General features: G+C 47.9%; 1 protein-coding gene and 3 long non-coding RNA genes across 6 annotated transcripts; 3 read left to right on the plus strand and 1 right to left on the minus strand.

The window, feature by feature from the left end:
* Nucleotides 1–4987: 4987 nt before the first annotated feature.
* Nucleotides 4988–6529, minus strand: LOC120976779 (uncharacterized). Its single transcript, XR_006672273.2, has 2 exons — nt 6160–6529; nt 4988–5543 (listed from the first exon to the last, which is right to left on the minus strand). It is a non-coding gene; the product is annotated as an uncharacterized lncRNA (long non-coding RNA).
* A 7128-nt stretch (nt 6530–13657) lies between these two features.
* LOC109785229 (uncharacterized) lies at nt 13658–16760 on the plus strand. Of its 3 annotated transcripts, XR_006672275.2 has the most exons (7): nt 13658–13848; nt 13925–14527; nt 14627–14973; nt 15053–15096; nt 15175–15275; nt 15777–15850; nt 16427–16760. It is a non-coding gene; the product is annotated as an uncharacterized lncRNA (long non-coding RNA). The 3 variants fall into 3 exon arrangements; XR_002238072.4 differs by having other exon boundaries at nt 13667–14527; XR_002238074.4 differs by having other exon boundaries at nt 13700–14527; nt 16220–16760.
* A 4542-nt stretch (nt 16761–21302) lies between these two features.
* Nucleotides 21303–26863, plus strand: LOC120976780 (uncharacterized). The gene is made up of 2 exons (XM_040404171.3): nt 21303–22816; nt 22936–26863. The coding sequence occupies exons 1-2, from the start codon at nt 21396–21398 to the stop codon at nt 22976–22978; spliced, it is 1464 nt and encodes a 487-aa protein (XP_040260105.1). The 5' UTR covers nt 21303–21395; the 3' UTR covers nt 22979–26863.
* Nucleotides 26864–32668: 5805 nt separating this feature from the next.
* Nucleotides 32669–47681, plus strand: LOC141042424 (uncharacterized). The gene is made up of 3 exons (XR_012205145.1): nt 32669–32780; nt 32849–33261; nt 47376–47681. It is a non-coding gene; the product is annotated as an uncharacterized lncRNA (long non-coding RNA).
* Nucleotides 47682–72089: the final 24408 nt, after the last annotated feature.

A 72089-nucleotide genomic window follows, 5' to 3' on the forward strand; every position in this document is an offset into this window, starting at 1 on the left:
GACACACCATTACGCTGAGGTGTTCCAGGCGGCGTGAGTTGTGAAACGATTCCACATTTCCTTAAGTGTGTGCCAAATTCGTGACTCAAATATTCCCCTCCACGATCTGATCATAAGAACTTTATTTTCCTGTCACGTTGATTCTCAACCTCACTCTGAAATTCCTTGAACTTTTCAAATGTCTCAGACTTGTGTTTCATTAAGTAGATATACCCATATCTACTCAAGTCATCAGTGAGGGTGAGAACATAATGATAGCCACTGCGAGCCTCAACGGACCGCACACATCAGTATGTATGATTTCCAATAAATTGGTTGCTCGCTCCATTGTTCCGGAGAACGGAGTCTTGGTCATTTTGCCCATGAGGCATGGTTCACACGTGTCAAATGATTCATAATCAAGAGACTCCAAAAGTCCATCTGCATGGAGTTTCTTCATGCGTTTGACACCAATGTGACCAAGGCGGCAGTGCCACAAGTATGTGGGACTATCATTATCAACCTTACATTTCTTGGCATTCACACTATGAATATGTGTGACATTACGTTCGAGATTCATTAAGAATAAACCATTGACCAGCGGGGCATGACCATAAAACATATCTCTTATATAAATAGAACAACCATTATTCTCGGATTTAAATGAGTAGCCATCTCGCATCAAACGAGATCCAGATACAATGTTCATGCTCAAAGCTGGCACTAAATAACAATTATTGAGGTTTAAAACTAATCCCGTAGGTAAATGTAGAGGTAGCGTGCCGACGGCGATCACATCGACCTTGGAACCATTCCCGACGCGCATCGTCACCTCGTCCTTCGCCAGTCTCCGCTTATTCCGCAGCTCCTGCTTTGAGTTACAAATATGAGCAACTGCACCGGTATCAAATACCCAGGAGCTACTACGAGCGCTGGTTAGGTACACATCAATAACATGTATATCACATATACCTTTGGTATTGCCGGCCTTCTTATCTGCTAAGTACTTGGGGCAGTTCCGCTTCCAGTGACCGTTTCCCTTGCAATAAAAGCACTCAGTCTCAGGCTTGGGTCCATTCTTTGTCTTCTTCCCGGCAACTTGTTTACCGGGTGCGGCAACTCCCTTGCCGTCTTTCTTGAAGTTCTTCTTACCCTTGCCTTTCTTGAACTTAGTGGTTTTATTCACCATCAACACTTGATGTTCCTTTTTGATCTCCACCTCCGCTGATTTCAGCATTGAATATACCTCAGGAATGGTCTTTTCCATTCCCTGCATATTGAAGTTCATCACAAAGCTCTTGTAGCTAGGTGGGAGCGACTGAAGGATTTTGTCAACGACCGCATCATCCGGGAGATTAACTCCCAGCTGAGACAAGCGGTTGTGCAAACCAGACATTTTGAGTATGTGTTCGCTGACGGAACTATTCTCCTCCATCTTACAACTGTAGAACTTGTCGGAGACTTCATATCTCTCGACCCGGGCATGAGCTTGGAAAACCATTTTCAGCTCTTGGAACATCTCATATGCTCCGTGCTGCTCGAAACGCTTTTGGAGCCCTGGTTCTAAGCTGTAAAGCATGCCGCACTGAACCAGGGAGTAATCATCAACACGTGTTTGCCAAGCGTTCATAACGTCTAGGTTTGCTGGGACGGGTGCTTCACCTAGCGGTGCTTCAAGGACATATACTTTCTTGGCAGCTATGAGGATGATCCTCAAGTTCCGGACCCAATCCGTATAGTTGCTACCATCGTCTTTCAGCTTGGTTTTCTCTAGGAACGCGTTGAAGTTGAGGTTGACATTAGCGTGGGCCATTTGATCTACAAGACATATTGTAAAGATTTTTAGACTAAGTTCATGATAATTAAGCTCATCTAATCAAATTATTAATGAACTCCCACTCAGACAGACATCCCTCTAGTCATCTAAGTGATACATGATCCGAGTCAACTAGGCCGTGTCCGATCATCACGTGAGACGGACTAGTCATCATCGGTGAACATCTTCATGTTGATCGTATCTTCTATACGACTCATGTTCGACCTTTCGGTCTCTTGTGTTCCGAGGCCATGTCTGTACATGCTAGGCTCGTCAAGTCAACCTAAGTGTATTGCGTGTGTAAATCTGGCTTACAGCCGTTATATGCGAACGTTAGAACCTATCACACCCGATCATCATGTGGTGCTTCGGAACAACGAACCTTCGCAACGGTGCACAGTTAGGGGGAACACTTTCTTGAAATTTTAGTGAGGGATCATCTTATTTATGCTACCGTTGCTCTAAGCAAATAAGATGTAAAACATGATAAACATCACATGCAATCAATTAGTGACATGATATGGCCAATATCATTTGCTCCTTTTGATCTCCATCTTCGGGGCGTCATGTTCATCATTGTCACCGGCATGACACCATGATCTCCATCATCATGATCTCCATCATCGTGTCTTCATGAAGTTGTCTCGCCAACTATTACTTCTACCACTATGGCTAATAGTTAGCAACAAAGTAAAGTAATTACATGACGTTTCAGTTGACACGCATGTCATAAATTAAATTAAGACAAATCCTATGGCTCCTGCCGGTTGTCATACTCATCGACATGCAAGTCGTGATTCCTATTACAAGAACATGATCAATCTCATACATCACATATATCATTCATCACAATCTTCTGGCCATATCACATCACATGACACATGCTGCAAAAACAAGTTAGACGTCCTCTAATTGTTGTTGCAAACTTTTACATGGCTGCTATAGGTTTCTAACAAGAACGTTTCTTACCTACACCAAAACCACAACGTGATATGCCAATTTCTATCTACCCTTCATAATGACCCTTTTCATCGAATCCGATCCGACTAAAGTGAGAGAGACAGACACCCGCTAGCCACCTTATGCATCTAGTGCATGTCAGTCGGTGGAACCTGTCTCACGCAAGCGTACGTGTAAGGTCGGTCCGGGCCGCTTCATCACACAATGCCGCCGAATCAAGATAAGACTAGTAGCGGCAAGTAAATTGACAAAATCGACGCCCACAACATCTTGTGTTCTACTCGTGCATAGAAACTACGCATAAACCTGGCTCTGATACCACTGTTGGGGAACGTAGCTATAATTCAAAATTTTCTACGCATCACCAAGATCAATCTATGGAGTTTACTAGCAACGAGAGGGGAGGAGTGCATCTACATACCCTTGTAGATCGCGAGCGGAAGCGTTCAAGAGAACGGGGTTGATGCAGTCGTACTCGTCGTGATCCAAATCACCGATGATCCTAGCGCCGAACGGACGACACCTCCGTGTTCAACACACGTACGGAACGGTGACGTCTCCCACGCCTTGATCCAGCAAGGAGGAGGGAGAGGTTGAGGAAGAAGGCTCCAACAACAGCACGACGGCGTGGTGGTGGTGGAGTGACAGTTCTCCGGCAGGGCTTCGCCAAGCACACGCGGAGGAGGAGAGGTGTTGGGGAGGGGAGGGGCTGCGCCTTGGATGTGGTGCTGCAGCCCTCCCCTCGCCCCTCTATTTATAGGGAGAAGGGGGAGGGGGGCCGGCCCCTCTATATGGGATCTAGAGGGGGGCGGCGGCCAAGGGGGAGGTGGCTTGCCCCCCAAGCAAGGGGGGCGCCCCCCTTTAGGGTTCCCCCAAACCCTAGGCGCATGGGCCCTAGGGGGGTTGGCGCCCCAGCCCACTTAGGGGCTGGTTCCCTTCCACCTATAGTCTATAAGGCCCTCCGGGGCAGGTGGACCCTCCCGGTGGACCCCCGGAACCCCTTCGGTGGCCCCGGTACAATACCGGTATACCCCCGAACACTTCCGGTGACCGTATGGTGACTTCCCATATATAAATCTTTACCTCCGGACCATTCCGGAACTCCTCGTGATGTCCGGGATCTCATCCGGGACTCCGAACAACATTCGGTAATCACATACATACCTTCCTTATTACCCTAACGTCATCGAACCTTAAGTGTGTAGACCCTACGGGTTCGGGAATCATGCAGACATGACCGAGACACCTCTCTAGCCAATAACCAACAGCGGAATCTGGATACCCATGTTGGCTCCCACATGTTCCACGATGATCTCATCGGATGAACCACGATGTCGAGGATTCAAGCAATCCCGTATACAATTCCCTTTGCCAATCGGTAAGTTACTTGCCCGAGATTCGATCGTCGGTATCCCAATACCTCGTTCAATCTCGTTACCGGCAAGTCACTTTACTCATTCCGTAATGCATGATCCCGTGACTAACTACTTAGTCACATTGAGCTCATTATGATGATGCAATACCGAGTGGGCCCAGAGATACCTCTCCGTCATACGGAGTGACAAATCCCAGTCTCGATCCGTACCAACCCAACAGATACTTTCGGAGATACCTGTAGTGCACCTTTATAGTCACCCAGTTGCGTTGTGACGTTTGGTACACCCAAAGCATTCCTACGGTGTCTGGGAGTTGCACAATCTCATGGTCTAAGGAAATGATACTTGACATTAGAAAAGCTTCAGCAAACGAACTACACGATCTAGTGCTATGCTTAGGATTGGGTCTTGTCCATCACATCATTCTCCTAATGATGTGATCCCGTTATCAATGACATCCAATGTCCATGGTCAGGAAACTGTAACCATCTATTGATCAACGAGCTAGTCAACTAGAGGCTCACTAGGGACATGTTATGGTCTATGGGTTCACACATGTATTACGATTTCCGGATAACACAATTATAGCATGAACAATAAACGGTTATCATGAACAAGGAAATATAATAATAACCATTTTATTATTGCCTCTAGGGCATATTTCCAACACAATGCCCTCTCCTCCAGCTCATAAATCATGAAGCCGTGTCGGGCCATTAATCTTCTCCTCTAGCAAGCACCTGGGTGAAGATACTAAATCAAACACACACAAAAGTGCCAATGAAACACAGATTCTGCGGCACAAACTGAAGGTACGACAAACATTTGCTGCAGTAGTAGTTTAAACACATGCTGATTGCAACGGAGAATAGGATGGTTCTCATTATTCTCATTTAAGCCCAGTCATCTCATTCATGTCAAGGGTACTGTAAAACATGATTGTTAAAATTCAGAAACATCAACTATATAACCTCCTGACTATCACCAAAAAAAGAAGTGAATCCCTGCCACCGGAGATCTTGGCACAACAAAATCGAAGCCGCTCACATGGGCACGTTCCTTAATCTCCACATACATGTTGCACGCCTCAGGGTCTAGCTTACCAGAACTGAGCTCTTCGCATCCACTAAACACAATCTGATACAAATAGACCATTCTACCACGGAGCTCGGGGAGAAACATGGCGGCGGCTCCTCGCCCTTTCACAATGAGCATGTTTGAGCCAATCAAGAAGGCAAAAAGGAAATGAACAAAACAATTGCAACTGTAGAAATCAGGATGCTCCCTGCAAATAACATATCTCAAGAACCCATAAAAAATGAAACTGCAGTCCATAGGGCAGGCTGCGAAGTATGTGTGGCAGCAAACAAGAACTGCATGATCAGATCATCCTCGTTGGCCGGCATGATGTCCTAGTCACATAGCAGTGGTGCTACTAATTAAATTGATAACTGTGATGCTTTTATCTAAATCTGAAGACAACAAATGGTGTCATGAGACCGAGTTTAACTATGTGTGGAGGCAAACAAATATGGTTTTAGAATGGCTACAGCCAAAACTACTTTTGTATTGACTAACAATAAAAAATAATTAGAATAATAACGTGAGAATGAGGTTAGTAGAATCATGTCTTGGAAATTATGCATTTTTTGTATTTTCTGCCTTTCGTGTCAATGTCAAACAGCATACACTTCGTACAATACACTAACTGGTAATTGTCAGACAAACAGGAAAATGACACCACTGAATATGACCTAAACATGAAAAGGTTAACTCATGGAAATTTAACAGACTATCTACAAGAAGCAATGTTCTCTTTCCATCTTTTGTATCTCCGTCAAGCAAGCCATGAGTAACAAAGATGACAAGTTGGAACAGTACATGAGCATCTGAATATTTCAGAACTAAGTCTTAGGGGTTCAGGGATGTGAAACTGCGCACACGCGCACGCACAAACAGAGTGAGCGAGTGAGTGCCTGGTTGACTCTCGGAGAGAGAGAGAGAGAGAGAGAGAGATGGGGATCGTACCGAATCCAAAGCAACAGGAGCCAAGCTGCGAGAAATCCATCGACGGTGGCTCAGATCCCGCGCCAACCCGACCAGCCCCTCGAACGGAATGCATCACGGGCCCTGCCTCTCGGTCCACAGCCCGCGCCGCCGCGGATGTCCCGAGCCCCGTGGAGTGCGCCGCCGGCCACGAGCGCCGCGACGGCGGTGGTCCTGCTCATGGAGTCGTCCATGGCCGCCCGGAACGCGAAGAGGAGGGAGGGGCTCGCGGCGCGTGGGGTGGGCGCGGGGGGGGGGGGAACGGGGGAAGGAAGGGGCGGCGTCACCAGGAGGCTAGGGTTCGTGGGAGGGGATCGGGGAAGAGAGCAGCGTGGGTGGGTGGGGGCGCGAGTGCGGGCGGAGGCAGCGGCTAGGGTTTCTCCACGGACGGGCTGCGTTTTATATGCCTGCGCATGAAATGACTAAAATGCCCTTGGCGGGGCACGGAATTTACAGGCGGTGGCATAGCGATTTAAAGGCGACGTGGAGGCAACGGTCATGATTACGAGTCTAGAAGGGTTTATATGTTCAATTAGATGGGATGTGTGCTATAAAAAAAAGGACACGAAAGAGATTCGACACAGAGGGGATATTCGGATGGATTTCTTAGAAAGAAAGACCCCATAATGAGAAGGTACGGCAAGACTAATTAACTGAAGTCAAAGATTTCTTCATAAAAAATTACATGCAAAGACCACGTAATGGGAAGGCCCGCATGGATAGGCTACAACACACATGCAGTGTGCATATGCCCTACCCATAGCGGTATGTTTTTTTTATCATATGTATGTTTTTTTACTAATTCTAAAACATATTAAGTGATACTAATTATTCGATTGATTATTTTGAAACAACACCCAAACTTTTTACTAATTCTAAAATAATTAGAGATTAAGTGATACTAATTATTCGAGTGATTATTTTGAAACAACACCCAAATGAATTCTACAAAAAAATAAAAATTCGACCGGCGGAGATTTACTAATCATTTAAACGATGATAGGGAAGGGAGGTATTAATTGTTAGTTATTTTGTACCACAGGCACTTTTGTTATCTATATCTATATCTATACCACCTACTAATAAAAGGGCTATTGCTTCCTACCACCATAATTTCGTCCGCTTTTCGTCCGTCCACCTCGTTCATGTAGTTTCATATGGCTTGCCCGAGGTGGTACTATTTTTCTGCGCAGGTTCACGATGGTTCACTTTTTATTTATGGGCCACCAGCCGGCGTGTACGTCCGCCTAGGATAGGCTGCAACGAACACACGAACCAGCCCATCTAGAAAGGGTTCTCGTAAAAACGGAAGAAAGTAAAATAGTCCAAACAAGAGGACACAGGTTTCTTCACGATAAAATAGTCCCACCTCGGCTTTTTTCATTGAATTCCACCAGTTCTTATAGTTCGCGTAAAATAGTCCCAACAAGTAGCTTGGGAATCAACAAAGATTGTGGGGGCATACCATGCATGTTAAGGAGGGAACGAAGGAATCACATCAAAATGGCAAGCTCCTTGCTTAATTAAGTAAGAGGTGGGATTAGAAACCAAGGAATAACATGCATGGCATGACCCGGTACTCTGAATGAGAGAATAAGGAATTGTGGGCAAGAATCACGAAGGAGAAAAATCTATGTGCGATGGCCAACTAGGCCATGCATGACCCGGTACTCTGAATAAGAGAATTAAGGAATGGTCGCCGGCAACACAGTGGGCGGTGGCATCATGAAGCCCTTCTGAGAGCATTTCCAGCCGTTCGGCCCCCGAGGGCGCCGTCCAGAAACGGCCCGATAACTGCGGTGTGTTTCATTCATCACATAAATCAAATAATTCACTACAAATTATATCGTTTAACAAATAAAAACTCAAGTTTCATCTCCATTCCCGGCCTCGCCCTTAAGTCTCCATAGGTGCTTCACCAGATCGTGTTGCAGTTCTTCATGCACCTGTGGGTCTCGGATCTCCTGACGCATATTGAGGTAGTCAGTCCAGTTTGCCGGTAGTTGGTGATCAACTTGGGCAAGAGGACCCTGCAAGTAATATGGTTCAGTGTCAAACACTGGCTCTTCCTGCTCGCTCTCAATGATCATGTTGTGCAAGATGACACAGCAAGTCATGATCTCCCACATTTGATCTTTCGACGAGGTCTGAGCAGGGTACCGGACAACAGCAAATCGAGATTGGAGCACACCAAATGCCCGCTCGACATCCTTCCTGCAAGCCTCCTCAATCTTCGCAAACCAGGCGTTCTTGCCTCCTGGCACAGGGTTTGAGATGGTCTTCACAAATGTCGACCATCTCGGATAGATGCCATCAGCTAGATAGTACCCCTTGTTGTACTGCCGCCCATTGACCTCGAAGTTCACCGAAGGAGAACGACCTTCGACAAGCTTGGCAAAGATTGGGGAGCACTGCAGGACGTTGATGTCATTGTGAGTTCCTGGCATCCCAAAGAAAGAGTGCCAAATCCAGAGGTCCTGTGTGGCCACTGCCTCAAGCACCACACTGCAACCGCCTTTGGCGCCTTTGTACAACCCCTGCCAAGCAAATGGACAGTTCTTCCATTTTCAATGCATGTAGTCGATGCTTCCAAGCATCCCAGGAAATCCTCTTGCTTCATTCTGTGCTAGGATCCGAGCAGTGTCTTCCGCATTGGGTGTTCGCAAGTACTGCGGTCCAAACACTGCCACCACTGCCCTGCAGAACTTGTAGAAACACTCAATGGTGGTGGACTCGGCCATGCGCCCATAGTCGTCTAGTGAATCACCGGGAGCTCCGTATGCAAGCATCCTCATCGTTGTCGTGCACTTCTGGATCGAGGTGAATCCAAGTGTGCCGGTGCAATCCTTCTTGCACTTGAAGTAGCTGTCGAACTCCCGGATGGAATTCATAATCCGGAGGAAAAGCTTTCGGCTCATCCTATAACGGCGCCGAAATGTTTTCTCACCGTGCAATGGAGCGTCGGCGAAGTAGTCCGAGTAGAGCATGCAGTAGCCTTCCAGACGATGCCGGTTCTTTGCTTTCACCCGCCCAAGCGCCGAGCCACCTCGCCGCGGCTTCTCACTGCTCGCGAGCAGGTCGGCGAGGGCGGCGAGCACCATGAGATGCTCCTGCTCCTGGACGTCGACTTCGGCTTCCTCATCCAGCAACGCCGCGAGCGCCTCCTCATCTTCGGAGTCCATCGCCGGGCCGGGCAATTCACCGAACACCTTGTGGGCGAGGTGGGCACAAGCCTGCCGGCGTACAGGCCCTACGCGGCCGGAGCGCCGGAAAAGGTGCAGGGGCAGCGGCGAAGAGGCTGCCTCGGCAACACTCCTTCTTTTTCTAGGCTGGAGATGGTCTACCTAGCCGCGGCGGGCGGTGTGAAGGAAATATGCCATAGAGGCAATAATAAAGTTATTATTTATTTCCTTATATCATGATAAATGTTTATTATTCATGCTAGAATTGTATTAACCGGAAACATAATACATGTGTGAATACATAGACAAACAGAGTGTCACTAGTATGCCTCTACTTGACTAGCTCGTTGATCAAAGATGGTTATGTTTCCTAGCCATAGACATGAGTTGTCATTTGATTAACGGGGTCACATCATTAGGAGATGTGATTGACTTGACCCATTCCGTTAGCTTAGCACTCGATCGTTTAGTATGTTGCTATTGCTTTCTTCATGACTTATACATGTTCCTATGACTATGAGATTATGCAACTCCCGTTTACCGGAGGAACACTTTGTGTGCTACCAAACGTCACAACGTAACTGGGTGATTATAAAGGTGCTCTACAAGTGTCTCCGAAGGTACTTGTTGGGTTGGCGTATTTCGAGATTAGGATTTGTCACTCCGATTGTCGGAGAGGTATCTCTGGGCCCTCTCGGTAATGCACATCACTTAAGCCTTGCAAGCATTGCAACTAATGAGTTTGTTGCGAGATGATGTATTACGGAACGAGTAAAGAGACTTGCCGGTAACGAGATTGAACTAGGTATTAAGATACCGACGATCGAATCTCGGGCAAGTAACATACCGATGACAAAGGGAACAACGTATGTTGTTATGCGGTCTGACCGATAAAGATCTTCGTAGAATATGTGGGAGCCAATATGAGCATCCAGGTTCCGCTATTGGTTATTGACCGGAGACGTGTCTCGGTCATGTCTACATAGTTCTCGAACCCGTAGGGTCCGCACGTTTAAAGTTAGATGACGGTTATATTATGAGTTTATGTGTTTTGATGTACCGAAGGAGTTCGGAGTCCCGGATGAGATCAGGGACATGACGAGGAGTCTCGAAATGGTCGAGACGTAAAGATCGATATATTGGACGACTATATTTGGACATCGGAAAGGTTCCGAGTGATTCGGGTATTTTTCGGAGTACTGGAGAGTTACGGAAATTCGTATTGGGCCTTAATGGGCCATACGGGAAAGGAGAGAAAGGCCCCAAAGGGCGGCCGCACCCCTCCCCATGGACTAGTCCGAATTGGACTAGGGAGGGGGGGCGCCCCCTTCCTTCCTTCTCCTTCTCCCTTCCCTTCTCCTACTCCAACAAGGAAAGGAGGAGTCCTACTCCCGGTGGGAGTAGGACTCCCCCCTTGGCGCGCCCTCCTCCTAGGCCGGCCGCCTTCCCCCTTGCTCCTTTATATACGGGGGCAGGGGGCACCCCATAGACACAACAATTGATCTATTGATCTCTTGGTCGTGTGCGGTGCCCCCTCCACCATATTACACCTCGATAATATCGTAGCGGTGCTTAGGCGAAGCCCTGCGTCGGTAGAACATCATCATCGTCATCACGTCGTCGTGCTGACGAAACTCTCCCTCAACACTCGGCTGGATCGGAGTTCGAGGGACGTCATCGAGCTGAACGTGTGCTGAACTCGGAGGTGCCTTGCGTTCGGTACTTGATCGGTCGGATCGTGAAGACGTACGACTACATCAACCACGTTGTGTTAACGCTTCCGCTTTCGGTCTACGAGGGTACGTGGACAACACTCTCCCCTCTCGTTGCTATGCATCACCATGATCTTGCGTGTGCATAATTTTTTTTGAAATTACTACGTTCCTCAACACGGTGGTCGGCGCCGGGATCGGCAGGGTGGCGCAGGGTGGCGGCCGAGCGCGGGGGGCAGGAGGGCGTATCTGGGCGGGTGGATTGACTTTTCGCCTGTCAATGTGGCCCCAGGAACACTTTTCGCTTGCGCCGGAGCCCCCGAGCGCCCCCCCAGTGCGCCGGATTCGACCTGTGAGCGCCGGGCGCAAAAACGGCCCGAGCCGGCGGAATTCGGCGTCCTGGGGGTGCGACTGGGCCGTTTTTTCGGCGCCGGCGCAAATAAATTGTCTGAGGAGACCTTCCTGGGGGCGCGGCTGGAGATGCTCTAAGCACATTTGTATGTGCATATAACACACGTACCTATTTTTATTTTCTTCAAAAGATTAATTTTCGAGTTTGATCGTACACACGGCCATTAGTATGACATCTGATAATAATGCAAGTCTCATTACGTGTTGTATATTTTTTCTTTGATAAATTACATAGCTTTCGAAGTGCGCATATGACAACAAAGCTAGCTTAGATTGGATTTAATTATTATTGTATTCAAGCTTCAGTGTGGAGCTTTAGCACTTAACTTCCTGCCATGCTTGTAGAGGTAGAAAGCCCATTTTGCTTCATATGCCTAAGAGTTACTTAAGAATTTGGTGCAACTTAAGCATATAATATTTTTTTTTCTACCGCTTCTTGTCATGGGACAAATTGAGTCGGAGGCGACGGCGAAGGAGGCGAGGCGATGTATGATCCACGCCGCCAAGGTTCGGCAGTCATGACCGAAGTGACGGAACCATCTTTTGAGGAAATTCGGAAGTATTCATGGGAGGAGAAAAAAGGAGGGGTGTTCCCAATCCCGGCCCAAGCGGCAAGTTGATGATTTACTTTGTGCAACAATGAAGGGAGGTACTAAATGTTTATAATTCAAATTTTATTTATTTGATACCCGTTGCAACGCACGAGCCCTTTTGCTAGTAATGATAATAATAATAATAATTAATAATTATTAATAATAATTAATAACTATAATTAATTTAATTTATAATTTATAATATATATAATAATAAAGCACGGGTTAAGTTTGCTGGGTTCACCGTCGCGTCGCTTTTGCAAAAGAGTCCCTGCGGTTTTCAAAATTCAACCCGCGGTCCTTTTAAAGTGAGAAAACCTTTCGAGGGGGGCAACTTGTATACGATCGGGCCTTCGGAAGCGATCATACGATCCATACATCTGAGCCACCCAATGGCCATCCTGGGGTACTGGTCGAGCAAGGAGCAGAGGCGTTACACAGTTTGCACAAAACACCTCGACGTACCAAAATATAGCAGCCCGAGGTCCTATTCACCCCACGATTCAATAGTCAATCACCAAAAGTAATCCATTCTCCGCACGAGCAGCCGGAGTGCTTCGCCGTGAGTCGTCCCGACACAAGCCGCCGACCTCGCTGGATCAACCATCCCTAGCCGCACAGCCTCCTAGATCCGACCATCCCAATCCTTCATGACACTAGATCTGGTGGTTCCGAAGCACGTCGCCTCCGTCTCCGCCCACCACGAGAGCCACCGTCGCCCTCCCGTGCAACCCAGCAGATGGCTCATCAAGGTCCGGCCACCCGCCTCCGTTGGCTACGGCGACCCGGTACCCTTGGCCGCGGATCTGGCCACATCTCAGTTGTTCCCCTTTTGCCAGATCGATTTCTCTAGCGGATGGCGTGGTTCTTGTACTAATTCCTGGCTCGATGTGTGGTGCAGATGGTCCTCTCGTCCCATCCTATGTTTCTGTCGTCCACTAATCTTATGCAAGCAACCTTCTTTGCTTGCACATCTAATCAACTCCTATGATGTACATGTATTCATCAATTCGTAAGCCAATCTTTTTTCTGGTGCATTTGATCTTCCGAAAGTTTTTTTAGGGGCTGTATTTCTTCTTCCAAACCTGTCCAAGATGTTGTTATTGAGGCAGAGAACACACTGATGATGTTATTTATTGTACGCAAAGAAGATGTTTTTTGTGCTAGATGTTGCTGCTGTGTAATTCATTTTTCAGACTTTGAAAACAAGCATGTTTAAAAAGAGTTTTGAGATAAATATTTTTCAAGTTTGTGTTCTTGATAATCAGTATATTGGAATATATGGCACAACCGGAGATATTCCAATATCAGTAATGTCTACAGCCAGGGGATCAGTTTTTGATTTCCTTTTTTATATATTTTCTACATCACCAAAACTATTCGTTTCATGCATATACAATACTTCACACAATCCATTATGTGCAATAGTACCAGGTACAAAATCAAAGCAGAGAGCTGCTAAGTGCAATATTACTGGAGCTCAGGGGGCTGAATGTATAATTTGGCATCCAAACCCACCTCACCCATCTGTACCATACGATCACCATCTGATGGCCCAAGTGTCTGATCGCATGATCGCATCTGAAGCCCCAATCTCATTCTAGTCTCCCCCTCTTTCGAGGCCAGATCCGGCCCGCCCAGGCCCGAGTGCTGTAGCCGCCCGTAAGCCGCCACCACCAGCGCCCGACCCCGAGCTCCTCCTCCCGTGCGCCTCCTCCCCTGCCTCCCTAGCGCGTCGTCCGGCGACCGGCGCCGTCGTCGGCGACCACCCAGGTCACGCCGCCGCTCCCCTGCCTTCTCTCTTTCCCCTCTCTCTCTCTCTAATCTCCTTTTATCTCCTTCTCTCCAGGAGCTCAGCGCCAGGGCCATGGATGCCCAGTCCTCGAGCTCGAGGTTCGAACGCCGCCACGTGACCTCCACCGGCCAGATCCGGCGCCTCCCTCCGGGATCTGCGCGCCCTCCACCTCCTCTACCCGATCCGGGGCCGCCCAACCCGCCATGACCTCCACCATGGAGCTCCTGTAGCTCGTCCCCTGCCTCCTGTTCCTGTGCTCGAGGGAGACGCGCCTCCAGCGCAGTGAGCACAAGGCCCAGCCGTGCCAAGGCCTACCCCGACCACCTCTGCGTCCAGCCGGCATACCCTACGTGATGCTCGACCCGGTGCGCCAGCCGCCAACCGACGCCAGATCGCAGCACCCTTCACCACCGTTCCACCTCAGCTCCTCCTCTCATCCGTGCCCCCGAGCTCCTCGCTATGCGCCGCCCTGGAGGGCACGCGCTCGCCAGCCGGTCGTCGTTGCACTCGCAGGCGACCTCGCCGTCCCCTCTGCACTGCCCTCCACCTCAACTGATGATTTAGCTGGTTATAGCTTGTGGATGTTCTCTGTTGTTTTTTGCACACAAGGTGTTTGTGTGTTTGTCCGAGCCAATGTTCATGAGCTTTATCTTTGCTGTGAGTACTGCATCTTTCTGTCCATCTGATTGTTCCATGTTATACTATCTGTTGAAGAAAATAGATCTGTATTGTTTATCTTGATTTTTCTGATTGTAGATAAATGACATGGCTGAGAAAGTCCCTTCAATGAAAGGAGGAGTATAGTCTTGGCCATGGCTGGGAAGGAAGGAGAACATGTAAATTGAGGATTTTTCAGAGAGATCGGGACTGCTTGATTTATCAGTGGACTGGTGTGCTGGTTGATTAGGATCTTTCAGAGAGATCATGGTTGCTTGATTAATCAGAGAGAAACTGGATCAGTACTTGGGAGTTGGGACTGGTGTGCTACGGTTGCTTGATTAATCAGAGAGAAACTTATCATAATTTATGATTTCCTTTTCTTGATTTGGAGCAAGTGTCTTTGCTGGAGTCAGCGTCCTTGTGGTTGATCTCATATACATGAGGTATGGTATTTCTATCCTTAAAAGTATGTAACAAATCCACAATTCATTTTGAGTTATTCCTGTGTTTTTTTGGGATCAGGATTACCCGAGTCAGCTCCTTGTGGTTGATCTCATATACATGAGGTATGGTATTTCTATCTTTAAAAGTATGTAATAAATCCACAATTCATTTTGAGTTATTCATGTGTTTCTTCGGATCAGGATTATCCAATTATTAAAGCACATACATTGGAGTTGAAATATAGGCGGGTTGTGTACACGGGGTACATGTACGTGATGTAAACAAAACCTATATAACTCAGGTACGCCATACATCTAGCTTAATTTTTGCATGGGCGACAATTTGAAAAGCTTACTGCAGATCCGCCAAAGATAGATTATACACAATATTAAAAATCATCTTGAGAAATCTTGTAAGTTTGTAAAACTTAAAATACACACCTCTCTTTACAGGTTCACAATTTCGAATTCTATCTGTCATATTGTTTTTTCTAATACAGCGGCATCTCTACTACCCTCCTGTAAAGCGATTGGCCATTGTTAGGATAAAAATAGCAACTACACACGTATTTAATCAATCTTTTGGCCTATATCCTTCGGTATTATTATTGCCAATTTGAGGGGGAAAAGGCAAAACATGTAAAGCTTTATAAGTTTTATATCCTACCCTAATCCCAAATCTTTATGTTGTTCTTTATGCAAGACTCCATAGCACCCCGGCCTTGATCACAAATGAGTCGCTGGCTGCCATAGCACTATCAGTTCCCTGTGGTGATCGTCGTTTATATTGGTTTGTGGCGCAGGGAATCGGTACTACAAGAGAGCTTCAAGCTGACGGCCAATAGATATGGAAGACATGACTTGATGGAGAAATCAGGTGCATATGAACAACATATTGTCTTCCAATTTTTTTCATCATTCAGTAGGACAATTTCCTAATTCTGTATGAAAAGGTTATTAGTATGGATATATATTTATCGAATTTAATTAGCATATATGAGGTTCTTTGTTCAGCCCCCCTTTTGCTCATGACTACATAATTATTCGGACTTGTATTCTAGATAGATGCTTTTCTATGAACCTCATAAAAAATGTAATATGCCTTAGATCCTAATTGACTATTTATACATCGGATAATTTCAGCTTGCTGTGTCCCAAGATACCTATTTTTTTTAACCAAAAACAGGTGAAGTCCTAACAATCTATACTCCTGCATTGTATCTTCAAATGTATATTGCTTCTGTAGGATTCGAACAGATGGTAGTTTGCAGACTGATGAGTTGGTTCCAGTAACATCACATGTCAAGGATACCTCTCTCCACTTAACAATCAATTTTTTTTAATGATGATGTTCAGAGAAGTGCGTTTAATTTCTGTCGCAGTGGGATGTTGTGATTAGTTCAGTTTTGCTTGATCTATTTCGAGTTAATTCCTTTTTGTGATGTGGTGTTAGGGAACATACATTCTGCTCTCTTGTTCTTCAGCTTGGGGTGTCGGCAGCTACCTATTACTACTAGGGAGTCTTATTTCGGACGGAAAGAAAATCCAATATTGGTTTTTATCCATTTGTATGCCTGCGTTAGCCTTATGAAGCACAAAGGATGTCCCAGTGATCAGTCACGGATGATACTTGGTGTATTCTTACTAGGCTAATGGGCAAATACTCGAATAACTGAATCACCTGCAATCTTTCTTTTATTGTAACGGCGGTGTTATATCTGCAACAACAGTTTGTAATTTTTTATCTATAATTGTGAATATACATCTTGGTAGCTATAATTGATCAATCACGGATGATACTTGGTGTTTCCTTATACTAGGCTAATGGGAAAAATACTCGAATAACTGAATCACCTGTCAACAACAGTTTTTAAAATTTTCTGTATAATTGTGAATATACATCTTGGTAGCTATAAATTATACCCTCTGTTTGGTGTTGGTAAGAACATATGCTGAGCTTGTTTTATGCTCTTGTTCAAGACATCTCGGATCTGTTAAACCATGAAGTCTCTTCTTTCACTGTGGAAATATGGGCGGCTGAGCGCCTGTGCTTCTTTGCCAATCGGTTGGATGCCTTGAGAAGGGTCAAATAGGGTGGACGATTGATTTGGAATTTGGTTTTGTTAACGTCAACAGGAGGAGGAATGGAGGAGAAGCCAAGCCAAGGAGAGGACGAAGATTTGAGCCTAGGACACTGGGTGTCGATAACGGTAAGGTGTGTCATCTCGCGACCAAGCACATTGTGTTGGGATTGATCACGTTATTAGGTTGGGCATATGATATATATTTTCTACAATACGCTTCTTCGCGTAATTCTATGCTTTCAATTTGAATTCAATAAGAAGATATATATATATACGGGGATCGAACCCAGTACATTCCTTTTCATCGCAAAGGCTGCATCCAGCTGCTCTACTCCACAATTGCGTGCAGATTGAGGATTTGGTACATAAGGAAATAGTCGGACATCGTCTGCCCCGGCTGGGCCTATCTGGAGCCCCTGGTGGGCCTATGCGCGCACACAAAATCAGCCCACCAATCCGTTAATTTGCCTATTTATAAATAGTCCCACCTTGCTATCTTAAATTAAATTCTTATAATTTATATATGTCTTTTAGGTTTCAGGGTCTCAAGGAGCGACTCGGGAATCAAAACTATTTCAAACCATTTATTAATACAAAGTTGGGTCATCTATTTTGAAACGAAGGAAGTAACAGATTAGATCTCAAAGAGAGATGTCGAGGGACAACGATTAAGCCAAGGAACGGAGACCTAATATAGTGGCTAATTAATTAGGAAAAAGGAAGGTGGGAAGAGGGAGGGATCACGTTGCCTGCTTGACATGTTTGGGAGTATGGAGACATGGTACAAGGATAGCTACAAGATCAATCGTTCTTGACTCACAGCTCAAACCTGTACTGCCACATGACAGCTATTATTATTTTTACTTCTCCATATATTTCTGCATATTAAGTCATAAAATCCCTCGATAATTGGTAAACAGTAGAAGATATGTGCCAGAATCAACAATTCAACACATATAGTTACAAATAAAATAAAATTATACTGATAAAAACAAATCATAATCGACCAAACTTGCATGCAAAAGCGTTTTCAGAATAAAAGAAAATTAATACAAAATAATATACCCTACTTAAATTAAATAGTATTTTAAGTAAAAACTGATTTGTATCCTTAGCGATGGATTCCACTAAAATGCATAATCAATCACTATATAATCAGATTGACATAATATGACATTTTTATTTCGTCGGAGTTGTACAGTTGCAATTTAAATTTAAATCAAAAAAATTGAAAGCTGTAAGAAAAGAAAATACATCAAAATCGCAACTGGAATAGTGCATTAAAGAGAATGGACCACAACCGGTCATAAAAGAAAATTACATGACTCGGTCACATAATCTAGGATGTATTATACATTGTGTAATAGTGTAAGCTACAAAATACATCCATATGAGAATGTTCTGCTAATATTTAGGATGTTAGAGATTCGCACCAAGTTTATGAGCCATGATGAGCCGTTTCTACTCGATATCTTGATGTTGAAAGAGAGATGGACCCGTTGCAACGCACGGGCCCTTTTGCTATAGGAACCTAAAAAACAAATCTTTCCCTTTCACTAATCTTTCCCTAATAATAAAGCACGGATTGACTTTGTCGGGTTCACCGTCACAATACACTTCTTCTCGTGAATTTACGCTTTCAATTCGAATTTAAAACATATACATGAGGTGATACTAAATTTCGTCCGTCTGGACCTAGGCGCCGCACGCACAGGGTTGGCCATCGCCCGTGGCATCACCCAGCCTCTTTGGTATGTGATCGATACCGTAAAAGTTTATAATCGTCCAAAAATCAATAAATAGTCCTGATTAGATGCACTTTCGTCAGAAATTATCCGTGTAGAACATGAGTTGGAGTCAAACTTCACCTTCCTCGCCGCCTTTGCTACCCTCCAATAAATATCGGTTCCCAGAAAGAGGAGACGGGCTCGGGACGGGGAGAGAGATGAGAGAGATACAGATTTTTGTGACAACTAGCTGTTCGTGCAGCTCCGATGTAGTCAGATGGAGACACAGAGAGAGATGAGATGATATTCTTTTGTACTATGCTATTGTTCGATGAGATGAGATGGAGCAGGTTGTTTGATGCTGCTTATAAGATGGATCAATGGGGTTGAGAGAGATCAGAGTGAGAAGAGAGAGTTGTGGTGATTTTTTTAATTTTATGATGATCTTCGGTGTTAGTGCTACTACTATTGGAGCTGAACCAGAGGCACACTATATTGAGTACTTTGCAGATGAAAAAGAGAGAGGAAGATCGTGTTGCATAGTACTTTGACGAAGACCCTCAATTCAAGTAATTCAAACCTTCTTAGTTCGTAACATTTGATGCATGAATTCTTGTTCGTACTTTAATTTTGTTTTACTACTTTTAGGGTAATCGCTACTTTATTTTTTCTTTAGTTCACGACCATTTCGTCCAATATACGTCATGGATAGAAAATGGGGATACATTAAACCAAGTTTTTCACTACTTATTAACACAACCTTCGCTCACAAGATACCAGTCGCTTTGTTTGCCGGTCGCCTCGACCAGATCACCCGGTGCTCATTCACACCAGCAAGCAACTCCTTGATCTCTTCTATAAGAGGGCTAAACCTCGAACGGTCTTGATCTCTTGATTGGAAAGCAGGTGCCACACCTTGATTGTTTGTCTTGAGACAAACTTTTTCAACACCCAATTCCATCGCCAAGTGAACACCTGTTGTAACATTTGAGTGGTAATAAATTACTTTTTTGTTTTCTAAACATTATGTTGCACCCGTTGCAACGCACGGGCATATGTGCTAATTAATAATAAAGCACGGATTGACTCCGTGGGTTCACCGTCACAATACGCTTCTTCCCGTGAATTTACGCTTTCAGTTTTTTCACCTATTTCTACATCCGAGATGGTACTATTCATATGCCATAATAGGCCTCCTAAATATCGTACGTTATTAATTTCCTTCGTCCACCGTCGTTTCGTCCGTGCCAAGCCATACCAGCTTGCCCATGCGCTACGGCCCAATCAATCCGACCCACCTATCCTTTTTTTTTGAAGCAAAAATACACATGTTGGTGAGAGGATTCAAACCCAAAACCAAACGCACGACACACAATGGCTGAGCCAACCGAGCTAGCTTTTGTTATTTGTTACAACAAATGTTGATTCTGTTCTTAAATAGTCCCACCTCGTTTTCTACCCAATTTATATAGGTATTTAAATTTCTCGAGTATCAGGAAGTCGTCTCAAAGATCATGACAGAAGATTAAGGAAGGAAAGTGAGGCTAATGAATCTTCTATATAAATGTTGTGGGCTGCCAAACAAACTTGAGGTGACAAGAGAAAAGAAATATGAAAGGCAATCGAGCTATAAAATCGGACCTAGCAAACTCGGAAGGCATGCATGCCGCCCCTGGTAACAGATGGCGCTATGCGGCGGTTGGAGGGCGACTGGCCACCTGTGGTGGTCACCTTGGGCGCGACAAGGAAGGAGGCAGAGTCAAAGTGGGCTTCCAAGAGATGGATCCAGACTGAAGACAGATGACCTTAACGTCTCAGGCTTCAGCTACTGCTTGATCTGTCGCTATCTATCATGTTGGCTGGTACCGCGCTGGGCCACTACAACGAGTACGCAGAAGTGCACTACCTTATCACAGGGAGCCTCATAATTGGAGGCCTCCGATGTCAATCAATTATGACAATAAAATATGTGAGCAAAATTAATACTCCGTATATCATAATATTGTTATGTTGTTTGGGTGACAAGAGAGTTCAGGGTGGTCAAAGGTGCCTAGGTTTAATTGAGAAATGAAAAAGTTGCAATCAGTTGATTTTTTTTCACCATAGCGATGTATGGTCATTCAACTACCCATCTCTTTATATAGGCAAATGCATGTATTGTGCATTTATGATACTTTAACAAATGGATAATTTAGTTTTTGGTTAGGACGAATCTTGATGGCATCACATATGAGAGTGTGCTTCCATGACAACGCACGGAAACACCAGATAACATGGAACAATATATTTTTCTGCCGTTGCAATGCACGGGCATTTTTACTAGTAGATATAGATAATTATATATAGATTGCAGCGAGACTTTTTTTTTCAGGCAAGACTAAGAAAAAAAATTACATGAACGTGGACAGGCTGGCTGCCACGGCCCAGGCCTAGGCCCAGGAAGGAAGACAAATCTAACCCAGACTGCCCGCACGCCGCTGTCCCTACAAAGGGAAATCGCTTGCCGTCCCCCCCAAATCGAGAGGTAACCCTAGTTCCCAAATCTTCGCTGCCGCCGCCACCCCCACCCCAGGCAACCCTAGTTCCCAGATCCTTCTTGGACCCAGCAGCCATGGAGCGATCTTTCACGGCCGCCTCCTTCCAGCCCCCCGTCGTCGATCCAGCCGGCGCCAACCCCTCCCGCTACCCCTCCTGGGTCCTCCTCGACAGCATAGCCTACCTCGCCGACCGCGACAACGCCACCACCGTGAAGGGCAGGGCCAGCACGGGGCACGAATTCAAGGTCAGCTTCTGCCTCGCCGACCCGCCTGCCGTCTCCTACTTCTGCGTCCACTTTCCCGGGATCAGCATACAAGAGGTTTGCACCACGGAGCCCCGCGTCGTCTCCTCCGCCGATGATCTCGTCCTCCTCTGCTTCGCCTTCAAAACCAACCCACCTAGCACAGACGAAGACTCCCAGCACCTCGAGTACTTCGTCTACAAGGCTGCCCCCGGTGGCAAGCACACCATCAGACCCGTCCCTTGTTCTCCAGCCTACAAACACTCATGGCACGCTGCCATCGTGCCCCGCGAGGGCGACAATTTCCTGGTCGCTGATCTTTCCCCGAATGGAGAAGACCTTGGGCACTACAACCTGCACATCTTCTCGTCGGAGACGAACGAGTGGAGCACCAAACACCTGCAGCTGCAGGCGCCCATCTCGGATGTCCTGCCACGGGACTTGCCAAGCCAAATCGACAAGGTGATCACTCTCGGAGAAAGCATGGTAGGATGGGTCGACCTCTGGCGCGGCATCGTCGTGTGCGATGTGCTTGAGAAGGATCCTATTCTCTGCTTCCTCCCGCTGCCCAAGGCCGATTTTGACCTGCACCGGGAAAGTCGAGCACGGCAAGTGCGGGACGTCATAGGCTTCCCAAATGGTTTCATCAACTTCGTCGAGATTGAACACTGTGTCAGATGGTTGACTGTTGTCAGAAAGAGCACTTCGACAGATATCATCTATGATGCGGAGCTCCTCAACCATGATGATATGGACGTTACAGATGACCAACCTTATTATGAACCTGCTGGCTGGAAGATTCGGACAATGCTTAGGAGCATTTTTTGGAACTATTGGCACAAGAGTCACATTGTCCATGTTGATGAAGTATCAGCCTTTCCACCTGCACCCTCTAAGCTGCATCATCATCTATGGAATGGTAAAGACAATAAATGGACATTGGGAAACCTCAAGACTACGAGCTTCCCGACCTTCAGTGTTTACAGTGGTAATGTTGTCTACCTCGTGTCTAAGGTGGAGTCTCAGGAAGAAGACACATTGCTTGTTGGTGTTGATATTGGAAAGAAGAAGCTGGAAGTCATCGACCAATATTGTTGCGGGAGATCCATTTCCTTTGATCCCATTCCACTTCTTTGTGTTGCTATTGTAAAGAAGTGGGAAGTCACCGAACCATATTGCGGCGGGAGATCCACTTCTTTTGATCCCATTTCCTGTGCATTCTCCGAATATCTGAATACCACTCCAAGTCCAAGGCATGGTTTTCTTTTACTTTGCTTCTGTTCACAAAACTCAAGAAAAAGGATTTGTCAAACCAGTTCTGAACTTATTTTACCTCACGACACCTGACATTTTGTCTCTTGTTTTGCTAAAGGCCATGTGATGAGGAAGTTGCAGCAGAGTCTGCTCAGGACTGAAAGTATCATGATAATCTATACCGTACTGCTGTGTGAAGCCTCGAGCCACAAGCCTCTCCTTGTATTTATCAACAGAACCATCGGGACGGAACTTCGTTTTGAAGATCCATTTGCTGCCAACAATGTTAGTACTAGGTGGACGGGGTACCAATATCCACGTTTTGTTAGCCTGAAGTGCCTCAAACTCAGCCTCCACAGCAGCACGCCAAGCTGGCTCAGAGAGAGCAGTACGATGAGATGCAGGCTCCACCATAAAAGCCTGACGACGATAGGGATATCGAACCGTGCCATCCCGATACACCTCGGGACGAGAGATATCATTGCGCTGTCGCATGACGATGACCCGTGCCGGTTCAGCAGCGGGAGGCGCTGGAGGCAGCGACGCTGGTGGTGTAGAGGATGTCGACGAGGGCGAGGAAGTGGCCTCGTCACGGGCCGGAGACGGGCCAGGCGAAGAAGCCCCGTCAGGAGCCGGCGAGGCAGATGACCGCGCTGGCGACGGAGAGCGAGACCGCGGGTCGTGGTCGACGACCGGGACCGGCGTATCGGCCTGGGCGGGGTCGACACCAGAAACAACACGAGAGGCCGACCCGGGCGAGCGGGGTGTGCCTGCATGCGAGCCGGGCCCAGGCGTGCCAGCCGAGGCATGCAGAGGCAGTGCCGATCCGGGAGCAGCCTGCGTGCCTGCATGCAAGCGGGCCCCTGGCGTGCCGCCCGAGGCATGCAGAGGCGGTGGCGCTGATGGAGCAGGGACATCGAGCGATGAAGTTGACGTCGCGGGGACCTGCACAGGAGAACTAACAACAACACCAGGTGCATTAGCCGGTAACAAGGTAATGCCATAATTACGCATGTCGGTACTCTGAGTAACTGGCTCATCTGACGAAAACGACACGGGAAGGAGTTGGGATACATCAACAGTGGCACCGGGAGTGGCATAGGGAAACAACGTCTCGTCGAACACGACGTCACGGGAGATGTAAACACGACCAGTGGAGCGATCAAGGCACTTGTAGCCTTTATGCATGGGACTATAACCAAGAAACACACACATCCTAGAGCGAAACTCGAGTTTACGTGAATTGTACTTACGCAAACTAGGCCAACATGCACAACCAAAAGTGCGGAGAAAAGAATACTTCGGAAGCATGTTGAGGAGGCGAAATACAGGTGTGGCATTGTTGATAACAGGCGTGGCATCTTGTTGATGAGATAGCAAGCAGTAAGAAATGCCTCGTTCCAAAAACGAAGAGGCAGTGAGGAGTGTGCGAGGAGGGCTAGACCCGTCTCAACGAGATGACGATGCTTGCATTCAGCTATACCATTTTGTTGGGAGGTATGTGGACAAGACACGATGAGCAATGCCGGTGCGTTGAAAATAAGCATGGAGACGGTGATACTCACCCCCCAGTCTGACTGAACAGAACGAACCTTAGCATTCAAGAGACGCTCAACATGGTTTTGGAAAGTGTAAAAAATGCTCTCAACCTCAGATTTATGCTTGATCAAGTATATCCAGCAGTAACGACTATAGTCATCAATGAAGCTGACATAGTTTTGAAGATGGCAAAGTAGGCCCCCAAACATCGGTATGAATAAGCTCAAGTGGTGATGTAGAAACACGAGTAGAATAATTATATGGTAACTGGTGACTCTTAGCACGCTGACAAGCATCACACACAGAGGACTCGTTGTTTGAAGAACACAACAATTTATTGGAGCTAACAATGGTATGAACTATTTTATTCGAAGGATGACCAAGACGCCGATGCCACTGCTCGGTAGTCAGCCTAACGCCGGAAGATGCATGACGTCCAGAGGTGACGGCGCGACTGAACGGAAGAGGGTAGAGGCCGCCACGACTCCTACCGCGAAGAAGAATTTTCTTCGTGAACTTGTCCTTGACATAGAAAAAGAATTTATGAAATTCAACAAAGATTTTATTGTCAGAAACAAGACGATAAACGGAGAGCAAATTAGTGCTAAGGTCAAGAAGAATATTTTTGAGTTCAATTGGAGCGGATGAACCAGGTAAACGAGAGTGGCCAACATGTGTAATAGACAAACCTGCACCGTTGGCGACTTGCACTTGATCCGTGCCGTTGTAGCGCTCCTGGATGTTCATCCGGCTCATGTTGTTGGTGAGATGATCCGTGGCGCCGGTGTCGAAGAGCCAAGGTTGACTGGGTGCAGGTTGGAAAGAGGCAGAATTTCCAGCACGATTTTCGTCGTACTGAAACGCGTGGTTGTAGCGTTGTTTGCACTGGAGAGCCTCGTGCCCCCAGTACCGGCAAACTTGACAGCGGGGGCGCTCGCGCCGGTTGTTGCGCCTGCCACTGTCGTTGCCCTGTTCTCCTTCGCCGTTGCTACCACCACCACCCCCTTGGTTGGGGCGGTTGTTACCGCGGGAGGCCTGCTGGCCGCCGTTGTACTGGCCGCCTCCTTGCGAGCCAGTAGGACGACCCCCACCGCGGCCGTCGTTGGTGGTGTCGGCGAAGATGCGCCCCCCTCCACGGCCGTCGCCTTGCCGCGCCACGGCATTAGCGGAGGTGGAGAACTCGGGGGCGAAGGCGTTCTGCTCCTTGAGGGATTCGCAGGAGAGGAGCATGGAGTAGAAGTCCGACATATTGAGGTTATCAGCGCCGGCGGCTGCCAACACCGTGAGAGAGTGCTGGAGGGACTCATACTGAGGCCCGAGACCGACGACGATGTAGTCGATCACCTCAGCATCGGAGAGAGGCGACCCCACCTGGGCCATGGCGTCCGCGAAACCCTTCATCTTATGGAAGTAGGCGGCGGCGGTGAGGTCGTTCTTCTTCAGCGTTGAGAGTTGACGCCGCATCTGGCGCACCCCGGCCCTGTTTTGCACCGAGAACATGGACTCGAGGCACGCCCACACAGAGGACGCGGTGGTGCGGCTGATGACATGGCCGAGATCTCCTCCGTCATGGAGCCGACGAGGATGCTGAGAACACGCTGATCCGTGTAGAACCACAAGGCGTACTCCGGATTGGGCTTGGTCACGGCCTTGGCACCGCCTCCTTCGGTGATCGTGGCCGAAGGGGCTCCATAGGAGCCGTCCAGGAAGCCGTACCAGCCCTGGCCGGCGATGTTGGGGACGATCTGCATCTTCCAGAGAAGATAATTGGTGCGATCTAGACGCACCGTGATGGTGTTGAGGTTCTGGCCGATAGGGGCGGAGATGATGGCGCCGGCGGGGATGGATGGTGCGGAGGACTGGGACGAGGTGCTCGAAGTGGAGAGGGAAAGCTGCAACGCGGCGGCGGTGGAGCCCATCGCGTCGAAGTGCTCCTGCGGCGGCGCGTAGGCGGCGGCAGCGGGGAAAAGAGACGGCGGCGGCGGAAGCGCGTGAGCGAAACCCTAGGTCGGATCGACCTGCTCTGTATACCAAGTCAAAAGGAATTATTTGCCGTGGTTAGCCCCAACCAACCGGCATCTCTTTATATTGATTAGATCAACTTGTACAACAAGGAAATACAATGGGTATATGTGACGCCGGATAATCAAGCTACAGTAACCTCTGCTAATGACACCATGTCACCTCCGTTACTGTCGCTAATCTCGCGTTAGTTCGAAACCTATTCAAATTCAAATTTGAAATTAAGGCAAACAACGAAAGTTTTCCAAAAATAAAACTAAAATGTTCTAAATGTGTCGGATAAATCATAGGTAATTGTGGTGGTGAAACCAAACTTTTATGAAATGCTTAACTCTATAATGATTTAAATAGTAGCAAAACTAATTATTTAAATGCCTTTACTAATTAATAAAATATCAAACTAAATTATTTGGGGACTAGAGTTTTTGTGGCAGTGGACTAAATTGAAATACCAAATTAGATGCCAAGTATATATTTTACAAAAACTAAAACAATATGAAACAAAGATAGAACAAAATAAAAGAAAAGAAAATAAAACCAAAAGAGAAATAATAAGAAAAATAAAAGAAACACCCCCATGCTGGGCCAACCGGCCCAGCTAGCCAAGAGGCCGGCCCAGCCGCCCCCTCTCTGGCCTACTTAGGCCCCTGCACTCCCACCGAACCCTAACTACCACACGTACTCCCCCCACTCTCCCTCTCCCTCTGATCCAATCGGGATCGGGGCGCACCACACCGTCGCCCCTCGCAACCACCTCGACCCCGCGCCCCTTCTCCTTCCGCGCGGCGCTGCCCGACCCGAAGCCGCTCGTCGTCCCGACCCCTTCGCTCGCGCCGTCGCCGGATCGCCGGCGCCACCTCGCCCCGACGTCGCCCCGCGCCTCGCCCTGGCTCCGTGCTCGAGCCCCGCGCCGCCCGGCGACCCTACTGCGGTGGACGAGCCACCCGCCGGCGATGACCCCCTCCCTCGCGCCCGTGCCACGGCCTCCTCACCGGACCCCACCACCGCCCGTCGCCTCGTCCTCTACGTCGTCGCCTCCTCCCCTGCGTCGACCGTCCCCATCCTCCTCCCCAAAGGCTCCATCGAGCCTCGCCGCCCGTTCCCCTGCAACGTGGGGTGAGGACCTCCCCCGCCTCCCCCTCTGCCCTTTGTTACACCGACCACCGCGGTCGCGTCCGCCTCGCCGGCCACTGGCCTCGTCTGGACCACGCTCGCCGCGCCTTGTCTCCGCCCTCTCCTCCTCCCGCGGCCGCGCCACCGCGTCGCCCGCGCGCCACTGGCCGCACCGGCGCCACCCCCTCGCCTCCGCCCGCCGTGGCCCCGGCTGGCCGCGCCGGCTTGCCCCGTCGCCGGTGCCCCGGCGGCCTCGTCCCGCCCTGCGGGCGAGTGCTCGCTCGGCTGCGCCCGCAACCGCCTGCCCGTATGCCCGTTAAGGCCCTTGTGCCTATGACCAGTGGGCCCGGCCCTAGAACGTAAAAAAAGAATTAAAAATAATATTAATAAAATTAAAAATTAATTAATTAATTAATTAGTGAATTAATTAAGTTAATTAACCCTGTTTAATTAGTCTAATTAACTAGTTAGTTTAAGTGAACCATAATTAGTTTAGTTAAATCCTAATTAACCTAACCAGAGTATGACAGGTGGGTCCCACTGGACCCACACGTCAGTTTGACCAGTCAACACCTCTGTTGACTGCTGACGTCATGATGACGTCAGCATGCACTATTCTGGATAATGTTGAATTAAAATAATTAAATGAATTCTAGAAATGATTTAAAACTTTAAAAAATCATATAAAATAAACCGTAGCTCAGATGAAAATACTTTCTACATGAAAGTTGCTCAGAACGACGAGACGAATCCGGATACGCAGCCCGTTCGTCCGCCACACACCCCTAGCATATCGAACACGCAACTTTCCCTCTCCGGTTCATCTGCCCGAAAACGCGAAACACCGGGAATACTTTCCCGGATGTTTCCCCTCTTCGCCGGTATCACTTCCTGCCGCGTTAGATCACCTCTAGCACCGCGTATTTCCATGTTATGCTTTGTGATGCTTTGATTGCTCTGTTATTTATTGTGTCCCCCCTCCATTACTTCTTTCCGGTAGACCCCGAGACTGCTGCCGGTACCCCTGTGATCGACTACATCGACGACGAACCCTTCTTGCCAGAGCAACCAGGCAAGCCCCCCTTGATCACCAGATATCGCCTATTCTTCTCTATACTGCTTGCATTAGAGTAGTGTAGCATGTTACTGCTTTCCGTTAATCCTATTCTGATGCATAGCCTGTCACTGTTGCTACAGTTGTTGATACCTTACCCACAATCCTACATGCTTAGTATAGGATGCTAGTTTTCCATCAGTGGCCCTACATTCTTGTCCGTCTACTGTGCTATACTATCGGGCCGTGATCACTTGGGACGTGATCACGGGTATATACTTATATAGTTTTTACATGATACATGTGGTGACTAAAGTCGGGTCGGCTCGAGGAGTACCCGGGAGTGATTCACGGATTGGGGGTTGAAAGGACCTTTGTCCCGACGGCCCTCTGGGTGGATCTTTGTGGCGGAGCGACAGGGCAGGTTGAGACCGCCTAGGTGAGAGGTGGGCCTGGCCCTGCTCGGCGTTCGCGGTTACTTTAAAATAACACGCTTAACGAGTTCTTGGTATTTGATCTGAGTCTGGCCATTTGGTCTATACGCACTAACCAACTACGCGGGAACAGTTATGGGCACTCGACGTTGTGGTATCAGCCGAAGCCTTCGTGACGTCAGCGACTGAGCGGCGCGCGCCGGATTGGACTGGAACGCCTATTAGGCTAGGTTTGCTTTCGGCCGCGTTCGCAACGTGCAAGTGTGCAATGGGCGATGGGCCCAGACCCCTGCGCCATAGTATTTAGACTGGCGTGCCGACCTCTCTGTTGTGCCTAGGTGGGGCTGCGACGTGTTGATCTTCCGAGGCCGGGCATGACCCAGAAAAGTGTGTCCGGCCAAATGGGATCGAGCGTGTTGGGTTATGTGGTGCACCTCTGCAGGGAAGTTTATCTATTCGAATAGCCGTGTCCCTCGGTAAAAGGACGACCCGGAGTTGTACCTTGACCTTATGACAACTAGAACCGGATACTTAATAAAACACACCCTTGCAAGTGCCAGATACAACCCGGTGATCGCTCTCTAACAGGGCGACGAGGAGAGGATCGCCGGGTAGTGTCGTGGAATTGTCACGGCAGATGTCCTCATGCAAGGACTTAGTCGTGGAGCCATCGCAACTAGGAAGCTTAAAGGGGTTAAGCGGGACAAGGAACACGAGGGTTATACTGGTTCGGCCCCTTATGGTGAAGGTAAAAGCCTACGTCCAGTTGAGGTGGTATTATTTAGGGTTTCGACGACCAGGGAGCTTAATTGCTATGCCTGGCTATCAATCTGTTGTCTCTCTCCCTGAACCGCCGCCGGGTCGTCCCTTTATATAGAGAGGTTGACGCCCAGCGGCTCTCAGAGTCCCGGCCGGCTTATAACAGTATCCGGCTCGGACTCTTAACTACTCTTGCCTTACACTACAAGTCTTGCCATAACGGCGGTTTATCACTATGGGCCTTAAGCCGCCTCCGGGTCTTAAGCCCATTATTGATCCGCCATCCTCAAGCTTGGTACTGGGCTTCTCGTGATGATCTGTACGAGTAACCCGGCCCCTCCTGGGCGGGTGACTCTAATGGTTATATCCTCAACATTAGGCCCCAGATTGATTTGAACCGGTTCATGTCAATCTTCAATCCCTTTGAAAGAAAATCTTCCGGCTTCTGCTTGTGCGAAGGCTATAACCCGCCGTAACGTCATCTTCCGGATTCCGGGTAACCCGCCATGACGTCATCTTCCATTAAACTCATTTTTTATCCTGTCATATCCCAACGGATCTTACCTTTAATGATCATCCTGAAAATCGAGGCGTTTCTGTGGCGAGATAATCACGTCTTGGCCTCCTCGTTTCTCGCGCCCATTTATCAGCCGGCCCTTATAAATAGGCCCGGCCCGTGGGTCTTCGTCACTCTTCTCCTCCATCGTCTTCCTCCTCTGACGCTCCAGAGCCCGAGCTCCGCCGCCGCCGCCGTCGCGCCCCTGGTCTTCCTCAACCTCGGCCGCTGCATCACCCTGAACTGGTCCAGAGAAACGGCGGCAACCTCCGCACCTCATCAGCGCCAGTAAGTCCCTGCCACTCTTCACAGTAGATTTGCATTAGGGTTCCGCCGTTCTTCCCCTGTTCTTCGTAGTTCATCTCGAGTTCTTCACAGTTCTTCCACCGCGACCCCTTTTGATCCGGAAAACAGGGTAGAACTCCTGCGGTAGTGGTTTCGCACTCATTTTTATGCTAGTAGATCCCTTTTATCCGCAGAAAGACCTCGTTCTGAGCTCATGAACTTCTCTGTATCAGCTTTCTAGGTCTAGAATTTTTTTCTTTCTGGGCGATTGTTTGATCCAAAATAATCCCTACAACCTGTGAAACCTGTTTGTACCACACTTAGACGAAAACTGCATCTGTTAACCATGGCGGCTCATATCTCCGGCTTAAAAGAGGCCGTGCTCGGTGAAACTTCCGGCTCAATCATGATAGAGCTTTAAACAACTTGAATTACTTATGACATCCACAGCGGCTTAGATAATCCGACACAATTAGCCATATATCATTAGGCCCCTTCATAAGCCGCCATCTTGAATATTACACTAGAATCTTCCTCCGGCTTATATTTGAACCAGACATTTCCTTTTGTCATAGGCTTTCGTCTTTCACAATGCCGCCCAAGGCTCCCAAGGCACCCATTACGTGCAACTGGGTGAGGTCCAACGTTACTGATGACACCTTAGATGATTTCGTGAAGACGGGTTACCTGCCTAAGAAGGAGGTCATGTCCTATTGTGCCCCTGACCCGTCGGAAGAAAGACCTCAACCAAGAGATGGAGAGGTTGTGATATTTGCTGATCACATGAGCCGGGGCTTTGCACCTCCCGGCTCAAAATTCTTTAGAGATGTTCTGAACTTCTTCGATCTGCGACCGCAAGACATAGGACCCAATTCCGTGTCAAACATTTGCAACTTTCAAGTGTTCTGCGAAGTATACCTTGGGGAAGAGCCCAGCCTACTGCTCTTTAGGGAGCTGTTTTATCTGAACCGCCAGAACGAGTGTGCCAACGGGCCTAGCTTGGAACTTGGCGGAATTTCAATCCAACGTCGGAGAGATTGCCTCTTTCCCTATGCTGAACTGCCAAGCCACCCGAAGGACTGGAACCAGACATGGTTCTACTGCCAGGATACTTCTCCGGCTGATGAGAACCCTCTGCCCGGCTTTCGCGCCCTGCGTCTGGAGTCAAATCACCCCCTGCCAGACAAACTATAACAAGCTGAACGTCAACCGCTCATCCCACCATCAACAAGATAAAAACTCTTCTGGGAAATGGTCTTAACGGCATTGATCTTGTCCGGATCTGGATTGCCTGGCGGGTGATTCCATTGAGCCGCCGCCCCGGCTTAATGTGTGATTATACGGGCCGGAAGGATGACCCTCTGCGGCACAGCCCCAACGACTTACCTGAGGACGTCATTGACGACATGACCAAGTCCCTTCTGAACGAGAGCTTGGCAGACTGCGGGAGGACAGGGTTAAACCCCTTCTGCAAAGCTAACCCGGCTCCGGCGGTAAGCCACTGACCTGAGCACCTTGCTTTCCCTTTTAATAGTTTTCATCTTAACCTTAAGAAATCTTTGTTGTATTTTCAGGCTAATGATAAGTTCTGAAAGGTCAAGTATGATCATGAGGCGGCTAAAAAAGCCAGGAAGGCTAAGAAAGCCGCCAGGAGAGCCGCTCCCCGCAAGAAGGGGAGTAAACCTAGCGCTTCAGACCTACTTCATCTGGAGGACACCTCCGAGTCAGAGGTAACCCTTCATTCTTATGCTCTTCTCCTATTATTTTGTTGTTCTTAACCACCTTATCGACACTGATTATCAGCAGGAGGACACCGGAGCGAGTAACCCGGTGATTGAAGAGGTAACTATACTTTCCTCCGACTCGGAGCCCTTGCCAAGGCTGAAAGTCCGAAGAGTAACCCGGAAAGTAAGATTTTCCCATTCTTTAGCTTATCAAGATCCTCAATTTCTTTTGAAGCAACATAGTCATGAGAGCCGGAGGCAAACCCGGGCCAACAAGGATGCAGACCTCTACTTCGGCTTACCTGAAGCATCAAGGAAGCGCCAGACCGAGGTTATCTCCAACTTATATCCTTTTCATCCTTTGGCGGGCATCACACGTCAACCACTCAACTCTTCTGATTCAAATTATCAGGAAACTTCACCTTCCTCCGGTGACTCCATGCAATCTAACTTGCCGGCTTTCAAGACTGCACCCGGGTAATGACGATCATCTTATTTTGTGTTTTATCTTACTCATGTTTTTGCACTAACCTTTTGACTTTCAGCGCACAAGCAAAGCTCAGCAAGAGGGCAAAGAAAAATCACCCGGTCGAAGAACCGGTCTTGACTGAACCCACCGCCTCTGCTTCTGAGCCGCCGTCTGCACCAAACACCACCACTCCAACTGAACAACAAGCCACGGAGAGTTCTGACAACCCGGAGATCCCCAGCTCAGCTCAACCGGCCGATGACCCGGATGTGGTGATTACCCGCCGAATATGTTGAGCCGGGAAGACCCACTGTGCTGGCCAGATGCTCTGCCAAAGAAGAACTGCTGGAGCGCCGCAAGGCCAGACTGGATATCACTGACTACGCTAACTTGAGCATTGGAGACATTGTTTCTGGTTACATTGGTCAAGTGCACAACAGCCGGGACCTGGAGATTGACATGGTAAAGCAGATACAACAAAAATCTGAGGTACAACTCTCTTGCTTACTCCATAGTCATCCTTACCATGCTAGCCCCCAAGTCTATTACTTATGATAGAATATGTTGTAGACTTAACTTCCGGCTTACCTTCATGAACCGGCACTATAAATAGAATCTTTCAGCATACATTAGCCCCCAAGTGCCAAGTGTCTTTGCTTGCAAAGTGCTTGGGACTTTAATGTTGCATGATGATTACTCAAACTGTAACCCGGAATTTGTACAGGCTGCTTGCAAGAAACTTGAATCCGAAATCTCTGAGCTGAAGAACCGCCTGAAGACTCAGGAAACTGAGACCCGGAAGGCCAACGCCAAATTTGAGTTCAGTGTTGCCGCCTAAGAAAAACTGAAGAAGAAATTTGAAACAGAAAGAAAGACTTGGGCCTGACCCGCCGGCTCGCGGGGGTGGTCTTCCCTTGCGACGGTTGTTGCCCTGCGCATTGGCATTGGCCACAAACTCCATGCTGCCATCAGCCTTACGTTTGTTACCTCCCTGGCTCGCCGGGTTATGCTGAGGGCCCTTGCCATTCCCGTTCTTTTTTCCCTTCCCTGTCCTTTCATCATCCGACGCGGGATCCTTGGTACTATCAGAGTCGGCGTACTTGACCAGAGCCGCCATCAGCGTACCCATATCATTGCAATCGCGCTTGAGCCGCCCGAGCTTCATCTTCAAAGGCAAAAAACGACAATTCTGCTCAGGAGGAGGAGGCGGAAGGCGCCTTTGGTTGAAGCACTTGTTAGCATAGTGACCTTTCTGCTAACACTTGTTGCAAGTCACCTCTGAGAGTGGACGGTGATAAGGAGCATTGGACTTTGGAGCTTGATTCTGAGACTTATTCTGATAGCCAGAGTTGGAAGAGTTGGAAGAACCATGGCCACCTTTGTTCTTCTGCTGGTAAGGCTGACGAAACGGAGGAGGAGGAGGCAACCAGAACTTCTGTTGCTTAGCTGTCACAAGTGAGGAAGAAGAAGACTGAACTGCGTCTCTGACTCTCTTCTTAGAAGCCTCACACTTGAGCTGAGCAGCCTCTTGCTTCAGTGCCATATTGTAGAATTGATCAAACTGAGTAGGCTCAACAAGAACGAGAGCTAACTGCAGATCCTCTTTAAGGCCACCTCTGAAGTGATAGATCATACACTTTTCATCAGGAACGTCTTGTTTAGCGAAGCGAGCAAGTTTCTGAAACTGGATGTTGTATTGATACACAGACATGTTGCCTTGCTCCAAGTTCTGTTAAGAACCAGAAGATAACAGCAACTAGCCCACTTCCAACAGAGATTTGGGCATCAAGATGACCTCTAATGAACATGGTGCAATTGAACAAAATGAAGAACATCACGAGACAAAGAATTTGACATACTACACGCATGAATCGGAGCTACATGCAAGGAGTTATGCAACGAGGAACACGGACACTTGCTATAGAATATCCCAGACTTAGAAAAAAACTAGGGTTCGGGAAGTCAACCTCTACAGTGCGGATCTGGATCGGGAGCAACAGGAGCTCGAGGAGCTCGCCGGTGGCGGTTGCCGACGGCGGCGCGGAGAGGGAGGAGGTGCCGGGGAGGCGCGGTGGCCGGCGGGAAGAAGGGCGGCGCCGGAGGGAGGCCACGTCGGGCGCGGGCGGCCGGCGGCTGCGAGGACGGCGGGGCCGGCCGGCGGCGGGGCGGCGCGGTGCCGGCGCGGAGGCGGCGGGGCGAGGCGGAGGTCGGGCGGCTCGGGACCCGTGGCGGCGGCGCGGAGGTGGACGCGTCCGGCTCCGCCCGGACGTGTCCGGCGGCGGAGAGGGACGAGGGTTAGGGTTGGACTGCGTTCGTTTTTCGGGAGAGATGCCAATTTATAGGTAGAGGGAGCTAGGAGACTCCAAATGAGGTGCGGTTTTCGCCCACACGATCGTGATCGAACGACCTAGAGCATGGAAGAGAGTTTGGTGGGTTTTGGGCTGGTTTTGAGGGGGGTTTTGCTGGACACTCAAATGGACATGACGGATGCCCGGTTAACCGTTGGAGTACCAAACGACCTCCAAATGGAACGAAACTTGACCGGTGGTCATCGGGTGGTATATTAAAGCCACTTGACAAGCTTCGGTCCATTCCGAGAATGTTTGACACCCGCACACGAAAGAAAACCAGAGGGGTGCACCGGAGGAGATAGGAGCGCCGGATTGCAAAACGAACAACGGGGAAAATGCTCGGATGCAAGAGACGAACACGTATGCAAATGCAATGCACATGATGACATGATATGAAATGCATGACATGAACAAAATGCAAAATGAAAGAAAAACCCGACCACGGAGGGAACATCATATCACATAGCCGAAAATGGCAAGAGTCGGAGTTACAAATATGGCAAGTTACATCCGGGGTGTTACAACACTCCACCACTACGAGAGGATCTCGTCCCGAGATCTAGGACTGAAAGAACTCCGGATATTCGGAACGGAGATGGTCCTCGCGTTCCCAGGTGGCTTCCCGGTCGGAATGGTGCGACCACTTCACTTTCAGGAATTTGATTGACTTGTTGCGAGTCTTGCGCTCAATTTCTTCAAGGATAGCAACGGGGTGCTCATGATAAGACAAATCTTCTTGGAGGTCAATCTCTTCGAAGTTGATAGTGCGCTCAGGCGTCTTGAAGCACTTGCGGAGCTGTGACACATGGAACACGTCGTGCACGTTCGCGAAGTTGGAAGGAAGCTCAAGTTGATAGGCGAGGTCGCCTCTTTTGCCAATGATCTTGAAAGGACCCACGTATCTAGGGGCAAGCTTCCCTTTGATACCGAAGCGACGAGTGCCTTTCATTGGAGAGACGCGGAGGTAGACATGGTCTCCGATCTCGAAAGCCAACTCATGGTGCTTACTATCATAGTAACTCTTCTGGCGCGATTGCGCAGCTTTGAGATTATCACGGATGACTTTACACATTTCTTCAGCTTCAGTGATTAAGTCATTGCCAAGAAGTTGGCGTTCACCAGTCTTTGACCAATTGAGAGGAGTACGGCACTTTCTGCCATAGAGAATCTCGAATGGGGCTTTGCCCGAACTCGCTTGGAAGCTGTTGTTGTAGGAGAATTCAGCATATGGAAGACAATCTTCCCATTTCATGCCAAAGGAAATGACACAAGCCCTGAGCATATCTTCAAGAATTTGATTGACTCGCTCGACTTGGCAACTAGTTTGAGGATGGAAAGCTGTGCTGAAGCGAATGTTTGTGCCCATGGCCTTCTGGAAGGAGTCCCAGAACTTAGAGGTGAAGATGCTTCCACGATCTGAAGAAATCAATTGTGGAATGCCGTGCAAGGAGACAATTCTGGAGGTGTATAGCTCTGCCAGCTGAGCTGCTGTGATGGATTCTTTGATTGGAAGGAAATGAGCCACTTTAGAAAGCTTGTCAATGACAACGAAGATAGCATCATTTCCGTGCTTGGACTTGGGAAATCCAGTCACGAAGTCTATTTCGATATGATCAAACTTCCATTCTGGGATAGCAAGAGGTTGGAGGAGACCAGCTGGTCGTTGGTGTTCTGCTTTCACTCTTCGGCAGACATCACATTCATTCACGAACTGAGCAATTTCTCGCTTCATTCGAGTCCACCAATACGACTGCTTGAGGTCATGGTACATCTTCGTACTTCCAGGATGAATGGAAATGAGAGAATTGTGCGCCTCATTCATAATGACTTTCCTTAGATCACCTTTAGGAACCACAATCCGGTCCTCGAAGAATAAAGTGTCTCTGTCATCAATGCAATAGCACTTGTATTTGGAAAGACCCTTGTCGATACCATGTTTCACCTTCTTCACCATGGCATCAAGGAGTTGTGCCTCACGAATTTGATCTTTCAAAGTAGGAGAGACTATGAGGTTGGCAAGAAAGCCTTGAGGAACAACTTGGAGATTCAGCTTGCGGAAAGCTTCACAAAGATCCGGTTGAAATGGCTTGAGAATTAAGCTGTTGCAATAAGCCTTCCTACTTAAAGCATCTGCAATGACATTAGCCTTGCCTGGAGTATATTCAATACTTGGATTGTACTCTTGGATCATTTCGACCCATCGAGTCTGCCTGAGGTTGAGGTTGGGCTGAGTGAAGATATACTTGAGACTCTTGTGATCGGTGAAAATGTCCACTTGTCTTCCCAACAAGAGATGTCTCCACGTTATTAATGCATGGACAACTGCCGCCAACTCAAGATCGTGAGTGGGGTAGTTCTTCTCGTTGGGCTTCAACTGACGAGAGGTATAGGCCACAACTTTCTTCTCTTGCATTAACACAGCACCGAGACCTTGGAGAGAAGCATCACAGAAAACTTCAAACGACTTGGATTCATCCGGAGGAGTCAAGACAGGAGCTGTGACTAGTTTCTCTTTGAGAGTGTTGAAAGCAACGTCACACTCAGGAGACCAGACATACTTCACATGCTTCTGGAGGAGGTTGGAAAGAGGCTTTGCAATCTTGGAGAAATTCTCAACGAATCTTCGGCAATAGCTTGCAAGACCAAGAAAACTGCGGAGCTGCTTGACATTTTGAGGAGGTTTCCAATTCACAATTGCGGACACCTTCTCGGGGTTAACAGCGATGCCCTTGGCAGAGATGATGTGACCAAGGAAAAGAACTTCATCAAGCCAAAACTCACATTTAGAGAACTTCGCATAGAATTGATACTCTCTGAGCTTGTCAAGCACCAATCGCAAATGTTTGGCATGATCCTGCTTATTCTTGAAGAAGACCAAGATATCATCGAGATACACCAGGACGAATTCATTGGTATAGGGGTTGAAGATGAAATTCATCATCCGAGAGAATACCGGAGGAGCATTGACAAGGCCGAAAGACACGACAGTATATTCATAAGAACCAAAGCTTGTTCTGAATGCTGTCTTGGGAATATCTTCTTCACGAATGCGAATCTGATGATAACCCATATGAAGGTCAAGCTTCGAGAATACTTTAGCACCCTTGAGTTGCTCGAATAGCTCGTTGATGTTGGGAAGTGGATACTTGTTCTTGATTGTCTTCTTGTTCAATGGACGGTAGTCGACACAAAGTCGGTCCGTGCCATCCTTCTTCTTGACAAAAAGAACACCACAACCCCATGGAGAAGAACTCGGTCTGATCAAACCCAGACGCTCTTGTTCATCGAGCTGTTTCTTCAATTCCTTCAGCTCGTTGGGTCCAAGCTTGTATAGACGCTTGCAAACGGGTTCAGTGCCAGGCTCTAGTTCGATAACGAACTCAACTGGCCGGTGAGGAGGCATACCCGGAAGCTCTTCTGGAAAGACATCTTGATACTCACAAACGACTGGAATCTGAGAGATGGCATTCAATTCGCCCTTCTCATTGAGAGAAAAGAACCGAATGGTTTCATCACGAGCAGCATAGATAATCACATCCTCAGACGAGTGTGTCAATTGAATTTCCCTGGCAGCACAATCAAGTTGAGCCTTGTGCTTAGAAAGCCAGTCCATCCCGAGAATAAGATCAATATCCGAGTCACCAAGAACAACTGGAGAAGACTGAAATTCATAGTCGCCCATCTTGATGGAAACATCCGGAACCATCATACTAGAACTCAAACGTTTACCCGGAGAAACGACATCCATGGGTTTACTCAGATGAGAACAAGTGAATTCATGCTTGGCAAAAACGGTCTTGACATGAAACAGAGCGAAGCACCAGTATCAAAAAGAACTTTTGCAGGAATATCATTAACAGGAAGATTACCCATTATCACATCAGTAGATTCCTCCGCTTGAGCTGCATTCATCATGTTCACCTTTGCAGACTTTGGATTATGCTTGACCACTGCATTGCTGGAAGATCTGACAGGAGGAGGAGGCGGAAGGCGCCTTTGGTTGAAGCACTTGTTAGCATAGTGACCTTTCTGCTGACACTTGTTGCAAGTCACCTCTGAGAGTGGACGGTGATAAGGAGCATTGGACTTTGGAGCTTGATTCTGAGACTTGTTCTGATAGCCAGAGTTGGAAGAGTTGGAAGAACCATGGCCACCTTTGTTCTTCTGCTGGTAAGGCTGACGAAACGGAGGAGGAGGAGGCAACCAGAACTTCTGTTGCTTAGCTGTCACAAGTGAGGAAGAAGAAGACTGAACTGCGTCTCTAACTCTCTTCTTAGAAGCCTCACACTTGAGCTGAGTAGCCTCTTGCTTCAGTGCCATATTGTAGAATTGATCAAACTGAGTAGGCTCAACAAGAACAAGAGCTAACTGCAGATCCTCTTTAAGGCCACCTCTGAAGTGATAGATCATACACTTTTCATCAGGAACGTCTTGTTTAGCGAAGCGAGCAAGTTTCTGAAACTGGATGTTGTATTGATACACAGACATGTTGCCTTGCTTGAGATTGCGGAACTCCTCACGCTTGCTCTCAACAACACTTTGTGGAATATGGTGCGCTTTGAAGTCCCGACAGAAGTCAGTCCAAGTGATCACACGACCTCCTCTGGAATCTTTGTATTGTTGATACCAATCAGCAGCTTGGTCCTTGAGCTGGAAAGAAGCGAACTTGACATAGTCCTCAGGCCTGACATTGCTACATTCGAAATGCTTGTTGATGTCCATGAGCCAATCATCGGCATCCGTGGCCTCGGCACAGTAGCTGAAAGACTTGGGCTGATTTGCGAGAAACTGGTTGAGAGTAGCAAAGTGAAACTGATTGTTGCCTTGACCTTGATTGCCTTGATTGCCTTGCCCTTGAGTACGTTCTTGCAAGAGTTGCAGAATCATCTGAGCATTGGCGTTGGTGGCTGCCATGATAGCTTGCCATGCCTCCGGAGGTGGAGGTGGTGGCGGAGGGTTCGACTGACTCCCTTCATTGCGATCCGGATTCTGACGCGTTGGCGGAGCCATCCTGAAGAGGGTGACATCCGTTAGCATCTTGATAGACAAATAGATAAGTAGGATCAACGGATAGAAATTGCAACATATAGTCTTCACAATAAACATTCGAACGAAGGTGAACGAATGAATTCCGTAGTAAATCATCACACCTCCATTAGTTGAGAAGCCACTTAGAAAAAGATATGGAAACAACGCATGACTTCGAAGCAACTCGAATATCACAATTTAAAACAAAACAAAGTATTGGCTTGCAGAATAAGCCGGAACAAACATATGATAGAGATTTCGTCCGAAGTTTTCGTGGTGGGACCCACACGGGCTCAATCGTACAGCACCATCATGTACAAGGCTGTGCACATGACATACGAAGCGTCCCCGAGTCGGCATAGCCAAGGACTCTTTAAGACACTACGAGACCACTGTAAAATCAACCGTGGAAAGGCGGACCACTAGACGTCGAACCCCAATCTCATATCATGCGTCTGTCGGAAGGATATTCTAAGGCTACTTGAATTCCCACTTATAAACTCCCGAAACTTTCTGGTTATGCAATCTGGTGTTGGGGATACAGGGGACACAAAATATATCACCCAAACTAGCAATCCCTAGATCCAGCTGTATCCATCCGTCAACACATAACCAAGAAACCTTCGGAAATCGTTTACCTCAACCTTCGAAAAACATCCGTTATACAAGTTATGGCAATACTCCCGAACTCCCGCCCCAGTACTGGGTGGCGTCGAGGTGATCTCACCAACAACTGCATAAAAGAGATTTCGATGTCGGCGAAACTCAGGTATTCCAGAACTGCAACGATAAAATTGTGACGACAACACCTCGGAGCTCAACTCCCTGGGACACTGCCACAACCCCTAAATGACAGGAGGCACCAAGAACAATGTTCTCGTCACAAAACCATCGGAACGATTCCAAGATACCCGCGTGATCCTAAATTTTTTTTAGTGAAATTTGAGGAGAGAATAGTCAAAACTTCTACGTCAGGAGACCTCACCAGAGCGACGAAGGGACTGAGGAGTAAAAAGAATCCTACTCTCCGATATATATAATCCTAAGACTTAAAACATTTTTGTTCTAGACTCAACAACGCCAGCGATTCGATCAAGCAGGGGCTCCTAAGTCGGGGATGGCTCTGATTACCAACTTGTAACGCCCATGATGCGGCTATATCTCCCACGTGTCGAGGCACGACTTAGAGGCATAACCGCATTGTGGTTTTGTCGCAAGAAGGGTCATCTTCACACAATCCCATGTAATGAACAAGAATGGGATAAAGAGTTGGCTTACAATCGCCACTTCACACAATACATAAATATAATTCATACATCATCCAAAATGCACACATATAGACCGGCTACGGTCAAAATCCAGATAAAAATAAGACAACCCCAAATGCTAGATCCCCGATCGTCCCAACTGGGCTCCACTACTGATCATCAGGAAAAGAAACATAGTAACGACCACGTTCCTCATCGAACTCCCACTTGAGGTCGATCTCGTCAACTGCACTGGCAGCGTCGGCACCTGCAACTGTTTGGTAGAATCTGTGAGTCACGGGGACTCAGCAATCTCACACCCGCGAGATCAAGACTATTTAAGCTTATAGGAAAGGAAGGTGTAGTGGGGTGGAGCTGCAGCGGCAAAAGCATATATGGTGGCTAACTTGCGCAAATGAGAGCGAGAAGAGAAGCAACGGAACGGCCGTCAACTAGCAATGACCAAGAAGTGATCCTGAACTCCTACCTACGTCATACATAACACAGACCGTGTTCACTTCCCGGACTCCGCAGAGAAGAGACCATCACGGCTACACACGCAGTTGATGTATTTTAATTGGGTCAAGTGACAAGTTATCTACAACAGGACATTAACAAATTCCCATCTGCCTCATAACCGCGGGCACGGCTTTCGAAAGATAATACCCTGCAGGGGTGTCCCAATTTAGCCCATCATAAGCTCTCACGGTCAATGAAGGAAAAACCTTCTTCCGGAAAGACCCGATCAGTCTCGGAATCCCGGTTTACAAGACATCTCGACAATGGTAAAACAAGACCAGCAAAGCCGCCCGAATGTGCCGACAAATCCCGATAGGAGCTGCACATATCTCGTTCTCAGGGCACACCGGATAAGTCAAGCTACGAGTAAAACCAGACCTCGAGTTTCCCCGAGGTGGCCCCGCAGGCTGCTCGGTTCGGACCAACACTCGAAGGAGCACTGGCCCGGGGGGGTTAAAATAAGATGACCCTCGGGCTCGCGAAAACCCGGGGGAAAAGGCTTAGGCGGCAAATGGTAAAACCAAAGTTGGGCCTTGCTGGAGGAGTTTTATTAAAGGCGAACTGTCAAGGGGGTCCCATAAATCACCCGACCGCGCAAGGAACGCAAACTCAAGGAACATAATCCCGGTATAACAGTAACTAGGGCGGCAAGAGTGGAACAAAACACCAGGCATAAGGCTGAGCCTTCCACCCTTTACCAAATATATATAGATGCATTAATTAAATAAGAGATATTGTGATATCCCAACATATCCATGTTCCGACATGGAACCAACTTCAACTTCACCTGCAACTAACAACGCTATAAGAGGGGCTGAGCAAAAGCGGTAACTTAGCCAAACAACGGTTTGCTAGGAAAGGATGGTTAGAGGCTGACATGGCAATATGGGAGGCATGATATAGCAAGTGATAGGTAGCGCAGCATGGCAATAGAGCGAACAACTAGCAAAGAAAAGATAGAAGTGATTTCGAGGGTATGGTCATCTTGCCTGCAAGGTTCTCAGAGTTGTCGAAAGCTTGATCCTCGTAAGCGTACTCAACAGGTTCCTCATTCACGAACTCGTCTCCCGGCTCTACCCAAGACAAGAACACAAACAAACGGAACCACAATCAACAACGAGAAATGCACAAGCAACATGATGCAAAACATGTCTGATATGCAAGATATGATATGCGATGCATATGCGTGCTCCGGAAGGAACATGATGAACAAGGCAGTAACATGGCAAACTAAGCATGCCATTGGAAAGATGAGATGATTTCGGTCGAAATCGATATAAAGATCACCGGAAACGGATGCACGGTTTGCAAATGGCAAGCAAAACAAGAATGACACGAATCTGCGATTAACAGCATGATAGCACTTAAAATGCAACAAACAACAATGCTACAGCACCCCAACATAGCAACAAAGCATATGACAGTAATCTACAGGAGATGCTTGACAAAAGATGAACACTGAGCTACTGCTAGTTCACAACATATCAAGCTCAAACAAGCATGGCAAAAGTGCAAAAGATAACAGGATCACAGACTTGGAGAAAAACTGGACATGGCAGAAAACAGTATCAGGTAGCAATGTTCAGGGCACGAAATCAACTTGCTACAGGAACTTAACATAGCAAAACAAGACATGGCAGTGTTCTACTAAATGCATATGACAAAAGTCCCTTAATGACCATAAGCCAAAAAAGGACCAGAAGATATGATGGCAAGCATGTAAACATAGCAAGTTTCGTTATCAGGTTTCAGACTTAGCAGAAAACAGAGCATGGCAGAAACAATAATATGAAGGCCTATTTGTGAGCTTGATGCACTCACTACAGAGCAATGCATGACAAAACATGGCATACACCCTTGGAAAGATGGCATGGCAAACAACAAAACACATGTAGAGCTCATGGCATACACCCTTGGAAAGATGGCATGGCAAACAACAAAACACATGTAGAGATCATGCCCATAAGATGCACAGATTTAAAGATACAAAAATGACAAATTTCCAAGTTCTGTTAAGAACCAGAAGATAACATCAACTAGCCCTCTTCCAACAGAGATTTGGGCATCAAGATGACCTCTAATGAACATGGTGCAATTGAACAAAATGAAGAGCATCACGAGACGAACAATTTGACATATTACACGCGTGAATCGGAGCTACATGCGAGGAGTTATGCAATGAGGAACACGGACACTTGCTGTAGAATATCCCAGACTTAGAAAAAAAAACTAGGGTTCGGGAAGTCAACCTCTACAGTGCGGATCTGGATCGGGAGCAACAGGAGCTCGAGGAGCTCGCCGGTGGCGGTTGCTGACGGCGGTGCGGAGAGGGAGGAGGTGCCGGGGAGGCGCGGTGGCCGGCGGGAAGAAGGGCGGCGCCGGAGGGAGGCCACGTCGGGCGCGGGCGGCGCCGGCGGGGCGACGCGGGCACCGGCGGCCGGCGGGGCCGGCCGGCGGCGGGGCGGCGCGGCGCCGGCGCGGAGGCGGCGGGGTGAGGCGGAGGTCGGGCGGCTCGGGACCCGTGGCGGCGGCGCGGAGGTGGACGCGTCCGGCTCTGCCCAGACGTGTCCGGCGGCGGAGAGGGACGAGGGTTAGGGTTGGACTGCGTTCGTTTTTCGGGAGAGATGCCAATTTATAGGTAGAGGGAGCTAGGAGGCTCCAAATGAGGTGCGGTTTTCGCCCACACGATCGTGATCGAACGACCTAGAGCATGGAAGAGAGTTTGGTGGGTTTTGGGCTGGTTTTGAGGGGGGGTTTTGCTGGACACTCAATTGGACATGACAGATGCCCGGTTTACCGTTGGAGTACCAAACGACCTCCAAATGGAATGAAACTTGACCGGTGGTCACCGGGTGGTATATTAAAGCCACTTGACAAGCCTCGGTTCATTCCGAGAATGTTTGACACCCGCACACGAAAGAAAACCAGAGGGGTGCACCGGAGGAGATAGGAGCGCCGGATTGCAAAACGGACAACGGGGAAAATGCTCGGATGCAAGAGACGAACACGTATGCAAATGCAATGCACATGATGACATGATATGAAATGCATGACATGAACAAAATGCAAAACAAAAGAAAAACCCGACCACGGAGGGAACATTATATCACATAGCCGAAAATGGCAAGAGTCGGAGTTACAAATATGGCAAGTTACATCCGGGGTGTTACATAGGCCCCTTGAAATCCTTGGGCATACGTTCATTACGAAGAGCCGGCACCAGACAAGGAACACCTGCGGTCCTCGTAGGTATACCCGCATCGGTGGAAGCCGTTGGATAAGCCGGGAGTGGCTGGTAAGCCGTCAACTTAGCCCCCTGCTCCGCCTCTTGCCGTGCTCGGTCTTGGTCTACCGTGTTAGGGGCTCCATTATGAACCGGGCCGTGGCCAGGAGGCAAGTCACGGTGTCGGACATTGCTTGAGCCGGTCGCCGAAACATGTGCCTGCAATAACTCGGGCTCCGGCCTGGACGAGGGGTTGAATGAATCCTGTCCCGGCTATAAGAATATGCCTCCTGTTGCGCCAGAGCCGTCTGAAGGAGTTCTCTGACCCGGCGGGTTTCAACCGTCGTCGGTGAGTCTCCGTCGATTGGGAGAGCCACCAGTCGCGCCGCCGCGGCGACCATGTTTTCCAACGGGTTGGCATAATGACCCGGTGGTATTGGCAAGTACTGAGGCGGGGTAGTGTTCACCCGGGGAGGCCCCATCACTTGGGGCTGAATTGACGTTCCAGCTCCAGGCGCCATGATCTCTAGCGGGTTACTGGGCCCTGCACCAGGCGTGTTGAAGAGGTTTCGAGGGTCGTAAACCGGAGGGAGTCGAGATTGAGCCTTCTGATGCCTCCTTCTCATGACCTCATTGGACGCGTTCTGATCCATCATGAGCCGGAAAGATTGCGCCTGAATCAGCTGAGTCTGGGCATCAAGAACCGCCCTCTCGGCAGCCATCCTAATCCCTTCCGCCGACAGATCCTACTTGGCTTTTGTTAGATCCAGCTTTAACTGTGCCACCTCCGCATCATGCTGAGCCTGATCTGCTGGGGCGACCGTAGCAGTTAACAGGGCCGTCAACTTGTCTGTGAGATCCATCAGCACCTGTGCCGACGAGTGCCCAGGGCCTCCTGCCCCAGTAGCGGGGTTTTGAACAGGTTGTAAGCTGGCCATGAAGATTCCAACCCGGCTCGGCGGCTCAGAGGGGTCCGGAATACTGTCGCCGTCGGAGCAACCCCTGAGCCTGCCATCTTGAAGTTGGTATAATGAGTTTGTCTCATCCGTGGACGACTCGCCGTCAGAGCGGGCGACCACCTCATCACCAGATCCAGATCCTTCAGAGAGTCCTTCATGGATGCATCCCACAAAGGCACGCTTCAAGGCAGGCAGAGCCCGGGCGGGTCGTGCACGCTGAGCCGTCTCGATGAGATCGGCGCAGAGGTCCAGCTCAAGGCCCGGCTCACCAATCTTGCCGATGAAGACATGGATTCCGCCGAAGGGGACCCGGTACCCGTACTCGATTGAGCCAGCGTCGGGGCCCCAGTTTGCATCGTCGATGTAGAGCTTGCCGCGATGACTCTTGGTCATCCGGCCCACAACGTATCCCTTGAGCCCTTCGAAGCTGCCCTTCAAGAACTCAAATCCACCGTGCACTGGCCCCACGGTGGGCGCCAACTGTCGTGGAATTGTCACGGCAGATGTCCTCATGCAAGGACTTAGTCATGGAGCCATCGCAACTAGGAAGCTTAAAGGGGTTAAGCGGGACAAGGAACACGAGGGTTATACTGGTTCGGCCCCTTACGGTGAATGTAAAAGCCTACGTCCAGTTGAGGTGGTATTATTTAGGGTTTCGACGACCAGGGAGCTTAATTGCTATGCCTGGCTATCAATCTGTTGTCTCTCTCCCTGAACCGCCGCCGGGTCGTCCCTTTATATAGAGAGGTTGACGCCCAGCGGCTCTCAGAGTCCCGGCCGGCTTATAACAGTATCCGGCTCGGACTCTTAACTACTCTTGCCTTACACTACAAGTCTTGCCATAACGGCGGTTTATCACTATGGGCCTTAAGCCGCCTCCGGGTCTTAAGCCCATTATTGATCCGCCATCCTCAAGCTTGGTACTGGGCTTCTCGTGATGATCTGTACGAGTAACCCGACCCCTCCTGGGCGGGTGACTCTAATGGTTATATCCTCAACAGGTAGGATTATGCTATGCGATGCTACTTGGAGGACTTCAATCTACTCTCTTCTACATGCTGCAAGATGGAGGCTGCCAGAAGCGTAGTCTTCGATAGGACTAGCTATCCCCCTCTTATTCTGGCATTCTGCAGTTCAGTCCACCGATATGGCCCTTTACACATATACCCATGCATATGTAGTGTAGCTCCTTGCTTGCGAGTACTTTGGATGAGTACTCATGGTTGCTTTTCTCCCTCTTTTCCCCCTTTCCCTTCTACCTGGTTGTCGCAACCAGATGCCGGAGCCCAGGAGCCAGACGCCACCGTCGACGACGACTCCTACTACACTGGAGGTGCCTACTACTACGTGCAGGCCGCTGACGACGACCAGGAGTAGTTAGGAGGATCCCAGGCAGGAGGCCTGCGCCTCTTTCGATCTGTATCCCAGTTTGTGCTAGCCTTCTTATGGCAAACTTGTTTAACTTATGTCTATACTCAGATATTGTTGCTTCCGCTGACTCGTCTATGATCGAGCACTTGTATTCGAGCCCTCGAGGCCCCTGGCTTGTATTATGATGCTTGTATGACTTATTTTATTTTTAGAGTTGTGTTGTGATATCTTCCCGTGAGTCCCTGATCTTGATCGTACACGTTTGCGTGTATGATTAGTGTACGATTGAATCGGGGCGTCACAGTATACAACACGTACACGTATATATATATATATATATAATACAACTCTAACAGAATGTGCTCTGGCTCCTAGCCCCCGATCCTGGCCGAGGGGACACATACCATTGTTACATTGGAGTTTAAAATGGAGCCTTCTCAGGATGTCTGCATTCTCGGCCGTCCGATCAGGTGTCCAAACGAATCCCGACCCTCAGATCTTCATATGGCTTGATCTGGGCCGTTGGATCCTTCTAATGTGACAATCAATGAATAGTGTCCAGACTTGCTACACCCGCGTTTTACTGGGCGCACCGTTCGTGCCACCGCGTGTAGTTCTCGGTGCCCGCCGAGGGTACTTTCGACATTCCACGTCCGAGCCGTTGCGTGGCAGTCCGTGGCTGGCTGCGAGCACACGAAGGCGAAGACGGCGCTCGATTGGGTGAGAACCCTAGCTTCCTCGCCTCGCCCCAACCTTCCTCCTCTCCCGGTTCCTTCTCCCTCCCGTGTAACGCCCACGATGCGGCTATATCTCCCACGTGTCGAGGCATGACTTAGAGGCATAACCGCATTGTGGTTTTGTCGCAAGAAGGGTCATCTTCACACAATCCCATGTAATGAACAAGAATGGGATAACGAGAGTTGGCTTACAATCGCCACTTCACACAATACATAAGTATAATCCATACATCATCCAAAATACACACATAGACCGACTACGGTCAAAACCAAATAAAAATAAGATAACCGCAAATGCTAGATCCCCGATCGTCCCAACTGGGCTCCACTACTGATCATCAGGAAAAGAAACATAGTAACGACCACGTTCCTCATCGAACTCCCACTTGAGGTCGATTGCGTCATCTGCACTGGCATCGTCGGCACCTGCAACTGTTTTGGTAGAATCTGTGAGTCACGAGGACTCAGCAATCTCACACCCGCGAGATCAAGACTATTTAAGCTTATAGGAAAGGATGGTGTAATGAGGTGGAGCTGCAGCCGGCACTAAGCATTAATGGTGGCTAACATACGCAAAAGAGAGCGAGAAGAGAAGCAACGGAACGGTCGTCAACTAGCAATGATCAAGAAGTGATCCTGAACTCTTACTTACGTCATCCATAACTCAAACCGTGTTCACTTCCCGGACTCCGCCGAGAAGAGACCATCACGGCTACACACGCGGTTGATGTATTTTAATTGGGTCAAGTGACAAGTTCTCTACAACCGGACATTAACAAATTCCCATCTGCTCATAACCGCGGGCACGGCTTTCGAAAGATAATACCCTGCAGGGGTGTCCCAACTTAGCCCATTTTAAGCTCTCACGGTCAACGAAGGAAAAACCTTCTCCCGAAAAGACCCGATCAGTCTCGGAATCCCGGTTTACAAGACATTTCGACAATGGTAAAACAAGACCAGCAAAGCCGCCCGATGTGCCGACAAAACCCGATAGGAGCTGCACATATCTCGTTCTCAGGGCAACACCGGATGAGACATCCTACGAGTAAAACCAGACCTCGAGTTTCCACGAGGGGGCCCCGCAGTCTACTCAGTTCGGACCAACACTCGAAGGAGCACTGGCGGGGGGGGGGGGGTTAAAATAAAGATGACCCTCGGGCTCGCGAAAACCCAAGGGAAAAGGCTTAGGTGGCAAATGGTAAAATCAAGGTTGGGCCTTGCTGGAGGAGTTTTATTCAAGGAGAACTGTCAAGGGGGTCCCATAAATCACCCAACCGCGTAAGGAACGCAAACTCAAGGAACATAATCCCGGTAAGACGGAAACTAGGGCGGCAAGAGTGGAACAAAACACCAGGCATAAGGCCGAGCCTTCCACCCTTTACCAAATATATAGATGCATTAATTAAATAAGCGATATTGTGATATCCCAACATATCCATGTTCCAACATGGAACCAACTTCAACTTCACCTGCAACTAACAACGCTATAAGAAGGGCTGAGCAAAAGCGGTAACTTAGCCAAACAACGGTTTGCTAGGGATGGTTAGGGGCTGACATGGCAATATGGGAGGCATGATATAGCAAGTGGTAGGTAGCGCAGCATGGCAATAGAACGAACAACTAGCAAAGCAAAGATAGAAGTGATTTCGAGGGTATGGTCATCTTGCCTGCAAGGTTCTTAGAGTTGTCGAAAGCTTGATCCTCGTAAGCGTACTCAACAGGTTCCTCGTTCACGAACTCGTCTCCCGGCTCTACCCAAAACAAGAACACAAGCAATGGAACCACAATCAATCACGGGGAATGCACAAGCAACATGATGCAATACATGAATGATATGCAAGATATGCTATGCGATGCATATGCGTGCTCCGGAAGGAAAATGATGAACAAGGCAGTAACTTGGCAAACCAAGCATGCCACTGGAAAGATGAGATGATTTCGTTCGAAATCGATATAAAGATCACCGGAAACGGATGCACGGTTTGCAAATGGAAAGCAAAACAAGAATGACACGAATCTGCGATTAACAACATGATAGCACTTAAAATGCAACAAACAACAATGCTACAGCACCCCAACATAGCAACAAAGCATATGACAGTAATCTACAGGAGATGCTTGACAAAAGATGAACACTGAGCTACTGCTAGTTCACAACATATCAAGCTCAAACAAGCATGGCAAAAGTGCAAAAGATAACAGGATCACAGACTTAGAGAAAAACTGGACATGGCAGAAAACAGTATCAGGTAGCAATGTTCAGGGCACGAAATAAACTTGCTACAGGAATTTAACATACCAAAACAAGACATGGCAGTGTTCTACTAAATGCATAAGACAAAAGTCCCTTACTGACCATAAGCCAAAAAGGACCAGAAGATATGATGGTAACCATGTAAACATAGCAAGTTTCGTTAACAGTTTTCAGACTTGGCAGAAAACAGAGCATGGCAGAAACAGACATTATGAGGGCATCTTTGTGAGCTTGAGGCACTCACCACAAGGCAATGCAGGACAACACAAGCATACCTACAGAAAGATAGCATGTTTATAAAGCTAGCCATGGCAAGAGAAAGTACATAGCGTGTATGAAACAACTACAACAAGCTTGGCAAAATTGAATATCATGCTAAGAATCTGCCAGGAATATTTTTATAGAAAAAGTAGAGCAAGATTGAGTCATGCTATGGCACTCCATAATTTGCAAACAAAGGCATAAATGGATCAATTACAACAATATTTACAAAACATCCTTACTGAACATCACCAAAATAAGCATGGATCCCTCTGTAGACACATGGATACATAGCAACAAAATAACAGCAGTCACAGACTTAGAGAAATCACCAAGTCCCTAAAATCAGAAACATTACGGAGCCTAGTTTGCATGCTTGTGCTAGTCACCACAGAGATCACAAAAATACATGGCATACACTTCTGTAAAGATGACATGGCATACAACAAAATACATGTAGAGCTCATGCCCATAAGATGCACAGATTAAATGCAACAAAAATAACAAATCCTCAAGTTCTGATAAGTAACAGCAGATAACAGCAACTAGCACTCTTGCGCCAGAGATTTGGGCATCAAGATGGACTCAAATGAACATGGTGCAATGGAACAAAATGAAGAGCATCTCGAGCGAACATTTTGATATAATACACGCGCGAAACGGAGCTATATGCAGAGAGTTATGATGCGTCAAAGTATGCCACAGAATGTAATAATCTCAATACTTTGAGAAAAATCGGGAAGGGAGAGAAGAGGTCAACCGAGGCGGATCCGGATCGGGCGCGGCGCTCGAGCTCGGGGACGGCCGGAGTTCGCCGGAGGGAGGGCGCCGACGTGGAGAGGAGGAAGCAGGGGTCGGTGGCGCGCGCGGCGCCGTGCGCGCGGAGAGGGAGGGAGGCCGCCGGAGCACGGGCGACGGGCGCCGAGGTCGGCTGGAGGCACGGGGTGGCGCGGCGGCCGGCGGTGATGGCGCGCGGCGGCGGCGAGGCGGCGGCGGAGGTGCGGAGGCGCTGGAGGGAGACGGCGGCGGGGCGCGCGGGCTCACGGACAGGCTCGGGGGGGCCCGACGCGGGCCTCGACGGGCCGCGGGCGGAGGAGAGAGAGTGCCGGCGGAGGCTGACGTGGCGCCCTCTGGTTGGTCAGGCGCGGCGGCGGATTTCGTCCGGCCGGACCGGACACGTCCGGCGGCGGAGAGGGAGCGGGGCTAGGGTTGATCTGCGAAATATTTCGGGAGGGGAGGTGTATATATAGGTAGAGGGAGCTAGGAGACTCCAAATGGAGTGCGGTTTTCGCCCACACGATCGTGATCGAACGACCTAGAGCATGGAAGTGACTTAGAGGGGTTTTGGGCTGTTTAGAGAGGGGGTTTTGCTGCAACACACAAACGGACTTTGCGGTTACCCGGTTAACCGTTGGAGTACCAAACGACCTCCAAATGGAACGAAACTTGACCGGTGGTCTACCGGTGGTATACCAAGGCCACTAGACAAGCCTCGGTCCATTCCGAGAACGTTCAACACCCGCTCACGAAAAGAAACGAAAAGGGGTGCGCCGGAGGAGATGGGAGTGCCGGATTGCAAAACGGACAACGGGGAAAATGCTCGGATGCAAGAGACGAACACGTATGCAAATGAGATGCACATGATGACATGATATGAGATGCATGACATGAACAAAATGCAAAAATGGAAAAGAAAACCCGACCACGAAGGGAATATCATAACACATAGCCGAAGATGGCAAGAGTTGGAGTTACAAATATGGAAAGTTACATCCGGGGTGTTACATCCCGTTCCAAACCAGCCACCACCCCCGCCCTGCCGTCGATCTCCTCTCCCCCAACCTCGGTGCCGCCTCCACCCTCTCCCCATAGGCGCCCACCGCTGCTATTTCACCTTCTCGAGAAGGTCAGGTGGAGGTAGATCCGCCACGCCACACAGTGCTGCCGTTCCCGAGCCCATTGACGAAGGAGATGCATGGCCATCCCCTCCCCGCGCGGTGGTGCACGTAGGAGGTGCACGTCTCCGTCGAAGTCGTCGTGCCTCCCTCCATATTCTGTGCTGCCGATGGCGATGGCCACCAGTGAGCAGCACACACTTACAGCGCGAACCACCACCACCATGCTCCTCCGAAGGTAAGCCCACTTTGTGATGGCTACTCATTATTCCTGCTGGTGCTAATCTTGTTTCCCGTGGATGCCTCTACCAGATCTGCCGCTACTCGTCACTAGTAGAAAAAGGGTCAAATGTGAAGCACATTAGTGCCGGTTTGATTTTGAGCCGGCACTAATGTGTCTATTAGTGCCGGTTCCAACGGCTAGGCGGGCGGAGATCGTTAGTACCGGTTCGTGAGCAACCTTTAGTACCGGTTTGTGTCACGAACCGGTACTAATGAGGCTGCGTCAGGCTGTGGTCAGGCTGGGGCCCCACGGGAACTGTTGAGGATATAACCATTAGAGTCACCCGCCTAGGAGGGGCCGGGTTACGTCATAATGATCATCACGTGAAGCCCAGTACCAAGCTTGAGGATGGCGGTTCAGTAATGGGCTTAAGACCCGGAGGCGGCTTAAGGCCCGTAGTGATAAACCGCCGTTATGGCAAGAATTGTAGTGTAAGGCAAGAATAGTTAAGAGTCCGAGCCGGACACTGTTATAAGCCGGCTGGGACTCTGAGAGCCGCTGGGCGTCAACCTCTCTATATAAGGGGACGACCCGGCGGCGGTTCAGGACAAGCAACATCAGATTGATAGCTAGGCATAGCGGTTAAGCTCCTTGGTCATCGAAACCCTAAGTAATTCCACCTCAACTGGAGTAGGCTTTTACCTTCACCGTAAGGGGCCGAACCAGTATAATCCTAGTGTCCTTTGTCCCGTTTAACCCCTTTAAGCTTCCTAACTGCGATGGCTCCACGACTAAGTCCTTGCACGAGGACATTTGCCGTGACAATTCCACGACAGTTGGCGCCCACCATGGGGCCCGCGCACGGTGGATTTGAGTTCTTGAAGGGCAGCTTCGAAGGGCTCAAGGGATACGCTGTGGGCCGGATGACCAAGAGTCGTCGCGGCAAGCTCTACATCGACGATACAAGCTGGGGCCCCGACGCCGGCTCAATCGAGTACGGGTACCGGGTCCCCTTCGGCGGAATTCACGTTTTCATTGGCAAGATTGGCGAGCCGGGCCCTGAGCCGGACCACTGCGCTGACCCCATCGAGACGGCTCAGCGTGCAAGACCCGTCCGGACTCTGCCTGCTTTGAAGCGTGCTTTCGTGGGATGCGTCCATGGAGGACTCTCTGAAGGATCTGGATCTGGCGATGAGGCGGCCGCTCGCTCTGACGGCGAGTCGTCCACGGATGAGACCAACTCGTTGTACCAGCTTCAAGATGGCAGGCTCAGGGGTTGTTCCGATGGCGACAGTGTTCCGGACCCCTTTGAGCCGCCGAGCCGGGTTGGAATCTTCATGGCCGGCGCACAACCTGTTCAAAACCCCGCTGCTGGGGCAGGAGGCCCTACGCACTCGCCGGCTCAGGCATTGATGGATCTCACAGATAAGATGACAGCCCTGTTAACTGCTACGGTCGTCCCAGCGGATCAAGCTCAGCATGATGCGGAGGTGGCACAGTTAAAGCTGGATATAGCGAGAGCCAAGGAAGATCTAGCAGCGGAAGGGATCAGGATGGCTGCAGAGCGGGCGGCTCTCGACGCCCAGACTCAGCTGATTCAGGCACAGTCTTTCCGGCTCACGATGGATCAGAACGCATCCAATGAGATCATGAGAAGGAGGCATCAGAAGGCTCAATCTCGACTCCCTCCGGTTTACGATCCTCAAAACCTTTTCAACACGCCCGGTGCAGGGCCTAGTAACCCGCCAGAGATCACGGCACCCGGGGCTGGAACGTTGTTTCAGCCGCAAGTGATGGGGCCTCCCCGTGTGAGTACTACCCCGCCTCAGTACGTGCCAATACCACCGGGTCATTATGCCAACCCGTTGGAAAACATGGTCGCCGCGGCGGCGCGACTGGCGGCTCTCCCAATCGATGGCGACTCTCCAACGGCGGTCGAAACCCGCCGGGTCAGAGAACTTCTTCAGACGGCTCTGGCGCAACAGGAGGCATATTCATATAGCCGGGACAGGATTCATTCAACCCCTCGCCCAGGCCGGAGCCCAAGTTATAGCAGACACATGGTCTCAGCGACCGGCTCAAGCAACGTCCGGCGCCGTGACTTGCCAGCGGGCCACGGCCCGGCTCATAACGGAGCCTTTAACGCGGTAGACCAAGACAGAGCACAGCAAGAGGCGGAGCAGGCGCCTCAGTTAACGGCTTACCAGCCCCTCCCGGTTTATCCGACGACTTCTATAGAGGCGGGTATACCTACGAGGACCGGAGGTGTCCCTTGTCTGGTGCCGGCTCTCCGTAATGAACGTTTGCCCAAGGATTTCAAAGGACCTAGGAAGGTACCTAATTACACGGCTGATTTACAACCCGACGCATGGATCAAGAGCTACGAGATGGCTATGGAGTTACTGGAGGTTAGTGAAGCGGCAATGGCCAAATACTTCACCATGATGTTGGATGGGACTGCCCGCACTTGGTTGAAAGGACTGCCGCCTAACTCCATCGGGTCATGGGCCTAGCTAAAAGCCCGGTTTATCCAGAACTTCAAAGATACATGTAGGCAATCTATGTCCATTGTGGATTTGATGAACTGCAAACAGCAAGAGGGTGAGTCTACAACCCATTGGGTTCGCCGGGTCAAAGAGATAATACATTCGTCTGATAAGATGGATGCCGGCTCTGCAGTTTTAATGTTGGAGCAAAATTGTCGTTTTGCGCCCCTAAAGATGAAGCTCGGGCGGCTCAAGCGCGATTGCAATGATATGGGTACGCTGATGGCGGCTCTGGTCAAGTACGCTGACTCTGATAGTACCAAGGATCCCGCGTCGGATGATGAAAGGACAAGGAAGGGAAAGAAGAATGGCAATGGCAAGGGCCCTCAGCATAACCTGGCGAACCAGGGAGGTAACAAGCATACGGCTGATGGCAGTATGGAGTTTGTGGCCAACGCCAATTCACAGGGTAACAACCACTGACGTAAGGGGAGACCACCTCCCCGAGCCGGCGGGTCAGGCCCAACGCTGGAGCAGTTGTTGAATGAGCCTTGTCCAAGGCATGGCTCTAGGGAGAAGCCGGCCACTCATCTATGGAAGGACCGCGCAATCATGAAGGCCTTCAAAAATTCCAATGCTTTTAATGGCAACAATGGCCCGGGCGGCGGCTCAAATCCCAATTCTCAGAGTTTCCAAGGGGGTTTTAATCAGCAATCTGGCCAGGGTAATCAGCAGCAGCAACAGGGGGGATACTAGACCAATCCAAAGGAGCTCAATGGTGGGCAGTATCATGTGTTTACTACCAGTCTGTGCAAGCGAGACCAGAAGCTTCATAAGAGGGCTGTAAATGCTGTTGAGCCGACGGTTCCCCGTTATTTGAGATGGTCTGAACAGCCTATTGTGTGGAGTAGGGAAGATCACCCTCCCCGGGTTGATAATCCGGGTCACCTGGCCTTGGTGGTGCCTCCTCAGGTTGGAGGTTATAAATTCACTAAAGTGCTCATGGACGGAGGCAGCAGCATCAACATCCTCTATTATGAGACCTTCCGTCGTATGGGATTAACTGATAAGAACCTCAGCCAGTCCAATACCGTTTTCCATGGGGTGGTGCCCGGTAAGTCGGCGTATCCAGTTGGTAAGATCGAGCTGGAAGTAGCCTTTGGAGAGGAGTACAACTACAGGGCGGAAAAACTAACCTTTGAGGTGGTTAAGATAAGAAGTCCGTACCATGCTCTATTTGGGCGGGCGGCTTACGCCAAGTTCATGGCGCGGCCGTGTTACGTGTATTTACAGCTCAAGATGCCGGGTCACAATGGGACCATTACGGTTCATGGCAGCCGAAAGATAGCCTTGGAATGTGAGGAAGGTGACGCTGCTTATGCTGGGTCTGTTTGTGCGACAGAGGAATTGAAGTTTTACAAGGATAATGTTGACCCGGCAGATATGACGTCTTTGAAAAATCCAACCACGGAGCATGAGCCGGCAATGAAATTTAAGTCAGCGGATGAGACTAAACTTGTTGATTTTGTTCCACGTGACTCATCTCAGCAGTTCAGCATCAGTGCCAATCTGGATCCGAAATAGGAAGGCGCGCTCATCGAGTTCATCCGTGAGAACAGGGACATCTTTGCATGGAAACCTTCTGACATGCCGGGTGTACCTAGAGAACTCGCTGAGCACACCCTTAATATCGATCCGAAATTTAAGCCAGCCAGGCAATTCCTCCGGCGGTTTAATGAGGAGAGGCGGAAAGCCATTGGTGAGGAAGTAGCCCAGCTCTTGGCGGCCGGGTTTATTGTTGAAGTTTTTCATCCAGAATGGTTAGCTAACCCAGTGCTCATGCTCAAGAAGAACGGCACCTGGCGGATGTGTGTGGACTATACGGATTTAAACAAAGCTTGTCCGGCTGATCCTTTTGCTCTCCCCCGTATTGATCAAATTATTGATGCTACGGCGGGTTGTGAGCGTTTAAGCTTTTTGGATGCTTACTCTGGATACCATCAGATCAAAATGGCAGTTAAGGACCAGGAGAAGACGGCGTTCATCACTCCCTTTGGAGCCTTCTGTTATGTGTCTATGCCTTTTAGGCTCAAGAGTGCACAGGCGACTTACCAGCGTTGCGTGCAGAATTGTCTTCATAACCAGATTGGGCGCAACGTTCATGCCTATGTGGATGATATCGTGGTTAAATCCAGGGAGAAGGAGACCTTGATAGATGATCTGAGAGAGACCTTTGATAATCTCCGGGTCTACAAGATGATGCTTAACCCGGCCAAGTGTGTTTTTGGTGTTCCCGCAGGCAAGCTCTTGGGTTTTCTGGTCATAGAGGCATTGAAGCTAACCCGGAAAAGATCAAGGCAATCACCTCTCTGGCTAAACCGGCGTGCATAAACGACGTCCAGCGTCTGGCGGGTCGAATCGCTGCTTTGAGACGGTTTATAAGCCGGTTGGGTGAAAAGGCCATGCCACTGTACCAGATGATGAAGAAAACAGATGACTTTATCTGGAATGATGCTGCTAATGCTGCTTTTGAGGATTTGAAAAGACAGCTAGCTGAGCCACCAGTCCTTGCTGCTCCTGTTGACAAGGAGCCTTTATTGCTGTATGTAGCCGCTAACACACGAGCCGTCAGTGTGGCTGTGGTGGTGGAGCGTAAGGAAGCGGGTAAGGAGTATCCGGTTCAGCGGCCGGTTTACTACGTCAGCGAGGTACTCATTGAGTCCAAACAACGGTATCCACATTGGCAGAAGCTTGTTTATGGGGTATTCATGGCAAGCCGGAAGCTTAAGCATTATTTCCATGGTCACCCTATCACTGTGGTTAGTTCTGCTCCCCTAGGAGATATCATCCAAAACAGAGAAGCCACTGGAAGAGTTGCTAAGTGGGCTATAGAACTTGGGCCTCATGGTCTAAAATACGTGCCGCGCACTGCTATCTAATCTCAAGCATTGGTGGATTTCATCAACGATTGGACAGAGCTGCAGGTGCCTGAAGAGAAACCGGATAATACATACTGGACTATTCACTTCGACGGGTCCAGGCAATTGGAGGGCTTGGGGGCTGGAGTTGTATTATCTTCCCCTCGAGGTGACAAGTTTTTCTATGTGCTACGGTTGATGTTTCCCTGTACTAACAATGCAGCTGAGTACGAGGCCTTGCTCCATGGTCTTCGGATGGCTAAGGAGATGAGCTTAAGCCGGGTGAGGTGTTTTGGCGACTCAGATTTAGTGGCCCAACAAGTGTCAGACAAGTGGGATTCCAAGGACCCCCTCATGGCGGCTTATCGCCGCGAAGTTGATGCCATTCCTGGACATTTTCAGGGTTACCAAGTAGAGCACATCGATCGCAGGAAGAACGAGGCGGCTGATGCATTAAGCCGGCTGGGCTCTCAGTGAAAGCCGGTGCCGCCTAATACTTTCTTGGACATTTTGCATAACCCTTCTGTTAAGTTGCCTACAGAGGAAGACTTGGCTGTTCCTGACCCGGAAGCACAGTTGGTGGCGGCTCTCCACATTATCTCAGATTGGACAGTACCATACTTGGCTTACATGACTCGGGGACAATTGCCTGAGGATGAAACTTTGGCCAGACAAATAACCCGGCGGTCTAAGTCAATGATAATTATCAATGGCGAGCTGCATCGTCGCAGTGTCACTGGAAGTTTCCAGCGTTGTGTTTCCCCTGAGGAAGGTCAAGAAATTTTACGTGAGATTCACGAGGGGGATTGTGGCCATCATGCCGGCTCAAAATCCCTTGTGGCCAAGGCTTTTCGTCATGGTTTTTATTGGCTAATGGCTCATGCTGATGCAGAGGACTTGGTCAGTAAATGTGACGGTTGTTAGAGGTTCTCACGACGGGCTCATGTGCCGGCTCAAGAGTTGAGGATGATTCCAATCACTTGGCCATTTGCGGTCTGGGGGCTTGATATGGTTGGGCCTTTTAAAAGGTCTAAGGATAAGAAGACCCACCTCTTGGTGGCGGTCGACAAGTTCACAAAGTGGGTTGAGGCAGAGCCAGTTAGTAAGTGTGACGCAGCCACAGCGGTTCAGTTCATGAAAAGGGTGATATTTCGCTTTGGTTTTCCACACAGCATTATAATTGACAATGGCACCAATCTGTCTAAAGGCGCCATGGAAGAATTTTGTCAACGAGAGCATATCTGGCTCGATGTTTCATCAGTGGCTCACCCTCAATCCAATGGTCAGGCTGAGAGAGCCAATCAGGAGATCTTAAAGGGCATCAAGCCCCGGCTTTTGGTCCCTTTGCAACGGACGCCGGGTTGTTGGGTAGAGGAGTTACCTTCCGTGTTATGGAGCATCAATACTACTCCTAACAGGTCTACGGGTTACACGCCTTTCTTCCTGGTTTACGGAGCTGAGGCGGTCCTCCCTAGCGACATCCGTCATGACTCGCCTCGAGTGGCGGCTTATGTCGAGGCGGATAATGAGCAGGCGCGTCAAGAAGCTATTGACTTGTTGGATGAACAACGTGACGTAGCAGCAGCTCGCTCGGCGATTTACCAACAAGACCTGCGCCGCTATCACAGCCGCCGGGTTAAGTCTTGGGTCTTTCAGGAAGGTGATTTGGTGCTCCGGCTCATCCAAGATCAAACAGATGCGCACAAGTTATCCCCACCTTGGGAAGGGCCCTTTGTGATCAGCAAGAACTTGCACAACGGGTCATACTACCTTATTGATGTTCGGGAGCACAGAGATTCACGTAAGTCGGAGGAGGAGACCCGCCGGCCGTGGAACATAGCTCAGCTTCGGCCTTATTACACTTGAGCCACCGGCTCTCATAATGTACATATTTCTATAGCCATGTATATATTATGATAAATAATAAAGCAGAACCTCTGTCTTTTTTTCCTCCAAAGGTAAATGTATTATTGTTATTTCCATTGCAACATTACATGGTCACTTGGAGGTTGATCCGGCTTATGATCGTATTCGAATCTAGCCGTTATCAATATGATCACTTGGGGGCTTCCTGTTCAAACATAGGTTGTATTCGAACCAAAGAGAACATAGCTGTCGATACCCACTTGATTGGCATATTGCCGAGCTCATTGGGGAGTTTTTCTTGATCATATTTGAATCATAGCTCAACCCCCTTTGGGAACCGACGTGGATCGTATTCGAATCAGCGTCATTAAACAACTCTCAAGGTCATTTGGGGGCTTCCTGTTCAAACATAGGTCGTATTCGAACCAAAGAGAACATAGCTGTCGGTACCCTCTTGATCGGCAACGCCAAAGCCACTGGGGGCTATATGATCGCATTCGAATCTTAGCTTAACCCCTTTGGGACGGTTCTCTGGTCGTATTCGAATCAGAAGCCCCTAAGTTTTTGATCTCTTGATTTGCAACAAATTCTTTTGATCATATCAAAAGTGTTCCAGGGTGGTTCTTTGTCCACCGGCTTAACTTTGATTAATAATGTTGATAGGACACAATAAGCATTATAGGTGCCGGTGAACCGGAGTTGAGTTCTCAACCTTATTATTTGGGTTACATAAACCGGAAGTGTACTTGAAGGCTTGCAGCCGCCTAGAGACTTGTGATTTGTTTTCTATGCAGGACAATTAAAGACAGCTCTTTAAGCTTAAGGAAAGCAAATGATCAAACATAACCCGGAGGAATATAAAAGAGCAGCCTAAACAGAGTTGAGCGCTGCACACGTGCACGATGGCACGACAAAATTAAGTGTTTGTCCTACTCTATTACAGGACTTCCCGAGTCCAAAAGGTGAGGCATTGTTTTTAAGGCATAACCATAAGCCGCCTACGAAATTAAAGCGCTTGTTGGGTTGAAGCTTCCGGCTCATCCCTCTCCGCTCCTCCGGCTGTTTCCATGACCTGGAAGGTTGATGATTTCCAGTCAATGCCGCTCAAAGCTTCAAATTGAGCCTCATCATCAATTAACCCGGCCGGGTCAACTTCAGGGGCGAAGGTATGCTTACGAGTTGGCGGAATCAGGCTGACTGCCTCATAGCGTGGTGTTGGGATCCTCTGATTCTTCGCGTCATAGCCCGGCTAATATTTGGTAAGATCTGTGTCATTGCCAATCAAAGTGGCCACAGGGCGTACGCTCTTCACACAGGCGGCGAAGTCCTTCTGGTCAAAGGGGGTGTCGGCTTCCTTCAAGCTGGGATACCCAAGGGCGATGTCGGCCGGGTCTAGCTCCGGTAGAAACGCCTTGGCCCGGCTCAGAGCGGCTATGGCTCCGGCTCTTGCAGAAGCCCGTTTCAGCTCTTGGAAGCGCTGAGGAAGTATGCCAAGCCGCCTGAGTAAATCTGCCAGGTGAGTGGGAACTTCATTGGACAGAGCCACAACGGCTAAAGCACGTTGTGACCAGGTGTAAAGTTGTTCCACCAAGGTGTAAACCGCCTTCAGCTTAGTCAGCATGCTCTGGTTGAGATTGGAACTCCTGGGACCTGCATTACAAAGTCAAGTGAGCTTTTGGCAATTGAGATGTTTATGGGAACTAAATGATGTGAACTGATTAGAAATTTACCAAAGATTGCGGAGACCATCTGAGAGACATGGCGTTTTAAGCCGGATAGCTCGGCGGTTCTTTCAGTAAGAGTGGCCTCCGCTTGTTCGGCCCGGCTGAGCAAAGCAGTTTTTTCATCTGCCCAGGCTTTCCTTTCTGCTTCAAACTTTTTCTTCAGTTTCTCTTGTGTGGATACACTGAGTTCAAATTTGGAGTTGGCTTTTTGGGTTTCACTCTCCTGGGTCTTCAGGCGGCTCTTCAGATCAGAGATTTCCGATTCAAATTTCTTACAGGCGGCCTGTACAAATTCCGGGTTACAGTTAAGGTGATTATAATGCAATATTAAGTCCCAAGCACTTTGCAAGCAAAGACACTTGGCACTTGGGGACTAATGTATGCTGAAAGGTTCTATCTACAGTGCCGGTTCATGAAAGTAAGTCCCAAGCACTTTGCACGCAAAGGTACTCGGCACTTGGGGGCTAATGTGTAAAGTTGCTCAACTACTTGATTAACATAAGTAATTATTAAGCCGGTATTAAGTCTACAACATATTCCATCATAAGTAATAGACTTGGGGGCTGGCATGGTAAGGATGACTATGGAGTAAGCAAGGGAGTCGTACCTCAGATTTTTGCTGTATTTGCTTCACCATGTCAATCTCCAGGTCCCGGCTGTTGTGCACTTGACCAATATAGCCAGCGACAATATCTCCAATGCTCAGATTGGCATAGTTAGTAATGTCCAGCCTGGCTCTGCGGCGTTCCAGAAGTTCCTCCTTGGCAGAGCACCTAGCCAGCACGGTGGGTCTTCCCGGTTCAACATATTCGGTCCGGGTAATCACCACGTCCGGGTCATCTAGATGAGCCGGGCTGGGGATCTCCGGGTTATCAGAACCCTCCATAACTTGCTCATTAGATGGGGCAGTGGTGGTTTCCGGAGCTGGTGCAGACGGCGGCTCAGGGGCAGAGGCATCAGGTTCAGTCAAGACCGGCTCTTCGGCCGGCTTACTTTTCTTCGCCCTCTTGCTGGGCTTTACTTGTACACTGAAAGTCAAAGAGTTAGTGCAAAACCATGAGTAAGATAAGCACAAAGTAAGCTGATCATCATTACCCGGGGGCGGTCTTGAAGGCCGGCAAGCTAGACTGCATTGAGTCGCCGGAGGAAGGTGAAGTTCCCTGATAGTTTGAATCAGAAGAATTGAGTGGTTGACGAGTGACGCCCGCCAAAGTATGAAAAGGACATAAGTCGGAGATAACCTCGGTCCGGCGCTTCCTTGATGCTTCGGGTAAGCCGGAGGAGAGGTCTGCGTCCTTGCTAGTCCGAGTCTGCCTCTGACTCTCATGAATCTGTCGCTTCAAAAGAAATTGAGGATCTTGATAAGCTAGAGGATGTGAAAATCTTACTTTCCGGGTTACTCTTCGGACTTTCAGTCTTGGCAAGGGCTTTGAGTCGGAGGAAAGTATAGTTACCTCTTCAATCACTGGGTTACTCGCTCCGGTATCCTCCTGCTGATAATCAGTGTCAATAAGACGGTTAAAAAAGGAGCCTAAAGAATCAAGGGCTACCTCTGACTCGGAGGTGTCTTCCAGGTGAAGCAGGTCCGAGGCGCTAGGCTTACTCCCCTTCTTGCGGGGAGCGGCTCTCCACCTTCCTGGCTTTCTTAGCAGCTTCATGGTCATACCTGACCTTCCAGAATTTGTCATTAGCCTGTAAAATACAACGAAGGTTTCTTGAAGTTAAGACGAAAATCGTTAAAATGAAAGGAGAAGCATTCAGGTCAATGGCTTACCGCAGGAGCCGGGTTAGTCTTGCAGAAAGGGCTTAAGCCCACTCTCGCGCAATCTGCCAGACTCTCGTTCAGAAGCGACTTGGTTGTATCGTCAATAACGTCCTCAGATAAGTCGTCTGGACTGTGTCATAGAGGATCATCTTTCCGGCCTGTGTACTCACACATCAAGCCGGGGCGGCGGCTTAAAGGAATCACCCGCCAAGCAATCCAGACCCGGACCAGATCAACGCCGTTTAGGCCGTTTCCCAGAAGAGCTTTGATTTTGTTGATGGTGGGAATAAGCGGTTGACGCTCAGCTTCAGATAATTTGTCTGGCAGGGGGTGATTTGACTCCAGACGTAGGGCGCGAAAGCCGGGCAGAGGGTTCTCATCAGCCGGAGAAGTATCTTGGCAGTAGAACCATGTCTGGTTCCAGTCCTTCGGGTGGCTTGGCGGCTCAGCATAAGGAAAGAGACAATCTCTCCGTCGTTGGATTGAGATTCCACCAAGTTGCAAGCTAGGCCCGTTGGCACATTCATTCTGGCGGTTCAGGTAAAATAACTCCCTAAAGAGTAGCAGGCTGGGTTCTTCTCCAAGGTACACCTCACAGAACACTTGAAAGTTACAAATGTTCGACACAGAGTTGGGTCCAATGTCTTGAGGTCGCAGATCGAAAAAGTGCAGAACATCTCTGAAGAATTTTGAGCCAGGAGGAGCAAAGCCCCGGCTCATGTGGTCAGCAAATATGACAACCTCTCCGTCCTTTGGTTGAGGTCTCTCTTCGGACGGGTCAGGAGCTCGGTAGGACATGACCTCCTTCTTAGGCAGGTAACCCGTTTTTACGAAGTCATCTAAGGTGCTATCAGTAACGTTGGATCTCACCCAGTTGCACGTAATGGGCACTTTGGGAGCCTTGGGCGGCATTGTGGAAAATGGAAGCCTATGACAAAAGAGAATTCCCGGTTCAAATTTAAGCCAGAGGAAGATTTCAGTTTAGTATTCAAGATGGCGGTTCATGAAGGGGCCTAATGATATATGACTAACTGTGTCAGGTTATCTAAGCCGCCGTGGATATCTTAAGCAATTTAAGTTATTTAACTCTATTGTGAGTGAGCCGGAGATTTCACAAAGCAGGGTCTCTTTTAAGCCGGCGATATGAGCCGCCATGGCTAACAGATGCAGTTTTTTGTCTAAGTGTTGCACAAACAAGTTCCACAGATTGCAGAGATTACTTTGGATCAAACGGTCGGCCAGAAAGGAAAAATTTCTAGACCTAAAAAACTGATACGGAGGAGTTCATAAGCTCTAAATGAGGTCTTTTTTCGGGCAAAAGGGATCTACTAGCATAAAAATGGGTGAGAAACTGCTACCGCAGGGAGTCTGTACCGTTTTCGGATCAAAAGGAGCCTCGGTGGAGGAACTGTGAAGAAATCGAGATGAAACTACGAAGAACAGAGAAGAAGCATGGAACCCTAATGCGAATCTACTGTACGGAGTAGCAAGGACTTACTGGTGCTAATGAGCAGCGGAGGTCGCCGCCGTTTCTCTGGACCGGTTCAGGATGATGCAGCGGCCGAGGCTGAGGAAGACGAGGGGCGCGGCGGCGGCGGCGGAGCTCGAGCTCTGGGGCATCAGAGGAGGAAGACGATGGATCGAGAAGAGTGACGAAAGGCTTATGGGCCGGGCCTATTTATAAGGGACGACTGGTAAATGGGCGCGAGAAACGAGGAGGCTGAAGACATGATTATCTTGCCGCAGAAACGCCTCGATTTTCGGGATGGTCATTAAGATAAGATCCGTTGGGATATGACAGAATAAAAAATGAATTTAATGGAAGATGACGTCATGGCGGGTTACCAAGAATCCAGAAGATGACATCACGGCGGGTTATAACCTTCGCACGAGCAGAAGCCGGAAGATTTTCTCTTAAAGGTATTGAAGATTGACATGAACCGGTTCAAATCAATCTGGGGCCTAATGTTGAGGATATAACCATTAGAGTCATCCGCCCAGGAGGGGCCGGGTTGCTTAGCGCAATGCTCATCTGCACGTTGCTTAGCTTTAAACCTTGAGGAATAGTGTAGACTGCACGGAGCTATGTGCAGTGAAGTTTGCACTATTCCGAAAGGCTTGAAGCTAATTAACGAGCATTGTGCCTCTTTTTAATCTTTAATAACTTATTACAACTCCGGACTTCTTGTGTTACGGCAAAAACTGGACGTACTTCGTGTACAAACTGGACAATCTCTTTCGAATTATCAGGGTTTCTGACGAGAACTCATCTGTTACATGGGCACTTCATTTTTTTAAACTTATTACAACTCCCGACTTTTTTGCGTTCCGTACACACCATTCAAAGCGACGTCATCAATTTTCAAAACTTTCTGACCTCATTTGCTATTTTTAGTCATTTACCGATTTGTTTAGAGAGCTAAATGTCTGTGAAATTGAAAATCACTACAAAATGAACTCTGAAAATGTCGAAACTTGGCATGGTTTCATCATTTCACCCACATAGTATGTGCAAAAGAGTAGAGATGGTTACGGCAAAAACTGGACGCACTTCGTGTACAAACTGAACAATCTCTTTCGGAGTATCAGAGTTTCGCACGAGAACTCATCTGTTACACTGGCACTTCATTTTTTTGAACTTATTTGAACTCCAGAGTTTTTCTGTGTTCAAAATGCACCATTCAAAGCCACATCATCAGTTTTCAACCCTTTCTGACTTCATTTGTTATTTTTCATGCATTTACTGATTATTTTGAGCTATAAGACCCTGAAATTGAAAAGCATTTCAAATGAACTCTGAAAAGGTTGAAAGTTGGCATGGTATCATCATTTCACCCGCATAGCATGTGCAAGAAAGTAGGGAGGGTTACGGCGAAAACTGGATGCACTTCGTGTACAAAACAGACAGTCTCTTTCGAAGTATCAGGGTTTCATACGGAAACTCGTCTCTTACAAAGGGATTTCATTTTTTTTGAACTTATTTGAACTCCAAAGTTTTTCTGTGTTCAAAATGCACCATTCAAAGCCACATCATCAATTTTCAGCCCTTTCTGACTTCATTTGTTATTTTTCATGCATTTACTGATTATTTCGAGCTATAAGACCCTGAAATTGAAAAGCATTTCAAATGAACTCTAAAAAGATTGAAAGTTGTCATGGTATCATCATTTCACCCACATAGCATGTGCAAGAAAGTAGAGATGGTTACGGAAAAAACTAGACGCACTTCGTGTACAAAACGGACAATCTCTTTCGGAGTATCAGGGTTTCATACGGAAACTCGTCTGTTACAAAGGGATTTCATTTTTTTGAACTTATTTGAACTCTAGAGTTTTTCTATGTTTAAAATGCACCATTCAAAGCCACATCATCAATTTTCAACCCTTTCTGACTTCATTTGTTATTTTTCATACTGATTATTTTGAGCTATAAGACCCTGAAATTGAAAAGCATTTCAAATGAAATCTGAAAAGGTTGAAAGTTGGCATGGTATCATCATTTCACCCATATAGCATGTGCAAGAAAGTAGAGAGGGTTACGGCAAAAACTGGACGCACTTCGTGTACAAAACGGACAATCTCCTTCGAAGTATCAGGGTTTCATACGGAAACTCATCTGTTACAAAGGGATTTCATTTTTTGGAAATTATTTGAACTCCAGAGTTTTTTTGTGTTCAAAATGCACCATTCAAAGCCACATCATCAATTTTCAACCCTTTCTGACTTCATTTGTTATTTTTCATGCATATACTTATTATTTGGAGCTATAAGACCCTGAAATTGAAAAGCATTTCAAATGAACTCTGAAAAGGTGGAAAGTTGGCATGGTATCATCATTTCACCCACATAGCATGTGCAAGAAAGTAGAGAGGGTTACGGCAAAAACTGGATGCACTTCGTGTACAAAACGGACAATCTCTTTCGGAGTATCAGGGTTTCATACGGAAACTCGCCTGTTACAAAGGGATTTCATTTTTTGAACTTATTTGAACTCTAGAGTTTTTCTATGTTTAAAATGCACCATTCAAATCCACATAATCAATTCTCAACCCTTTCTGACTTCATTTGTTATTTTTCATGCACTTACTGATTATTTCGAGCTATAAGACCCTGAAATTGAAAAGCATTTCAAATGAATTCTGGAAAGGCTGAAAGTTGGCATGGTATCATGATTTCACCCACATAGCATGTCCAAGAAAGTAGAGAGGGTTACGGCAAAAACTGGATGCACTTCGTGTACAAAACGGACAATCTCCTTCGAAGTATCAGGGTTTCATACGGAAACTCATCTGTTACAAAGGGATTTCATTTTTTTTTAACTTATTTGAACTCTAGAGTTCTTCTGTGTTCAAAATGCATCATTCAAAGCCACATCATCAATTTTCAACCCTTTCCGACTTCATTTGTTATTTTTCATGCATTTACTGATTTTTGTGAGCTAAATGACCCTGAAATTGAAAAGCATTTCAAATGAACTCTGAAAAGGTTGAAAGTTGGCATGGTATCATCATTTCATCCACATAGCATGTGCAAGAAAGTAGAGAGGGTTACGGCGAAAACTGGATGCACTTCGTGTACAAAACAGACAATCTCTTTCGAAGTATCAGGGTTTCATACGGAAACTCGTCTGTTACAAAGGGATTTCATTTTTTTGAACTTATTTGAACTCCAGAGTTTTTCTGTGTTCAAAATGCACCATTCAAAGCCACATCATCAATTTTCAACCCTTTCTGACTTCATTTGTTATTTTTCATGCATTTACTGATTATTTGGAGCTATAAGACCCTGAAATTGAAAAGCATTTCAAATGAACTCTGAAAAGGTGGAAAGTTGGCATGGTATCATCATTTCACCCACATAGCATGTGCAAGAAAGTAGAGAGGGTTACGGCAAAAACTGGATGCACTTCGTGTACAAAACGGACAATCTCTTTCGGAGTATCAGAGTTTCATATGGAAACTCGTCTGTTACAAAGGGATTTCATTTTTTGAACTTATTTGAACTCTAGAGTTTTTCTATGTTTAAAATGCACCATTCAAAGCCACATCATCAATTCTCAACCCTTTCTGACTTCATTTGTTATTTTTCATGCATTTACTGATTATTTCGCGCTATAAGACCCTGAAATTGAAAAGCATTTCCAATGAATTCTGGAAAGGTTGAAAGTTGCCATGGTATCATGATTTCACCCACATAGCATGTGCAAGAAAGTAGAGAGGGTTACGGCAAAAACTGGATGCACTTCGTGTACAAAACGGACAATCTCCTTCGAAGTATCAGGGTTTCATACGGAAACTCATCTGTTACAAAGGGATTTCATTTTTTTAACTTGTTTGAACTCCAGAGTTTTTCTGTGTTCAAAATGCATCATTCAAAGCCACATCATCAATTTTCAACCCTTTCTGACTTCATTTGTTATTTTTCATGCATTTACTGATTTTTGTGAGCTAAATGACCCTGAAATTGAAAAGCATTTCAAATGAACTCTGAAAAGGTTGAAAGTTGGCATGGTATCATCATTTCATCCACATAGCATGTGCAAGAAAGTAGGGAGGGTTACGGCGAAAACTGGATCCACTTCGTGTACAAAACAGACAGTCTCTTTCGAAGTATCAGGGTTTCATACGGAAACTCGTCTGTTACAAAGGGATTTCATTTTTTTGAACTTATTTGAACTCCAGAGTTTTTCTGTGTTCAAAATGCACCATTCAAAGCCACATCATCAATTTTCAGCCCTTTCTGACTTCATTTGTTATTTTTCATGCATTTACTGATTATTTGGAGCTATAAGACCCTGAAATTGAAAAGCATTTCAAATGAACTCTGAAAAGGTTGAAAGTTGTCATGGTATCATCATTTCACCTACATAGCATGTGCAAGAAAGTAGAGAGGGTTACGGCAAAAACTGGATGCACTTCGTGTACAAAACGGACAATCTCTTTCGGAGTATCAGGGTTTCATACGGAAACTCGTCTGTTACATGGGCACTTCATTTTTTTAAACTTATTACAACTCTAGACTTTTTTGCGGTACACACCATTCATAGCGACGTCATCAATTTTCAAAACTTTCTGACATCATTTGCTATTTTTCAGTCATTTACCGATTTGTTTAGAGAGCTAAATGACCGTGAAATTGAAAATCACTACAAAATGAACTCTGAAAATGTCGAAACTTGGCATGGTATCATCATTTCACCCACATAGCATGTGCAAAAGAGTAGAGAGGGTCACGGCGAAAACTGGACGCACCTTGTATACAAACTGGACAATCTCTTTTGGAGTATGAGGGTTTCAGACGAGAACTCATCTGTTACATGGGCACTTCAATGTTTTTTAAACTTATTTGAACTCTAGCCTATTTTTGCGTTCAGTATGCATCATAATAAAACAGAAAATAAATACAATAGAAAAGGCAAAAACTATATAAAAAAATTACTCAAAAATAAATAGCAGAAAATAAATAATGCATACAAAAAAATTATATAATTTTTTTTATATTCACAAAGAAACTAAATACAGGAAATAAATTACTCGGAAATAAATAGAAGAAAATTATATAAAAATTGGTTGGGGCGCTGCCCAGTGGGCGTGCCAGACATAGGGTTTGCAAATACAGGCCCACAAGGGCCAGCAGGCTCACACGGCAGCGCGCCGAAGTTAGGCCCAGAAGCCTGCTATAGAGAGGAGTTCGAGACAGCAGCCGCGCCGGGGCTTTTAAACTGGTGCGGGCGCCCCTCGGCTAGCGAGGTGGGACTAAACTTGCCCGCACCGCTCCTGCGCCAGCACACCCCTTTAGTATCGGGTCATGGCTCCAACCGGTACTAAAGGGGGGGTCTTTAGTACCGGTTGGAGCCACCACCCGGTACTAAAGGGGCAGTTTCCCGCCCCTTGGCCTGGCGAAAATTGTCCTTTAGTACCGGTTGGTGGCTCCAACCGGTACTAAAGGCCCCTCCTATATATATGGCACTTACGAAATATTCAGTTTCATCGACCACCACTTCTTCTCCAACTACTTCGCGCGACATCGCCTCCGCCGCCGCCGCGCCGTCGCCCATCGCGCGCCGCCCTCGTCGCCCCCGCCACCCGTCGTCGCCGTCACCGCCGTCGCCCCCGCCCCGTACCACGTCGCCGTCTTGATCGCGCCGTCGCCCCGGCCTGCCGCTCATCGTAGCGCCGTCCCCGTCGCATCGACGTCTCGCGCCGCCGCCCGTATGCCGCCGCCCGTATGCCGCCGCCCCCCGCTCGTACACACACACATACACATATTGTTTTTACTTATTTTCTGTTTTCTATTGTGTAGATTAATGTTAGATAAATTACGTAGATAAGAATGTTAGAATGTTAATGTTAGATGAATTATATGGAAAAGATGTTAGATATTAATGTCAATTTTAGATGAATTAGCTAGATATTAATTAGGTATATATATGAGATTTGAACTAGTTGAATTAATATAACTAGTTTATTTTTAGTAGTAAAATTAATAGAACAAGTTTATTTTTAGTAAGAAAATTTAGGTATATGAGATTATTTGAACTAGTTGAATTAATATAACTAGTTTATTTTTAGTAAATGCTTAGTTGAACTAGTTGAATTAGTAGAACTAGTTTATTTTTAGTAAGAAAATTTAGGTATATGAGATTATTTGAACTAGTTGAATTAATATAACTAGTTTATTTTTAGTAAATGCTTAGTTGAACTAGTTGAATTAGTAGAACTAGTTTATTTTTAGTAAGAAAATTTAGGTATATGAGATTTGATGATCTAATTAAAATATTACTATATATATAGCTACTTTATATATTTTAGTAAGAAAATTAATAGAACTAGTTTATTTTTAGTAAATTCTTAGTTGAATTAGTTGAATTAATAGAACTAGTTTATTTTTAGTAAGAAAATTTAGATATCTGAGATTTGATGATCTAATTTAAATATTACTATATAGAACTAGCTACTTTATTTTAGTAAGAAAATTAATAAACAAGTTTATTTTTATTAAATGCTTAGTTGAATTAATAGAACTAGTTGAACTAATAGAAATAGTTGAATTAGTTGAATTAATAGAACTAGTAAGTGTTTAATGTTTCACTATATGAACATAGGGAATGTCGTCTGACGACGAAAAAGATTTCATTAAGTGCGAATTTCGTGAAGACCAGCGCGGCCTGTGCGACAGAAATTTCCTTGTTGATGATAGGCGCTTTAGCATCAAGCTGGATGAGACCTTCGAAGTGGATACAGTAAGTCACAACGACAAGTCTTTTTTCGTAATTAAGCATGACTTATATATGCTTCATTTGCTTCAACTTATAATTTTAAATTTTCACTATTCTACTAGCGCATCCCCTGCTATGCAAGAATTTTTGTCTTGGATAAGATAGGTTTAAGTGCTATGGAAACTATGGAGGTAAAGAGAGTTTACCTGAAGACCGAGCATGGTTATACTTTCAACGTCAAATTATACAATGCAGACACGTACACCTATTTTG

Source organism: Aegilops tauschii, chromosome 3 (genome assembly GCF_002575655.3).
Source record: "Aegilops tauschii subsp. strangulata cultivar AL8/78 chromosome 3, Aet v6.0, whole genome shotgun sequence".
NCBI lineage: Eukaryota > Viridiplantae > Streptophyta > Magnoliopsida > Poales > Poaceae > Aegilops > Aegilops tauschii.

Excerpts from the sequence above, each read along its gene's own strand:
- LOC120976780 (XM_040404171.3), top strand. The coding sequence starts at position 21,396 with ATGGAGCGATCTTTCACGGCCGCCTCCTTCCAGCCCCCCGTCGTCGAT. Across the intron at positions 22,817-22,935 it reads AATACCACTCCAAGTCCAAG|GCCATGTGATGAGGAAGTTG; the intron begins GCATGGTTTTCT and ends GTTTTGCTAAAG.